The sequence below is a fragment of the Callithrix jacchus genome, chromosome 15 (assembly GCF_049354715.1).
Source record: "Callithrix jacchus isolate 240 chromosome 15, calJac240_pri, whole genome shotgun sequence".
NCBI lineage: Eukaryota > Metazoa > Chordata > Mammalia > Primates > Cebidae > Callithrix > Callithrix jacchus.
The window spans coordinates 19,362,817-19,424,068 of record NC_133516.1 but is presented as its reverse complement, the minus strand read 5'-3'; the positions used below and the strand labels follow the sequence as shown (position 1 = coordinate 19,424,068).

At 35.2% G+C, this 61,252-nt stretch overlaps 1 protein-coding gene across 1 annotated transcript; it reads left to right on the top strand.

Moving 5' to 3' along the window:
• Positions 1 to 28,651: 28,651 nt before the first annotated feature.
• Positions 28,652 to 48,858, top strand: TMEM207 (transmembrane protein 207). Its single transcript, XM_002758195.6, has 5 exons — positions 28,652 to 28,797; positions 30,686 to 30,723; positions 37,815 to 37,859; positions 38,654 to 38,796; positions 48,728 to 48,858. Exons 1-5 carry the CDS (start codon positions 28,723 to 28,725, stop codon positions 48,856 to 48,858), a joined length of 432 nt encoding a protein of 143 aa, XP_002758241.4. The 5' UTR covers positions 28,652 to 28,722.
• The last annotated feature ends 12,394 nt before the right edge of the window (positions 48,859 to 61,252 follow it).

Here is a 61,252-nt window from a genome sequence, read left to right as displayed (position 1 = left end):
ACTTTCTGTTGATGGCTAATAAGTAAAATCAGTTTCCTGTTTTAAAGGCCCTGAACTGAAAACACATTTAATAAATAAGAATTCAGTAGAAATATTGGAGTCTGAGTTTTGCTTCACTCAGGCCACCATGTTTAACCCCCTGTCACTCACAGGTTGCCAAAATCATGTTTTAGTTTCCTGCTGTTTAAAATAAAAAAGATTTCTATTATAGGTAAATCTTCATTATAAAATTACTTGTGCCTAGTTTGTACATCTCTTATTGCATTTTTTTAGGATTCATATATCACAAACTTGTAAAGTACCTTTATGAATATCTATGTGGCACATTCAACGTAGATGATATGATAGGTGAAATTTTTGTATATTGCTCACTATTTTTATAACTCCAAGGGTATTGGTACTAACAAGGGTATAATCAATATTTTGAATGTTTGTACAGATGCAAATATTTAAGAAATACATCTTTGTTCCTTGTATACAAGTTTAAAATGTATGTATTACCACCTGCATTTTATCCTCCTTTTCTATTTTCTACCGTAGAATAGTTTTAAGTAACACTTAATGATCTAAATGATTTCTTAGCTTTCAGATATATTTCTCTAAATATCATAACTTCTCCATTCTGGCTAAACCTACAGTCTTTCAGGAGTTTCTTAGAAATCTCTTGAACTAATTTTGGTCAAATGAACTACTCCACAGATCCATCATGAGAACTATACTCTGTTGCATTGGAATAGGGAAGACACAGATAGAAAATAATGGAGAAAGGTAAGTGAATGCAGATGAGAAACTAAGATGGGATACATAGTTTTAATTGTAATAGAGAAATATTATTAAAGGTTATTTGTTTTGTCAACAGATAGGATTTTTTTTCCCCACAATTACTTATCTCCCAGCTAGAATATTTTAATAAGTTGCTTCCTGGTCTCTCTCCTTCTTTGCATCATTGCTCTGATTCTACTTACAGTTTTTCTCTGTATATTCTCTTCTAGTTTTATTTTCATCTGACACATTGTATATCTAAGTTTAAAGAATCAAAAGTGTGATTAGCTTTGTTCATTTATATTTTATTTTATTTATTTTATTTTTTGCCCAGCCAACATATAGGTTTTTGGCCAGTCTGTGAATTAGTTGACTTCTAATCCAATGAAGGACACTTGGAGACAAGGACATGTGGTCATAACCATGTCTACCTAAGAAAGGCCGTGAATGAGGGCTGGACACATGAGTGGTCTCAAAGAAGAGGCTGTGTATAGGGCAAGCACTGAATCCGTAAGCAACTGCACTTCTGTCTTCTCCCCATCACACTAAATATACGCAGCCTGCATAATTGTCTTTCTTAAAAACCATGCTAGACTTTCCCATTTCTCTGCCTTTTTTATTTCAATCTGAAATGGCATACTTTCTTCATCCATGTTCGAAGTCTTATGATTCTTTCAAGAACCTTTCTCAGTTTCATGACGTTTCCTGAGCTATCTAAATAGAATTAATTCTTTGTGATCTATTTTCTCAATGTGCTTTTTAAGAGTCTTCATTTATATGTATGTATGCTTTTTCTGTGTTTGTCTATGCCTAATGTCTCCTTGAGGGCTGAATTGCCAGAGGTTGGGAACCTTGTTAAATTCATTTTCTGGCTCCTCTAGAGCGTTAGGCACAGAGCCTGTAAGAACTAAGCATCAGGCCGGGCATGGCGGCTCAGGCTTGCAATTCCAGTACTTTGAGAGGCTGAGGTGAGCGGATCACAAGGTCAGGAGTTTGAGACCAGCCTGGACAATATGGTGAAATCCAGTCTCTACAAAAAATATGAAAATTAGCTGGGTGTGGTGGTGGGTGACTGTAGTCCCAGCTACTACTCCGGAGGCTGACACAGGAGAATTGCTTGAACCCAGGAGGCAGAGGTTGCAGTGAGTTGAGATCGTGCCACTGTACTCCAGCCTGGGCAACAGAGTGAGACTCCATCTCAAAATAAAATAAAATAAAATAAAATAAAAAGAATTAAGCATCAGAACAGTGTTTTTGAATTTTATTTAATGATGTGACATCTAAAATTATAAATCTCAAATCATTATTTTTGACTTTGGATGTGATTTAGGATGGTCTTATATTCAGTATGGTTGAATTTTATATAATGTTAAAATTTAGATGTAATTATTTGAAAGGAAATAGTACACGAAAAGATACTGTATCAGTCCATTCTCATGCTGCTATGAAGAACTACCAAGACTGGGTAGTTTATAAAGAAAAGAGGTTTATTGACTCACAGTTTCACATAACTAGGGAGGCCTTAGGAAACTTACAATCATGGAAGAAGGCACCTCTTCATAGGGTGGCAGGAGAGAAAATGAGCGTGATCAGCGGAAAAGCCAGACACTTATAAATCCATCAGATTTTGTGAGAACTTAATATCACAAGAACAGCATGGGGGAAACCAGGCCCATGGTCCCATCACTTTCCACCAAATCCCTCCCATTACACATGGGATTATAGAAACTGCGATTCAATATGAGATTTGTGTGGGGACACAAACCATATGAAATACCTAGGTGTTCTTTCATAAAATGTGGAGATTCCAAGACGTATTGTATGTCTCATGGTTTATCTGATGATAACTTAACATTAAAAGTATCAAGGCTTATTTTGTTAGCTTCTCTGGGCCTTACGTTCTCATGATAAGATAAAAGAGTTGGTCTGAATGGTCTGGACGGTCTATAAAATAACTTTCAGTTCTGACATCCTGTAATCTTAGGGAATTTTCACACCATTACCAATGTCATTCACCTTCCCTTTCATTCTTCTCTTTATTTCCCAACCATGAAAAAGTTTTTACACTATTTTCCTTCCTCATCCTTAAAGATATCAATGAGGAATTTAAATTTATTGAATTTTTCATTAATCAGCCTTAACTTGCTCACTACCTTGGGTTTATAACGGAATTTTCACACTGACCCTCTTTCATCTATTTGAAGCTGTATTGAAAGAAATGCTCTCTATCTCATATCTTTTGTAGTTTAATTTTCTGGAATCTAATTTAATTAAAATGTTTAGAATATTTTTAGTAACTGCACAGCCTAATTGTCATGACAAATGCATAGAGAGTTTCAGGAAGTTTGTTGGAGCAAATGGACTGGGGATTCTCTCTGCTCCTGTTTCTCTTAAGGGAGCCCCAGCTGGTGAGTCAGGGCTATTCTGGCAGAACTCGTGGAAGATCCTGGAAAATAAGATTCTTTAGAAAAGCAGATTATTCTTCTCTGTGGAAAATGTCAGGTTGTAAAAACATAGGCTGAATGACTTAATTTACAGTGATAATTATCTCAGAATGATAATTCACTTATTTCTTCAAGTTTTCAGAGATTTAAATGCCGCCTACATTGTTGTAACTGTATCTGTTTTATTATGAATGTTTGTGTCTTCTGTTTGGATAACAGAGAATGATTGCTGACTTGCTTTTCCTTTCCTTCTTAGGGTATTTGGCACTCACACCCCACAGTCTCATAGTCTATAAGAAAGATTGCTTTGATGTAGATATTTCTTTCCAATTTAAATGACCACTAATGAATATACAAACTTCTAGATCATAGCATCAACATATTTTGAACATATTATAGTAGTTAACGTCTCAATCTACTTGGCAGTAGATGCATTTGTGTCTAGTTTAGTTTTTAGTCCACAGTGTTGTACCAAGGATGGGATAGTGGGAGAAGTGTACCCCAGGCGCAAGCAATAAGAGGGTACATTGTTGGTTAATAATTCATGAACAAGAATAAAACTAACTAAAACTCTAATTTTTATTTTCCTTGTGTGCAGGCACTTCTAAGAAATATCAGTAATAAAATGTTCCTCCTTGAAAAAATTCTGATTTGGTCTACATTCTAAACCAATCGTTTTCAAAATGTGATCTCAAGACCACTGGGAAGCTTAGAGGCCCTTTTAGAGCGACCATGAGGTCAAAACTATTTTCATAATAGTACTAAAATGTGACTTGCCCTTTAAAAAATATCCTCTCACGAGTGTACGGTGAAATTCCAAAAACTGAATGAAGTGATAGTATGACACTTCGGATACAGTAGCAAACAGACGTGTTCTAAGTTAGCCAAAATGTAAAGCAATACTTCATGCTAATTTTAAATCCAGTACAGTTTTTTACCAGAAACACATTTAACATGTAATATGTTTATTATTATTCTAAAATTCATGATAAATGTTTATTAATTTTTTCATTCTAATTTGTAATATGATAAATATCACCAGATGTAAGGCACAAAAACAAAAGATGTTTGAGTTTCCCAGTGACTTTTAATACTTTGTGGGGTCCTGACACTAGAAAGTTTGAAAACCAGTCTTTGAACAAGTGCTGGGTTTATTTTACTTTTTGATGGTTGCATAGTGTTTCTCTGAAAGGATGGACTATAATATATTTAACATGTTAATCTACTAATGGGCATTATTTCTAATCTTTCCTATTATAAGCAGTGCCACAATTAATATCCTCACATAGAATTACTTTCATCATTATTTATAAAGTGTATGTATAATATATCTTCTGAATGAGGGCATCTGGTGAGATGAAAAAGTGGAAGTATTAGCAATTATGTTACGCAGAATAAGTGTAAACAAGGACTATATCCCAGGACAGAGGGGATGCATGATCATTCTACTTCTATAGCACCTATTATGTGCTAAACATTTTACATGTAACACCTTGTTAAATATTCATGGTAACCTTATGAGATAGTTGCAATTATTATTCCTGTCTTATGGGTTAGAAAACTCTAGCATAAGAGATGTTAAATAATTTTCCCAATGCCACACAATTAGTACATGCAGAATGAGAATTCAAACCCACACATTGTGACTCTAGCATCTACACATTTAAACATACATCATATTGCATTTTTAATCTTTTTTTAAAATGCCATTCTGACATATGAAAATACCATCTCTATGTATTTACCTTCTCCTATTATGACTGTAATTCAATGTATTTTATATGTTTGAGAGTTACATATACTTTGATTTCTATTTATAATTGTTACACTTTTTCAGTTATGTTGTTTATCTTTGGCTTATTAATTTGTGGAAACACTTTATGTATAATGGAAATCAGGCCTATTATCTGTTACATATGTTACAAGTATCATCCCTCTTCACTATGTTATTATTACTTTGCCATGAAACTATTTCAAAATTACAGTATAGAATTCAACAATTTTTTCTTTCATGACTTCTGAATTTTCTTATTGATGCATAATAAATGTATATAGCTAAAGGACACGTGATAATTTAATACATCTATATAATTTTTCAATCAATCAGTGTACCTGGAACATGTATTAAACTAAATATTTGTCTTCTTATTAATGCTAGAATGATTCACATTCTCATCTTCCCACCATTATGAAATACACAATAGATTATTGTAAAATAACTATATTTTGCAATAATCTGTTGCAAAATAAGAAATAAGACCTAATCTTAGATCAGTAGAGTAACTATCAGTAGATGGTTGTATTTTTATCCATTAATCAACTACTCTTCATCCTCCCTGCTACCCTTCCAGGCCTCTTGTAACCACCAATCTACATTCTATCTTCATGAGATCCACTTTTTTACCTCCCACATATGAGTGAGAGCATGCAATAATTGTCTTTAGTGCTTGGCTTACTTCACGTAATATATAATGACCTTGAGTTCCATCCACGTTGCTACAAATAACAGGATTTTATTCTTTTTAAGGTATGAATCACATTTCATTATGTGTATATGCCACATTTTCTTTATCCATTCATTCAGAAATGGGAACTTAGGTTGATTCCATATTTTGGCTATTGTAAACAGTGCTGTAATAAACATGGGAGTGTAAAAGTCTTTTTAATATATTGATTTCCTCCCTTTTGGATATATGCCCAGAAGTAAAATTGCCAGATCACATGGTAGTTCTGCTTTCAGTTTTTTTAGAAATCTCCATTCAGTTTTCCATAGTGGCTGTACTAATTTACATTCCCGCCAGCAGTGTACAAGTGTTCCCCTTTTTCTACATCCTTACTAGATCTGTTATTACCTGTCTTTTTGATAAAAGCCATTTTAACTGGAAAAAGATATCTCGTTGTAGTTTTGATTTGCATTTCTCCAATGATTAGTGACATTGAGCATTTTTTCATATATTGGTTGGCCATTTGTATGTCTTCTTTTGAGAAATGTCTCTTCATATCTTTTGCCCAGTGTTAAATGGGATGATTTGTCTTTTTGCTATGGACTTGTTTGAGCTCTTTAAATATTCTGGTTATTAATCCTTTGTCAAGTAGATAGTTGGAAAATACTTTCTCCTGTTCTGTATGCTGTCTCTTCACTTTATTGATAGTTTCCTTTGTTGTGCAGAAGCTTTTTGGCTTGATGTAATCCCGTTTGTCTATTTTTGTTTTGTTGCCTGTGCTTTTATGGTCTTACACACAGAAAAATCTTTGCTCAGAACAATATCTTGGGGAATTTCCCCAATGTTTTCTTCTCACAGTTTCATAGTTTCAGGTCTTAGATTTAGGTTTTTAAGCAGTTTAATTTCATTTTGTATATTGTAAGAGACAGAGGTTTAGTTTAATTCTTCTGCAAAGGAGTTATCCAGTTTTCCCAACAGAATTCATTGAATAGACTCCTTTCCCTATTGTATGCTTTTGGTGCCTTTGTCAAAGATTAGTTGGCAGTAAAAGCATGAATTTATTTCTGGGATCTCTATTTGTTGCATTGGTCTGTGTATGTTTTTATGCCAGTATCATCCTAATTTTTTTACTGTAGTTTTGTAGCAAATTTTGGTGTCAGGTAGTGTAATGCCTCCGGCTTCGCTGTTTTGGCTCAGGATTGCTTTGGGTCTTCAGGGTTTGTGGTTTCATATAAAATTTATACTTTATTGATATTTTGGTAGGGATTGAGTTGAATCTGAAAATTGCTTTAGGTAGTATTGCCATTTCAACAATATTAATTTTTCTAATCCACGAGCATGAAATATCTTTTCTTAATGTGTCCTCTTCAGTTTCTTTCATCAGTATTTTACAGTTTTCCTTGTATAGATCTTTCAGTTCTTTGGTTAAATCGATTCCTAGGTATCTTATATTCTTTATAGCTCTTGTAGATGGGATTACTTTGTGATTTCTTTTTCGAATTGTTTGCTCTTCATGCATATAAATGCTACTAATTTTCATATGTTTATTTTGTATTCTGTGATTTACTGAATTTGTTTATCCAGTGTAGTAGTTTTTCTTTCTTTTTGGGCTCTTTAGGGTTTTCCAAATGTAAAATCATATCATCTGCAAACAAGGATAATTTGACTTCTTTCTTTCAGTTTTGATGTCCTTTATTTCTTTCCTTGTTTGATTGCTACATCTAGGCCTTCAAATACTATTAGGTTGCTGCACAATTACTTTTACACCAGCCTAATGTGTTTCACAGCAGCCAAATATGTTGAATAACCAGCCTAATATATTGAATAACAGTAGTGAAAGCATCCTTGTCTTGTTCTAGATTTTAGAGGAAAGGCTCTCAGTTTTCTCCACTTAGTATGGTAATAACTATGGGTCTGTCATATAGGGCTTTTATTATGTTTAGGTATGTTCCCTCTATTCCAGTTTTTGAGGGTTTTTATCATGAAGGGATGTTGAATTTTACCAAATGCTTTTTCAGAATCACTTGAAATGATCATATGGATTTTGTCCTTCATTCTGTTGATATATCACATTGATTGAGTTGCATATATTAAACCATCCTTGTCTCCCTGAGATGAATCCCACTTGATATGATGGATAATCTTTTTACATGTCATTGCATTCAGTTTCTTTGTATTTTGTTGAGAATTTTTGCATTTATGTTCCTCTATGATATTAGTCTGTAGTTGTTTTTTTCGTTTTGTCCCTATCTGGTTTTGGTATTAAGGTAATGCTTGTCTTACAGAATGAGTTTGCAAGTATTCCTCCTGTGTTAGTCAGTTTTTGCCTTACTGTGAAAGAGTATCTGAGACTGGGTAATTTATAAAGCAAAGAGTCTAATTGGCTCATGATTATGCAGGCTGAAATTGCATGGCATCAACATTTGCTCAGTTTCTGGTGAGGGCCTTAGGAAGCTTACAGTCATGGTGGACAGTGAAGTGGGAGCAAGCACATCACATAGCAAGAGAGGCGCAGGAGAGGAAGGAGCGGGGGACCAGGTACTTTTAAACAACCAATTCTCACATGAACTAACTAGAGGACAACTCACTTATCACCATGAGGATGAGGCCAAACTATTCGTCGGGGGGTCCATCCCCATGATTTAATCACTTCCTCCCAGGCCCCACCTCCAATTTTGGAAATAACATTTTAGCAACAAACATCCAAATCATATCATCTCCTTTTTATTTTCTTTTGGAAAAATTTAGCTAGAATTGGTATTACTTCTTTATTGAATGTTTAGCACAATTCAGCAATGAAGCCATAAGGTCCTGGATTTTCTTTGATGGGCAAATTTCAAAAGAAAAATTTAAAAATCTCCTACTTTTATGCAAATCTAATATAATTTTTCAATTTGGAAGGAAATTGTTTTGTTAACATTAATGTATACCCTACAGTTTTAGTGTGTTCTGATCTACTTTATGAAATCTCCTAAGTACTTTGTGATGTGTAGAAAGAGGGTGTTCATTGTTTTTTTACTGGTTGTGATAATTAATTCAATGTGTTAACTTGATTGAATTACAAGGTGAACAGTCATTTGGCCTGACAATATTCTGCCTGTGACCACGAGGGCTTTTCTGGATGAGATTAACATTTGATTCTCTAGAATGAGGAAAGCAGATTGCCCTCACTGATTTGGATGGGCCTCATTCCATCAGTTGAAGACATGAGTAGCCAAAAAGGCTGAGCAAAAGGGAACTTCTTCTTGACTGCCTTGAGTTGGAACACCTGCCTCTGGATGTACACTGAAACATGAGCTTTTATTAGGCCTTGCGCCTGAAGGTATTTAGACCAGATTGACACCATTGGCTCTCTTGAGTCTCTAGCTTACTGACTATAGATCTTGCGATTGTTGACCTACAGAGTTACATAAGCCAATTCCTTATAATAATGCTCTGCGTACACACACACACACACACACACACACACACACACATACTAATGCACACAATATTGGTTCTATTTGTCTGGAGAACATAATTTCGTGAAACATAATTTGGTAAAAACATGCTGATCCTTGAACAATGAAGGTTGAAGAAGGGCAATGGGTTATAATGGAAATAAATAGACAGAAATTGGGAAGCCTCAGTTTCAGTTTAGTTTCTTCTAGGAACTCTCTGAGACACTGTCAATTACTTTACGTATCTAGAACTCAATTTCCATTGTCTATAAAATTTGGAGTTTGATGTAGTAGCAGATGTACCCCAAAGTAATTTTCTGCTTTACATTTCTATGACTTTTTGAATTATTTTTCGTTCTTCAAATTCTAACTCAATGCCATTTCTTAGGTAAAGTTTTATCCTGTAAGCCAAATTAATTTTCATTTATTTTGGCTTCTTTTTGCATAATTTTCTTCTCACATTTTTTGTTTAAGTATGTACTGTATTGTGCTATAAATTATTCATTTATACATTTCTCTCACTCTAGGACTTTGTAGAGGATAAAGACTACCTGTTTACATTTTTTAACACAAATTCTAAGAAAAGTACATAGTGCACAAGACATAGCAGTCACTAAGGATAGCTGTTGAATGAAAATTAAGTTAAACAAATGCTGATTTACTGTGTAGCAACACAATGCTGCATATTCTACATATGGAATCCAAGATGAATAAGACACAATTCAAGATGCTTGTAACTAAAAGGAAAGAAGATAAAACTTCCAAAAAACGTACTATGCATGAAAACAGAATTTCTTATTCTCAACCTCATCACTGTTGATATTTTGGGTTAGATACTTCTTAGTTGTGGAGACTCTCCTGTGCACTGTAGGATAGTTAGCATCATCTCTAGCTTCCACCTGTCATAAAATACCCGAAGTTGTGATAACCAAAAATATCTCCCAACAGGAGATTGCTATTATATAAACTAGCAAAAAGAAGGTGATTTAGGGATTCAAAACAGGGAGAGATACACCTAAGTGAAAAGATCAGGAAAGTGTCTGTGGAAGAGCTGTTTGAAAGGGGCCATCCTTAGCACTAGGTCTAAAGCACATTTGAAATTCTGGCAGAAATGTTTATCTCTGGAGCTCTGAGTGAGTTTAATTTGTGAGTTTTGAGCATGAGTGTCAGCAAAAGAAATTTATAAAGCTAGAGAAAAATTATGCTGTTAATATTTTCTAGTATATAAATATGAACAAGATAATACTATTATTTAGTAAGTTCATTTTATACTATCCTAATAAGTCTTTGGATTTGTAAATTTTTGCTATTATTTTGAAAATACAGTTTGCTACCCTTAACTATATTCTTGATAAATTGTTCCAATTTTCGACATATAATTACTCTCTTAATTCCTAATAATACAGTTTGCCTTAATGCCTTTTCTTTATTTTTAGTATAGATAAACTAAGCATTTCTTTGGTTAGAAGTTGTTTTGTATTTTTAGCTACTTCTCATAATTACATAATTATTTTTATTTTATGTAAATAGAACATTTTGCTGCTACTCTTTAAAGGTTCATTCAGAAAGTCTTTTAAAAGATAATTTTACACTTCTATAATTTAGATGTTCTACATTTATTATCATTATTGATATAGTTAGACTTATTCCATCATGTTAATTTCATATATAAAAAATTTATAGTGGTAAAAGATTGGACTCTAAAGCCAGACTGACTGAGTTTACTACTTACCAAATGTGTAAATTTGAGCACACTATTTAAATCATTTGCATGCCAATTTCCTCATCTTAAAATGAAATAATTATATTTCTTATTTGATGTCATTATAAAAATTCAATGAGAATACATCTAATACAGTTATAATACTGCCTCATTTTACTGTGTGCACTCAACAACTTTCTAGCATAGTAACTATGTAGTATTATCTTCTTCCCAGGGCACCTGAGGCTGCTCTGTAAGCAGGCATGACCAGGCTGGGGCCCTTGGAGAAGCCAGCAGGCCAAGCGGTGGTCAGGTCAGATTGGCTCCGTCTGATGGGCAAAACCATTCTGCAGAGTTCAGATCCCACAATTCCCCTAGGGCTAAAGCCTCCAATGGGAGCAAGTAGAGTTAGGGGTATAGCTGTCCCTGGCCATGCTCTGCTACAGACACAGCTGCAGCAGATCCTCTAGGCTCCATATCAGTTGGCTTACTGCCCCTACCACTTCTCTAAGTAGCTCTTCCTGCCAATTCCAATGTCCACCATGGTGGTTGAGGCCTCTCCTCCTCCTGCGATTCCAGAGGCCTATGGCCAGAGCAGGTTGCTCCTTGCCAGTTCATCTCGCCTGTTCTCCCAGAGTCGTTGGGGGCCAGGAACAAATCCCAGTGCATAGTAGCCCTGTGCAGGGTTTCCACATTTCTCCCCTGTCAGTCTAGCGTCCATGTCTGCCCTCTGTTCACTATCTATCCTTCCCTCTAAAGATCTGTTAGGAATGTACCAGTGATCTGGGTCCCTTGGTGGCAGCTGTTTCAATAGGCTATGTCTAGTTGGCCGTTTTGCCCATATATATTTATTTAATTTTATGCTTCTCATACCATTCTTTCTCCTTTGCTATTTTTTCTATACTTTCATTAGATTAACTTTAGTATAATATAATGTATCTATTTTTTTTAAAAAAAGGTAACCTTATTTTTTTTTGACACTAGGTAAGTTTTCAAAATTCACAAGTCTTTGCTAAGGGACAGATACTTTTAATATACTTCTACTTGGATTCGTATCTAAGAGGAATGTATCTCCTTTATTTGCTGCTACAAGTATTAAACTTTTACATTTTCCTTTATATATATATTTTTTGTGCTTAAATTTAACCTCAGATTTGATGTAAATTTTAATCCATTGCTTTACCTTCCAAACAAGGGACATGAAAATAATAATACTTAATGTTTATATTTTTCTTACACACATTTCTCAATATTTTGCCCACTATTGATTCTTATATTCCATTGATTTCAGGATATAAAACCCTTCTTCCTGAATAAGAGGCCTACTGGGGAAAATCCTCTCAGTCTTTATCTGAAATTTTCTTTACAACTTTTACTCTAGATAGATTAACTGGGTAGAAAATTATAGGTTACTCTTACTCTAGATATCTTAGCTGGGTAGAAAATTATTGGTTAGCAGCTATTTTGTTTTCAAACTCAAGGTATTTCAAAATCTTGACTTTCATTGTTTTCATTGCATTATCTACAGTTTAATTGCAGTACTTAAATATATAATATATATTTTCTATTTCATTGCATTTTGTGTATTCTATTGGATTTGACATTCTGAAGTTTCACTAAAATGTGTCTAAGTGTAGAATTATTTATTCTTTATATAACCTTTAAATGTTATATACAGAATATGTAGAATTTTAATTTGAATATGTAGCTTTTTAATATGTAGAATTTTAATGCTGAAAAATTTTAATCACAATCTCTTCAACTGCAGACTCCCTCATTTTCTATATTGTGTTCTAGAACTCTTATTGAATATATGTTGGACATTCTTATTCTCTCCTCCCTGTCTTGGAACCTGTCTTCCATGTTTTTGTCTCATTGTATGTGCTGAATTATAGCTAATGTCTTTTATTTTATTTTATTTTTTAATTCCCTAATTCATCTTTTAATTCTTACTAATTCCTTACCACCTACTTTTATTGGAATATTTTTCAAAAGCCCTTCTTCTGTAAGATTTCCTTGTAACCTAAACTGTAGAATGTCCTTGAGAGTTATTTTGTATTTGGTTTTGTTAGGCACACACTGGTTTGTGATCAATTTTTATCTTAATGATTGAGACAAAAATTTCTATATCATGCAGTTTTGGGCAATTTAGACTCTAATATTGGACTTGAGTTCAGAGTTACAAATTCTTCTCTGTTTTTGTTTTCATTCAGAATCTAGGGCAGATAGAAACGTCTTTCTTTTCTATCTGCTCCCAATGTCAACATGTAGATTTTATTTATTTACTCTTTCACTGAGGTTTCAACCCTCTTAGAGCCCAAGCCTTATGCATCAGTCACATTTCCAACTTTTTAGTTGACCAAGCAAAATTTACATCATTAACATCTAAGTGCTAGACAGACTGAGTCTGCTACCCAAATGTTCTATTTACTCTATTCCATGGTTTCCAGAGATTCAGCCCATGAATATATTACTCTTCACTTCTAGCACTTAGAGATTCTTTTCCATCCTGTTAGTTCAGCTACAGACTTTCTGTATCTTATTAAAACAGGCATCTTTAGTTGTCCATATAGGGAGGAATTTTATACTACTTAGCTCAACTCTTAACCCAAATTGGATAAGCTATAACTATTTATCAACATCAATAATTTATATATCAAAACACCATCATGCACCAAGACATCATGTGAGAATGATATAACGCTTTTCAAAGAGTTTTGTTTCAAATGTTTGTTTTGGTAATAGAACAAGATTTCTCTATTTAGAAGTGGTTGGAAAGCAAGGGGGTAGTTGGTTTATCAAAAAATCACTCAATGAAACTCAGAGAAGACACCCAGAAACTTCTGGCAATACTTCTAGAGTTTTCCTATATATCACACGATTTGAAACAGCAGAAACAATTATTCAGGACATAATAACAGAACAAATCATTATCATAGTTCCAGAGATTTTACTTATGAAAGTATTATGGAAAAAAATAAAGAGAATGAAATTATGTTAAAGTGAGAATTATAAACAAGTTCTTTGAAAATCTAAAATGAAAAAAATAATAAATTCACAGTCATTAAAATTCTGAGGTTCTCAACAATCATTTTTGGTATTGATCAGGCTCCATTCATATATACCACCCAAATGTAAAATTTTAAATACAATATGCATGAATTAGCTGATAAAATACCTTTAAGCAGAATGTATTTCAGTATTCATTGCTAAATGGTTTTGCCAAGGAAATTTACTTGATAATGCTTCATGAAAAGTGCTGGTTATTATCATATAATTTCAAAGCCCAGTCTAAAACCATATCAGTCTTTCAAAAGAGAATAAAAATTATAACTCTTATATTTTAAAAAGTCACTTGCTTTCTTCTGTCCTTTCCTTCACATGATTAAATGAAATTTAAGACTGTGAATCTCAAATAACTCATTTTTGTCAGAAGCTTTTATCTGTATGCCAGTTACAAGTAACATCTGGATGCAAATTCTAATAAACAAATGGGTATGCTATGGAAGGCAGAAATAAAAGTAACTGGTTGAAGGATTAGATGTGATTTTAAAATTACTCCTTATGCCTTTACTGAAAACTAAAAAGCTTATTAAGATAAAAATTATAGTCACAGTGGTTTTCATCTTAAATCTTTAAATTTCACTGTTATTTTATTGCATAGCTATTCTTCTAAGTGATGAGGACCATAAAGAGCTTTCAAACAGTCTCTTTTACTCGGGATTCTTCATATTTTTAATTGCTTTCATTAAAAAATGAAACCGGCCTGTAAGTCAATAATCAGATAAGATAATTTATAATTTAGATCCTTAATTCCAAGCCTGCCTGAAATCTTGGCAAAGAAAAATATGCTTAGGGTGTGATAGATCAGCAGATGATGATTACTTTAGCTTTAACTGTGGGGGTGGCAACAATGTAGATAAAAACCTAATTCCTTTATGCTTCTTAGTTTCCTCTTTTAGCTTTTAAAAATGGATGCATTAATGCTACAGTGCTTCTTAATAATCAGAGATAATAAGTAAAATTATCTATTGAGACAGCTATTCAGGATTGCGAATATAATAATCCCATATTTTCTATAAAAGTCTAAAATTCATAAAATTTTTCCATAGGTCTGATAATATAACCCCAAGTAAACTGATGATCTTAGAAGCAAAATGCCTTTTCCGAGTACATATAACTAAATAATTTCAACTATGATTGAAACTCAGACTTTTCTTCTCTTGTACTTTGAACCTCATCATGTACTAGAAGTATAGGATAAGTAATTGAATTTGACTTTTTTTGGTCACAGTTCTTTCTCCTTTCCTGTAATACAAAGTGTAATATCCTATGGAACATATGATCAAAAGTGAAATAGAACACATTACAAAGAAAGCAGAGCAAGGTCCAGCTTAATATCGGTGTGTGAACTCCCAATAGTCTCACTATACTACTGATAACAACTATAAATGCTACACAACGTAAGACAACTACCTTGTGCTTAGTCGGGGTATTAAACAAAAATATTAGTCGGGATAATAAACAAAAATAAATAGACTATGGAAAGGAGTCAAAATGTGAAGAAGAAACAAGTATGGGGATGGGTTGTCAGGTTTTGTTTTGCCTTTGGTGGTACTTGAAGATGAACCACAGATGCAGAGTGGCACCATGTCAGCAGCCAAGGCTCCAACAACCCAGACTATTTTTTTTTTTTTTTGTGGCCACAGGAAAGAAGGAAAGGGACTGAGATGGAGTAGGATTGTGGTTGGAGGGAAGAGAGCAATAGAAATAATCCTTAATTACGGCAATGAACCCATAGAAGTCTAAGTCTAACTACCCATACCAGACTGACCTAGAATTATAGAACTGAAAGTTGGAGAAAGGGTGAATTATGTCTTTCTTCTGGAGCTGAGACATTCATCTCCTCTCCTTTAACATTGGAGCTTTCCTGGTTCTCAGGCCTTTGGACTCTGGGGCTAATACCAGCATCCTCCTACCTCCTTCCTAGGCTCTAAGGCCTTTGGGCTCAGATTAAGAATTACATCATTGCCTTCCTTAGCTCAGTCCTTCTGGCACTGACTGAATTATACTACTGGCTTTCTTGATCCTCCAATTGGTAGATGGCATATTGTGGGACTTCTTAGTCTCCATAATTGCATGAAGTACTTCCCATAAAAAAATCTTCTCTTATATATCTATATACAGATGGTCCCTGACTTACAGTAGTTCAATTTACAAGTTTTCAATTTTATGCTAGTGTGAAAGTAATATGCATTTAGTAAAAACTATACATCGAGTATCCTTGCAATTATCTGGTTTTCACTTTCTGTAGAGCATTCAACAAATTATATAAGGTATTCAACATTTTGTTACAAAATAGGTTTTGTGTTAGATGATTTTGCCCAACTATAGGATAATGTAAGTTTTTAAAACATGATTGAGGTAGGCTAACCTAAGCTATGATGTTTTATAGTTTATGTGAATGAAGTGTATGTTCAATTATTCATAGTTTCAACTTAGAATTGCTTTATTGAGAAGTAACCCCATTGTAAGTCATGGAGCACCTGTATATCCTATTGATTCTGTTTCTCTGGAGAACTGGAATTAATACACCACCAAATGTCATATAGAAATTAAAAAGATAATGAGAAAATATTAAGAGCATCTTGATGCCAACAAATTTGCCAATTAGATAAAACTTGCAGAAAAAATACAATAACAAAAACTGACCCAAAAGAACAAAAAACATAACTGTCTTTGTTAAACTCATAATTAAAATGTTTGTTTGTTTTGAGACGGAGTTTCGCTCTTGTTACCCAGGCTGGAGTGCAATGGCGTGATCTCGGCTCACCGCAACCTCCGCCTCCTGGGTTCAGACAATTCTCCTGCCTCAGCTTCCTGAGTAGCTGGGATTACAGGCACGCGCCACCATGCCAAGCTAATTTTTTGTATTTTTAGTAGAGACGGGGTTTCACCATGTTGACCAGGATGGTCTTGATCTCTTGACCTCATGATCCACCCGCTTTGGCCTCCCAAAGTGCTGGGATTACAGGCTTGAGCCACCGCGCCTGGCCTAAAATGTTTTCTTAAAAGAATTCCAGGCCCACGAGGCCCCCAAAATTTGAGAATTTATTGTAAATTCTGTCAAATCTTCAGATCATATTTAAAATGAATTTTACACATAATTTTGCAAAAAAAAAAAATCCAAAGAAGACATATAAATGACCAATAAGAACAAAAATGTTGCTAAAATCAGTTATCAGAAACATGTTAATCAAAACCACGATAAGATTCAACTTTACAGCTTTATCTAGATTGGCTATAATTTTACAATATCAATAATAAGTGTTGACAATTAACTGGAGAAGTTAGAACCCTCATAGGCTGCTGGTGGGAGTGTAAAATGGTACAGTTGCTTTGGACAAAAGTCTGGAAGTTTCTCAAAAAACTAAATATAGAGTTACCCTTTGACCCAGCAATTTAAATTATTTATGTATGTGTATATATATATGTGTATATATATATATATATATATACGTGTGTTTGTATATATATATATATGTGTTTGTGTGTGTTTCATAAATATATTCATTTCTTTGAATCTACACATATATTATTTATATCTATATGATATAGATATATAGAGAAAAAATAAAACATTTGTCCCCAGAAGAACTTATACATCAGTGGTCATAACATTATTCATAAAAGTTAAAAGTTAAAAGGTGAAAAAACCCAAATGTTCACCAACTGATGAACAGAGAAACATAATGTGGCAAATCCATACAATGGAATATTATTTAGCCACCAAAAGGAGTGAATGATAATACATGACACAGTATGGATGAATCTGGAAAATATCATGTGAAGCAAGAGTAGCCTTTAAACAGAGTATATTTTAGTATTCATTGCTAAATGGTTTTGTAAAGATTTTTCTGTTTTGCCCATGTAACACAAATGAAATAATACAATAGGCAATCCCAGAGATCGCATATTATATGATTTCATTTGCATTATATAGGAAAAATAGGAAAATCTATGCTGATAGAAAGTAGCCTGGTAGTGTTCTAGGGATGCGGAGGATAGAGAGTTGGGGGCGAGGATGATAGCTAAAGGATATGGGATTTCTTCTGGGGGTGATAAAAATACTTCAATATGATGTAGCACATCTCTAAGAATATATTAAAATCATTGAATTATACACTTAAAATGGTAACTAGTATGATACATGAATTATAGCTCAGTAAAGTTGTTACTAAAAATAGGATAGTATGTTAAGACCAGTTCCTATCTTAAGAAAGCAAGGAGATAGAATTTGTGTGTTGTGGTGGGGATGGGAGCAGACAATGAGAATGATAGAGAATGATAGTATCTAAGGGGCAACTAAGTTTCTTCTTTGAGCTACAGAGATGATGTATTCAAGTTGAGGATAGATTTAGCTGGAAGGATATGTGAAACTTCCAAGTAGTTATGCCTGTGAGACAGTTAAATACACAGGTCTGCAGTTCAAACATTTTCTATCAAGAGATATAAATCTAGAAACATTTAGTATACAAATGGTAGCCAAAGATAAAGGGCAGAACAAAGTCATGTATCCTATATTTTGAGAACATGGCAGAAGTCTAAGGATAAGCTACTGGGAACATTGATGGTAAAAGGTTTAGAAAAGAAAAAGAATCAAGAGAAAATGAAAGAAAATCTGAGATACAGGAAGAAAACCAGAAGAGAGGGATGTCTCAGAAGCTCAAAGAGGAGAAAATTGAAGACAAAATAGTCAACATTTTCAAATGTCAATTTGGGATGGCCACATTTTAGGTGTAGCAACTAAAGTGTTTAATCCAGAGAAGTGAAGACTATAGGATAGAAGCAGAAATAAGTGCAGAGTTAGTTACCTGATATCTCAAGACTAATCACATATAAACTGGAGTGGATTTGGTTTTTGTTGCTCTGAATGCCAAAAACACCATATCCATTACCTCAATCGTTCAGTGTTTCTTTGTGGTGAAAATATTTAAAATCCATCATTTTAGCTATTTTGAAATATGCAGTACATTATTACCTACGCACACCATGCTGTGTAACAAATTACCAGGCCAGGCGCGGTGGCTCACGCCTGTAATCCCAGCACTTTGGGAGGCCCAGGCGGGTGGATCCCGAGGTCAAGAGATCGAGACCATCCTGGTCAATATGGTGAAACCCCGTCTCTACTAAAAATACAAAAAATTAGCTGGGCATGGTGGCGCGTGCCTGTAATCCCAGCTACTCAGGAGGCTGAGGCAGGAGAATTGTCTGAACCCAGGAGGCGGAGGTTGCGGTGAGCCAAGATCGCGCCATTGCACTCCAGCCTGGGTAACAAGAGCGAAACTCCGTCTCAAAACAACAACAACAACAAAAAAAAAAAACAAAAACCAACAAACAAAAAAACCGTTTCTCTTTTGTACCCTTGGCCAACATTTCCCCTTTCTTCATCCATGTCCTGATTCACAATTTCATTTGATAATCACGAATAAAATAAGACAATATTTATTAAAAAGACTTTTAAAACCCAGAATTAAAACCAAAATGCAGAAAAAAAAAATCAGTTCAATTAAGGACAAAAAGTTATGTATTTTGTGAGAATTACCCAAAGATAAAATAGATGGCTCCATTGGGTTTTTCATACTAGACTGATAAAAGCGTCCATGTTCAAAGACATCATATATAGATCATCATCACCTAAAAATACTTAATAAGTAGTAGGTTGAATCATATATAATTAAGAGTATTAAATCATTTTAACCAATAAAATATAATTTTATATGGTTCAATCTAATAATTATTGAATGAACAAAGGAACAAATGAATATTAGATTAGTAAGTCCTTTTAATTTTAAGTAGATAAAAATACAGCTCCTTTAAAAAACAGTTTTATCAAGACTAAAAGAAATAAAAACACAAATATGCTACAGAGCTTGCCAGAAAAAAGAATCTTCTTTCACTGCATGGTAAACATCTCTGAATGGGTCTAAAGCAGTATTTTAGTTAAGCATTGTGTGTATATTTATTTACGTGAGTGGATTTACTCAAAATCATTACATTGAAAATTCACTGTGCATTTTATATACTGATAATCAAAATTGTCATTTTACTATTCATTATTATGAATAATGCCAAAAGATGAAAAAGTTACCTAAAAATGTATCTGAGTCAGAAAATGTAATGGTAGGATACTATTTTTTTTAATTTAAAAGAAAAAGATCTTATCCTTTAATTCAGTTTATATAACTGTTATGATTCAATAGTTGTTGGTTTTTATTATCTTTGTAGAAGAATCTGAAGCTTCACAGAAGGAAAGAAGTTGCTATTTTTTTTTTTTTCATGATTCTAAGTTGTTCTGAATATAATTTTCTTATGTTGTTGCCAGGGAGTCATGAATGTCACTACAAGTGCAATTTTTTGTTCTTATTTTGATTTCCACTGACTAAGCCCTCTCCTTTTCAGCCACTTAGTGTCACCCTATCACAACCCAAATTACAGTCTAAATTACAGAGACAAAGTGCTCCTGTCCTCAGCCACAGTGGAAAGCAGACTCCACGGAGCATAAATTCTCCCTAGGGCATTCACTGGTCAATTTTTCGTTTTCTTTCACGTTCCTCATTCAAAAGAATTTCTGGCAAAATTATGTGATAGATAGGAAAATGAATACTTGGCTTCCTTGACATTTTGGTACATTTATAGTCTAAATTATTTTCATCATTCTGTTAAAAATCTGATCAACTATTAACATGTTTAACACCTGAATAAAAACTAAGTAAAGACATGGTTAATTATTAGTAATATGCTGAAGTACATGCAACTGTTTTGTGGGTTTGATGTTAATAGTAGCAAGCATCACACCTGACATTTCTCCAGCTGAAATGATCTCTAGATGAGGTGCTAACCATGATGTCACCTTGCTCAAAAACCTAAGCAATTTCATTTCCTGAAAGGAAAGACTTGTGCATTCTCCTTATTCTGATAATCAAAGCCTCTACGGTTTGTTTTTTCCTGCATTCCTGTTTCTAGCCTCACTGATTTTTTGTTGTTGCCATTTCCCAAGTATGTCTTACCCATTCTTGGCTCTGCACCTTTGCTCATCTGTTATCTTCACCTGACATACTCATAACATTCACTTTCCTTTTATGCATACTTAATGATCTATTTATAATATTGTATCCTCCGTGAAAGCTGCTATGAAGTAGACATAAGATTTTAAACACAAAGCACTCAGAGTCAGAAAGTTTCAAATTAATATATTAATTTAATATATTACAAGTGTAGAGAAATGTTTCTACAATCCACATTGTCCATAGTATATTTCTTCTTGCGTCTCACTATCTAACACTGGACACACCTAAACTAATACTATGCCTAAACTAATTGTTAACAGGGTGAATTTATGTATATCACAAATGGTTGAGCCTTCCATGGGGATATAACCTAAGCTACATGAAAGAGTAGTAAATAGTTCAAAAAACTATTACTATAAGAAAAGAGGAATAGATTTTGGTTAGGTGGTCATTATTGTTTTTAGCTCTTTCTAATGCAAAACTAACTGCTAGCTCTTTAAATTCAAATTGCATTTTCTTTACACGTTTATTAAAGAAAACGTATTCCAGTTTTCTGTGTGTTTGACATGAGAAACAGACTTGAGACTTCATCTCTGTATCCCCAATATCGGGCACACAGTGAGTACCAACAAAGGTCTGTGGAAGCAAATGCCATCAGGCGCACTCATAAGTAACAGAATGATGACTCTGTATGTACTACATGTCTAGACACCAACATATTGCAGTTCAAGGGAGAAGAGGAGCATTTGTGTACACATGCTGCTGGCAGGCACAGTTGTTTCTTTTCCAATCCCTCTTCTCTCACTTTCCAACTATGTGAATGTTGGCAGGTATACGTGTTCTATTGTTTTACCATCTCCATCTGTAAAATAGAATGACTTTACATGAAAATAAGTTATGGTAAGGCTTAAGCTATCCCTATTTGTAAACTGCTTAGCCCAGTGTCAGAGACTTGGTAAACAGTAGCTACAGTTATTATGATCTGCTTAGATCAGAAAGTTGTGGCTATTTTGGTCAATGTGATATGTGGAAATAAAAGAAGCCTACAGGAGCTTGTATTCTTTCCACAAACCAAACGGAGCCTATTTTCATAGTGATGGATAGGCCTAACAAGTCACATTTATTCTTTACTAACTGTCATGGAAACAGGAAAACGATACATTCCGAATTCTGCCATCACCTCTTACGGATTTAAAACAACAAAACAAACAGCTCAAAAGTATTTTTGATCATTATTTTTAATATAACACTGGTTCTAATATTTATGTACAAAATGGGAAAACCTGGCAGCCCAAAATGAAAGTGGGGAGGGAGGTATGTAAAGCGAGCTGTAAAAGAAGAACTAAGAGTGTTTATTCCTTCTGCACTCACAAAGGTTTGGGTAATACTTTATATAGCCAATTTTGAGTTAGAATCTAAACTTTTCATATTTGGCAATAAAGAAAATTTCAGTAAAATGTGTAATATCTGCTACATTGTATTTAGTAGACCAGTAAACTCACCTATTAAACAATTGCAATGTTTATTCAATGATTTTAAAAACAAACGAGAATTTGTAATTTTTCAGGAATTCAATAATGTTGTCAGTTAATAAAACAACTCCTGCCCTTACACACATCTAACCTTAGCATGCCTTGTCAATTATTACCATAAACAGTGCCACGATGGCCAATGTTTAACTCCAAGTTATGTCAAAGCACTTTTCAGACTGATATAATTGGTGTTACATTTGCAAAGGACTACACTTAATGGTCCATTTCAGACATGGCCTCTCAGTTGCTGGTACAATCTAGTAATGAATGTAGAACAAACCAATGTCAAGTTTTTCTACTCGAAAAGTTGTAAAGACACAATTTCCCTAAGCTGTTCTTAGATTCGTCAAACGACTGTGCATTTGTAGCAACATTGATTCTCTTCTTTCCTCCTCATATTTTTCTGGTTAACAGTTTCTAATGTTCACATGACATTAGCTTAATCAGTAAAATTCTAGCAAAAGTGACCTAAGCAGCTTACTTTCTAGTCAGCCAGCTGTTATGATTATTTTTAACCAGCCTCCAGGTCAGCTCACTTAAACATTATTTAGTTAATCAACTAGTTTATCTATTCATTAAATATTTATTGAGGACTTAGTATGTGAAAGGTTCTACTTTGGGTACTGAAGATGCACAGTGAATAAAAGAGGCAAAATCCCCTTTCTTTATGAAGTCTTCCCATTCCAAGGGATGTGGAAAAACAATAAATATTGTGTATGTAGTATTACAAATGAGCATTTCCAAAATTCTTTGGAATATGCAAATTACAAACATAGGATAGAGAGTGTTGGCTGGGGAGGAGATTGTATGATGTCTATTAGAGCAACTGAGGAAAACATCCCTGAGAATGTAGCATTTTGGCAAAGACGTTACAAAAGTGAGGAAGTAAGCCATATGGAAATAGTGAGAGGAGCATTTCAGACAAAGGGAAGATCAAATGGGACACTCCCCGGGGCAGGAGAATGCCTAGGAAGTTTGTAGAAAAGCAAGAAGGCCAGCTTGCCTAAAACAGACTGAGATGAGAGGAGATTAGTAGGCCAGAAAGAGAAGAGAGAACAGATCTTGTGAGGTCTTCTAAGCCATAATAAAACCGTATTTGTTCTACTTTGTGGTAAGAAGCTACTTGAGAGTTTTTGTGAAGAAGTGACAGGATCTGACATAGTTAAGAACATCATGTCCAGGCTTGATGGCTCACACCTGTAACCCCAGCACTTTGGGAGGCCAAGGCAGATGGATCACCTGAGGTCAGGAGTTCAAGACCAGGCTGGCCAACTCGGTGAAATCCTGTCTCTACTAAAAATACAAAAATTAGCCAAGCATGGTGGCAGGCACCTGTAATCCCAGCTACTTGGGTGGCTGAGGTAGGAGAATTGCTTGAACCAGGAAGTGGTAGTTGCAGTGAGCCAAGATTACACCACTGCACTCTCCAGCCTGGGTGACAGAGGGAGACTGTGTCTCAAAACAAAACAAAAACAAAAACAAACATCATTCTGGTTGCTATACTGAGGATATATTGTAGTGGAAAAATAGAAGTCCCTGTTAAGAATCTATTGCAATAATTTTGGTAACATATGATGGTGGTTGGTGAGTAATTTAGGCAAAAAGTTATTAGTCAAGGTAGTAAAAAGTGTTACGGGTCCGTATATAGTTTGAAATTTGAGATTACTGGATTTACTGATACATTAGATATGGTAGATGAAAGAGAGAAGTAAAGTATATTTATAAGATTTCTGGTCTGAAAAAACCAAAAGGAAAGGGTTTTAACTTACTAATATAGGAAATATTTGGAGGGACCACAAAGGATAGAGAAGAGATGAGAAAAATGAGAGCCTAGTTTTGAGTTTATCTGCAGAAGTCTAGTGTATGTCCAATAATGATATGGATGTGATGTGACATGGGATTCTTTTTCTTTTGCTACTATTGCAACAATCTCTGCCCCAGCCAACTGATAGTCTCCTCTCAACTCAGTCTTTTCTAGGCACTCCGGCTTCCTTGCTTTTCCACAAACTTCCCAGGCATTCTCCTTTCTCAGGGGGCTTCCAACTTGACCTTCCCTTTGTCTAAAATGCACCTCTCACATTTTCCATGTGGCTTACTTCCTCACTTCCTTAAGGTCTTTGCTGAAATGCCACATTCTCTGTGATGTTTTGCTCAGCTGCTATATTAAATATCATAACAATCTCCTCCCCAGCCAACTGATATGGAGTTGGCAGTTAATTATAGGAGTTAAGGGGAAATATCTGGATGGAAAATACAAATTTCAGAGTTGTCAGTTTATGGATGATAATCTACGTGGATGTATAGAGAAGAGAAAGAGTTCTGAGGACTGAGTCTTAGGGCATCCCCAACATGTCAGGTCTAGAGAGTTGAAAAGAAATGGTCAGTAAACTGGGAAGTAAATCAAAAAATGTATTGTTCTGGAAGCCAAGTGAAGAAGGTAAAGGAGCAAGAAGTAATTAACTGTTATTAAATAATGTCATTAATTAACATTAATTAATGTCAAATGTCCATTACTTAAAGTAAAATGAGTAAATATTGACCATTGATTTAGCAATGTAATCAATATTTCCTTTCACTAGGGAGAAGAAGCAAATGGAGTAACTAAAGACTCAGAGAGCCTGCTGCCTCATTTTAAGTCCTCCTTATATTATCTCAACTTCTACTGTTTTCATGAACCTCTGAACTAATTTTGAAATTCTTCTCTATTTTATTTTATTTTGTTGTGTTTTATGCTCCAATAATCAGCATCTTACATCTGGGCAATACCTGATTTCATGTTGATATTTTCAATGTGATCTTTAATAAACTTATCTGAGAAAGCTAAGTCAACATTATTAACATTATTTTAGAAAACCCAGTTTGTATAAATAACTGTTTATTGTCATACTGCTGATTATTGGTGACCAAGTCTTCCTACCTCTTACAGACCAAACTGGCACCTTTAATTTCAATGAAGAGAGTAGCTTTAATTTCAATAAAGTAGAGGTGCTTCCTTGCTTGCTCTTTGGACCTTCCTTTATGCATGCCCACTTTTATTCATACCTTCTGTTTATTCACACTTAATTCCTTGAATCTTGGTCTTCAATCCTTTCGAACAGCTGCATGCCATGACCTTTAAAGACAAATATTGATAGGACTTCAGAGCTTCAGGGAATTTTGACTTATGTCAGCCTGTAAATCCAGAGGATAGTTTTCACATTTCCTGAACTCCAGCCACTTCTGAAGGATATAGTCCTTCTTACAAAGAAAAAAGCCAGGTGAATAGCCAAGACTGTGAAGTTGAATATATGTGCGCCCATTATCTTGTAACAAAGATGTAGATAAATGGTCCACCGTCGGAGTACTCAATGAATCTTATACACTATCAGAGTACAAGTTCTCTTTCTTCTCCTACAGATTCTTTTCAAGTTTTGCTTACTTCTACTCTTATGATCAAACATAAAAAGTCCCTAGAACCTTAGTGATCTAATAGACCATACTGCGATGTGTAGTCATCCATCTACAGCTTGACTTCCCAGTGATGACGATTCACTGCCACCAGTTCATGTGCATAAGAATGCAGTTGGACAAAAAAATCAATCACACATTTTAAGTGATAAGATATTACATGTACCGCATAAATATGTACAACTATAATGTACATATAAATTTTTTAAATCATGCACATGGTGGATTGTCTCCGTGTCAATTTTCTGGTTGAGATACTGTACAGAAGTTATGTAAGATGCAACCTCTGGGGTAAACTGAAGAGAATATGGAATCTCTGTATTAGTTCTTAAGACTACATGTGAATTTAAAATTATCACAAAATAAGCTATTTTAATTTTAAGTATATATTTTAAAAATTACACACATAAAATTGCACTCATGGTCAGATTTTGTATTCCATGACTGTCACACTGTCATGATGTACTAGAGGAAAACGATGTCTTCAGCAGAAACTATTAGGCTGGTCTTTGGAAGTGGCATGGGGAAGTCCCAGAAGTAAATGATAAATGAAAATCTGGAAAGAGAAAGGTAGTAATGAATATAAATTTTGATTTTAGCACCAAATATAATAGTGGTGTTTGCAGTATTATTGTGACTACAGGCTCCATCTCCACTCAGCTGCCATACTCCTAGTCAGCCAGCTGCTGCAGAATCATGCATTTTTTTGAACAAGAATTATTTAATCCATGTATCTAGTTGTTCATTATTCCAGTTTCTGAAGCAAAACCAAATATGCTGTCCGTATTTCCATTTTATCTCTTTTCTAGTCGTCTGGCCTCCCCTTCCTTTCCCAGAAATTCTTAAGATCATTGACTCTGCTGACGGAAGTCAGGCTTCTGAATGTCTAATAAATAAGTTCACCAGTGAAAAGCCTATTTTTCATTCTGTTTAATTACAGACTTCAGAGACACTCAAAATGGAGGGTGTCTTAGGGACAAATAATACTGTAGGCTTGGTTTAGTTTTCTCCTGTTGGCATTGGCACCAAGCCCTTCCTCTGCTTTGAAATTCATGGCTGTGACTGTGGCTGCATACTAAACAGACCGTGGTCACCTCACAGTCTGCTTTACCCATCCAGATGCAGCTCAACGAATCTGTATACTGTAATGGCCAACTCTGTGGAGTGGTTTAGGTAACTAACCCTGCTGGTTTGTTTCTAGCACAATCTATGTGTGTCATCATAAATGGGTTCATATATTTCAATTTGAATTGAATTTGGTGAACTACGCCGGAGCTTGAATTACAATATTTTCATTCTGCATTGTAGATCATGACCTTGAAGACGGGCCCTTAGAAGTGACTGTGTGTATAAAATAATTAGATGATATATAGACAGTGTAAAAAGTATCAAAAATATAAGAAAGTAACAGTGAAAAGTAAGTTTTCTTAGTTTCAAATTTCCCTTTTACAGAGCAACCACTGTTAGCAGTTTCATGCAGAGACATCCTATGCATATATAAATAGATATGCCTAAGTTTTGTGGATGGAGAAAATACTATAGCTCTACCTTCCTGTTTTTTTGCATACGAAGGTAACATGATGTGCCCAATATTCTGTGTTTTTGTTCCTTTTATTCAGTAACTATTAGAGACCTCTCTATATCAGCATCTGTGATCTGTCTCCACCTTTTAAAACAGATTCCTGGTATTCTGTTTAATGTATATAACCATTTTGCACTTAGTGTTTCAGAGTTTTGTGGACATTTGCTGTTTCTAATATTTTGTTAACACCAAAAATGCTTTGATGAACATTATTGCATATGATAATTTGTGCCATGTGTAAGGGTATTTGTAGGATACATTCGTTTATTTTACAAGAATACTCGATCTAAGGGTATATTTACTTTTTATGTTGATGCATATTGTTTTCCAAAGAAGCTGTAAAGTTTTCCCAACCATATATGAGAGTATTTGTTTCCCCATATTTATCCTTCCTCCCTATATTATCAGTTTTTGAACTTGCCAATCTGCTTATAATTCTAAAGTATGTTTATCTAATCATGAATAAGGTTAAGCATCTTAACAATCATTTGTTACATTCTTTCCACATAACCATTCAGCTCTTCATCGTTCCGTGAAAGATATCCTTCTTTCCTTCACTAGTTTAAAATGGCAGCTTAAATAAATTTGTTGATTTGAGCCTAATCTCTCCATTTCTGAACTCTCTATTCTTTTATGTGTATCTTACTATTTACATCTATCAGTACTAATTTTTGTACAATGTCATTGCTAAAGACATCTTGATATATAATAGTTCATTGCCTCTTCTTTTTTTTCAGAATTTCCCTAGATATTCTTGCCTTTTTGTCAGTTGTAGTGATGGAATTGTTTTATGAAATATACACTGAAATATACCTTGTATATCATAACAATGAGACAGGGAAAAATGTATATCTAAGGTTGGGTTAGCTCTGGAATGGAAAATGGTGTGTAGGAGAGAACAAAGTGCACCAACAAAGAAAAGAGAATTGAATAAATGTTCCAAATGTGAGATACTATTAGAAATCCAAAAGCTCCCTGAATAAAACATGCACTTGAATGTGGAAAGTTATTTAAGTAGCCAGCTAACTCTGTAAGTCAGCATTTATGACCCCTACTTTTAAAGACATTGACAAACAGTGCTAAAGTTCTGACCTTAAACTTAAATTCCTTGGGCTCTTAGTACCTGCAAGCATGCACCCAACATTCTTCCCCTAGCATGCACTTCACCAGTCACAAGAAGCCGTCATTAATCCATGTCCTGATAGGAAGCATAACTTATAGAGAAGCTAGTACATTCTGAGAAAGAAGAAAGTAAACACAGGCAGCAAACCATTACCCTAAGCTGATTGTCCTTTAAATATGTCAAGATCCAGACTTTTCAGTGTCACTTCAGTGATCTCAACAATAGGGATCTTGTGTTTGCTGCTATTCCAGGTAACTATCTCTCTTTCTGGAAAAAGGTTTTCAGAGGTCCTCTGAGTACTTGATTTGCTATAGATTTGTGTGTGAGCAACTGCGTCTACATTGAAAAGATTTCCTTCAAGTGTTACTAGCATTTTATGATTTATTGTATTCATTGGTCAAAAGGACCAAAAAATGTCCATGACATTAGTCTTATTTCTCCTTTAATTAGTTCTGTTGCTATTGAAAGAATGTGATTGCAAATTTAACCTTTGTTTAACTTTGCTTTGCTGTATTTTTTAAATTCAAAATGCTGTTGACACAGAACAAAAATGCTACGGCTGGATTAATTTAAGATGTGTATACTGTTGCCTGCAACCATACTTGATGCTTGACAGTTTTTCCATGCTGACTGATGTAGACAGAACCATTTTAGGATTTATTTCAGTTCCTCTGCTCCAGCATCCCTTTCTGACTAACACGTATCTCTGTATCTGTGTTACTTCAATGCAAGGTATCTGAAAGATTTAGATCTAAAGTATATTACAGCTTTGCCTACCTCTTCATAATAACTGGAAGTTTGACAGCTAATGTGTTGGTAGTGAGGTGCTAATAATGTAATACTGCGTACTATTTCTAGGGTACAACACACAGAAAAGACATGGAAGTGACTTGAAAATGAAATGCTGGCTTTATTTGTTTATCTGTTAAGTTGGATCCCAAATGATTTCATCTACTCATAAATAAACTTTCTTTAAGGACAAAATGTGAATGCTTATTTTTCTTTTACTTAGTATGCAAATCTATTTGCAGCATTCTAGCAAAAAAGAATGCAACTCATTTTCTGTGCTTAGAAATTGTTCATTACCATGCTCTCTAATGGCCAATTCGTGGCTCCATCTGCAACTCCACAAATCTCTTTGCCCAGATAAACTTGGTGGAGTAAATACAAGGTGCTGAAGAAGATGCATTTGGGATTAAGAGGGGGAAGACGCATCTCACACAGAATTCCCAAGTCAATCACTTACATTGTGTAACTTCTTACTTTTACTTTTATTTGTGTGTTATAGTCCAGGAAAATAAATACTTCAACTGACCTCATAAACTCAGTGTTTAGAGCTACAGATAATTGCCATTTGAAGCCATTCTCATTGCACAAGGAAGGAGTCCTGGTTCAAAGGGTCAAGCAAGCAAACAAACAATAAAACCTTGAGAAAGAAGTGCCTTTTTCCTTGTGATTTAGGGTTTGAGATGTTGTAACCTATGGCACTCAGCTCAGAAAACTAACAGCATTATTTTAGAATGCTTATAGAATCGAACTTTTCAAACAAAGCAACCATGATGATTACTTTTTTTCTCTTCTCTGATAAAGAGAAGACTGTAAATATCCACTGCAATGTCATGTGATCTTAAATGGACCTTAGCCTTAGATCAGGTTAAGGCCACCTTTTCATGCTTATATTTAATACTGATTACTAATAGGATTGACTTCTGTTTCCACTTATATACTTGGAACTTGTTTTTTTTTTTTTTGAGTGAAAATAATAATCACAAATAATGAACCTCTGTCCACTAGCTAAAACATGAAAACAAAAAATGTACGGTGAACAAAAACTCTTTAAAGCAAGCAAAATCTACTTCTAGAAAAAAACAGAAGTTGTTGTAAAATCCATTTATATTGCTATGTAAAAATGGAATCTGGTTCACAATATATACCTTCTGCCACTGCTGAGCTTAAGGATCCACGCAGAGATTTTTTTCAATTAAAATTCTGTGTACCGACAATAAACTCTGCTACTGAGCTTTTAATTAAAAAAGCAAACGAAATGATATAAACCCACATTGTCTCTAGGAGCTGCTTGTATTAAAGGATTAGACTGATGAGATGTTTGGATTTTATTGTTCTAAACATGTGTTTCAGTTGGTGCTCTCGGACCTACCATGTGAAGAAGATGAAATGTAAGTAAACAGTGAAACACTCCATGTTTTTATTTAGTATTTAAAAAATTCAAAGTATTAAAAAAAGGCTCAAGTCATTAGCAAAGGCCCAATTGAATTTCAACTGATCATTATAATTATGTAAGGAGAAAAGTAAACAGTTTGTAAATGCAGATGACTCATTTTTTTGAAAACGGAAAAGGTAATTTTCATCATGATCAGTTTCATTAAATAAATAAGGGGCCTGGCTGATTTGCAGATGTTTTTGCACACTGAATTTCTCTCCTGCAAGGTTTCAAAGTTACTTTTAAGTTCACAAAAGAATGACAATGTTATGTATGGGTGCATTCAAACTCAAAAGTCACAGTGACCAAGGGAGGCAGTTTTCTGTACAACTCATTTTAAAATACAGACAAACTAACCAAAATTCTAACCTGTACTCTGTGTATATTTCAAACTGCTTGTGATATGAATTATGTGAATAATTCACTTGATTTTTTTCACTTTTTGTGCTATAGACTTAATGGTTTTCAGAATTCTGATAAGGAGATGAAGAGACGGTGTCATTAATAATTGCACTGATAATTAATAGCTGTAATTTATTATGACTTAGTGCAAATATTAGAAAAGTGTTTCCACTCAGCACTGTCTTCTCCTGGTTGTAGCCCTTACTGTTAGCCAGCTGTTTTCAGTTTTCTTTCTTTCCTTCCTTCCTGCCCCAATCTCTCTCCTTCTCTCTCTCTTTTCTTTTCCTTCCTTCCTTCCTTCCTTCCTTCCTTCCTTCCTTCCTTCCTTCCTCCCTCCCTCCCTCCCTCCCTCCCTCCCTCCCTCCCTCCCTCTCTCTCTCTCTCTCTTTCTCTGTTTCCTTTCTTTCACTCTTCTTTTTTTGATGGAGTTTGCTCTTGTTTCCCAGGCTGGAGTGTGATCTCAGCTCACTGCAACTTCTGCCTCCCAGATTCAAGTGATTCTTCTGCCTCAGCCTTCGGAGTAGCTGGGACTACAGGTGCGCACCACCATGCCTGGCTATTTTTTATATTTTCAGTAGAAATGGGATTTCACCATGTTGGCCAGGCTGGTCTTGAACTCCCGACCTCAGGCATTCTGCCTGCCTTGGCCTCCCAAAGTGCTGGGATGACAGGGGTGAGCCACCACACCTAGCCACTGTTTTCATTTTTCACTGTCTGTTAACCTCAAAGCCATGCTCTCTCTATAGCAGGTAGCTATGATTGTATTGTATAGCAGAAGGGCATGCTGGATGAAATGTTTTCCGACACCCTGGGAGCAGTCACCTGTTTTTTGTGGATCATCTTATGGTTAATAACCTGCTTCTTAAATTTCTGCTGCTCTTTCAGCCTTTGCTTGGCTCTCCATTGCTATTTCTTTTTCTTTTTCTTTTTTTTTTTTTGAGAGGGAGTTTCGCTCTTGTTACCCAGGCTGGAGTGCAATGGTGCGGTCTCGGCTCACAGCAACCTCCGCCTCCTGGGTTCAGGCAATTCTCCTGCCTCAGCCTCCTGAGTAGCTGGGATTACAGGCACGCACCACCATGCCCAGCTAATTTTTTTTTTGTATTTTTAGTAGAGACAGGGTTTCACCATGTTGACCGGGATGGTCTCGATCTCTTGACCTTGTGATCCACCCACCTCGGCCTCCCAAAGTGCTGGGATTACAGGCGTGAGCCACCGCGCCCGGCCCATTGCTATTTCTTTACGTTAATTTTGGAACTGCTTTTTCACTCTGTCTTATACTGTTTGTGATGTAACACAGATTTTGTTTGTATGCTTATCTGACTAGATTTCATGCCTGCCCTCATTTTATCTCCTCATCTTCTGCCTTTGACCCAGAATAAAAAAATAAAGAAGTTCAGAACTGGAAAGGATCTTAAACGTTGAATCTAACTCTAATGAACATGACAGAAAAATATGGTATTAAGAAGGTTTTTATGCTGACCGTAGAGCTACTGAGGCTACTGCTCTCCCTTTTAAATGAAGGAATTGAAACTTAAGAGAAAGAGTAAATTAGTGGTAGGACTTCAACTGGTACTTAGGTATGACATTCTTTGGCTACATCATTTTGCATCTAAGGGACTGTAATGTTTATCATTATTTAATACAACTGCTTTTGGGTAAAAAAAAAAAACAAAATAAAAAACCCTCAAATGAAACGCAAATTGGCAGAAAATGAAAAAGAGAGTGTCTGGGAATGTAGGGTGGAAGTATAAGGTAAGTAAATGTATTGAAGATGGGAGCAATATATCAAATATTTTGTTATCACAAGACGGTGTCAGTGCGATGAATCTGTAAGAAAAGCCATGCTGTTTTCTGAGGAAGTAAAAAGCCCCCTCCAGCAAAATCCTTTCTCTAACTATATTTATACAAGGTATTTCAGTTTAGAATCATTTCTCTGATCTGAGATATTATCTCCTGTTAAAATATACTACCCAGCCAAGAGACGACATTCATTAATTTACCAGCACTGCTATAAGAGAGTAACACACGAAGTACAGAGTACAGTGAAAAGGATGATAAGGATGGTCTACTTCCAATGTCTTTTAGAAATGAGCAACACAAAAGGACGGTAACTTCTCCAAAGTTCACATGCAAAATGGACACAGAAAAGGGAGGTTTGGATCAGAATGGAAGGGAGTATAAAAGTAAAAACATGAAACATGGATTGCCTAGGTAGAAGCCATGTGGAGGAGGCACTAATTAGCTAGAAACAAAAGCTTTTTTTATTAATAAACCTCTATGTTCCAAGAATTGTGCAAAACAGTCTGCCTATAGTTTCCATTAAAAATAAAGAGGGTGGACCGGGTAAGGTGGCTCATGCCTGTAATTTCAGCACTTTCAGAAGTCAAGGTGGGCGGATCACTAGATCAGGAGTTTGAGATCAGCATGGCCAACATGGTGAAACCCCATCTCTACTGAAAATACTAAAATTAGCTAGGTACACCTGTAATCCTAGCTACTTAGGAGGCTGAGGCAGGAGAATCACTTGAACCCAAGAGGTGGAGGTTGCAGTAAGCTGAGATCATGTCACTGTACTCCAGCCTGGGCAACAGAGCAAAACTCCATCTCAAAAATAAATAAATAAATAAACTGCTCTATTTTTTATTCTATACTTAAATTTGTTTGCAAAACCAGGGTATGTTTTCCTTATCCAACCCAATGATTTTACTTTTATAACTGTATTTTTAATATGAACAAAGCATTGCTGTGCTTTGTATAAAATTTAAATATTATAAGTAATTCATTTTATGAAATAAAACATGACACAGCCCCTCTCATCACACCTCTGACTTACTCTGATTCTGATAAATAGCCAAGGATACTGATGTGCATCAATGTACAAACACAGATTAATTTGTGAAACATAAATGTGACTATACATATCAAAGATTCTGTAAATTAATTGCATTGGTAGATTTTTCTAATGATATACCTCATCTTATGTGGCTCGATAAAGTGAAATAGCTTACTCAAGAGTAGGAAAGTAAGTTAAAAGGCAGAGTCTGGATTTGGACCTGGGACTGACTCCCGAGTCCTGAATTTCAACCACAAAGCTATATTGCATATCCAACATTTACTCAATTATACATCTGAGTATACCTGATGTGAAATACCTGAGGGATACCTAGTGCATTCATTCTTCAAGATACTAAACAATTTGCTATCAGTTTCTGGGTGGCATGATTTGAGACTCATCCCTCCTTCAAATTACTGTAGCTGAATTACCCTTTGGCCTATGTTGAGGAATGACTTTTTAAAAAGAAAAAGCATTCATCAAATTTGTTATTGAATTCATTCTGAGAGTACTATGGAAAACGTTGTTCTTGATGGTTGACAGTGTTCTCTTTATGAAGCCTTATAGCTTGAATTTTTCTCTGGTTTCTATGCCAGGAATAGTTGTACATCTGGTGAGTAATGCTGTTCATTTTGTTAATTTTAGAGGATACTGTATAACCAATATTCTCTCTCATTATGTTAGCTACTAGAAAGCTTAAGTCAGATCTGCAGTTCATTTAGATTTTATATATGGTATTTACTATTTTCAGTTTACAAACTGATCTCACTATTGGCCTATTCTGTCTGTCTGATCCTCATCAGGCTCTAATTTTTATTTTATTTTTTCAATATTTCCTTAAAGCATTTGGAATGCAGGATGTTGGTAGCACTCAGGCAATACTACACACAGTAACATGAGGTTAGAGCTGGCTATTACTGTTCCCAGTTGCACCATTACATAGTGGTAAGAGACATGGACTCTGCAGCCAGGCCATTTGGGTTTAAAACCTTCTTCTACCACTTCCAGCTATGTTAACTTGGGCAAGTTACTTAATGTCTCTGTGACTGAGTTTTCTCAGTTGTAAAAGGAGAATTATATTAGTATGACCCTACCATATAGTGGTGTAAGTTTGACAGTCCGTTATTTCACATGAAATCATGCAACTGGTTTTAAAAGAGTGGCTGGCCTAGATAGTGCTGAGTGAAGTAACAGAGAAACCAATGGAGCAACTCTGTATATTTCTTCCTGAATTTATTAAGTTCATAAATGTATGGTTAATATAAGGTCCACAGATTCTTAGCACCGAGAGGAAGAATAAAGATCTATTCATCTAACCATTCGTGTTGTACAGAAATCATCTCCATGACACCAAAGTAACAAACAAACAAACAAAATGCCTTTCTGATAAGGACAGAAATTATCTCCTTCAACAACAAATTCTAGATAATTCTTATTCCAAATGTCTTTCTTACATGTTACAGTCAGCTTTCATTTCTTCCCGATGATTATATATTTTTTTCAGCATAATCATCCCAATTTGAACAATCCCTGAGGAATAACTTCATTTTCAAAAATATAACTTTCCTATACTGAATACCTTGAAAGTAGTATTTGAATAATTAGAATACTCTTATTTTTTAAGAACTCAGAAAGTTTCTGTTTAAAACTTGAATTTAAGTAAGAAATGGAGATACTAATTAGGGGAGGGGAGCATATGGAGCCAGAAGACACATGCTTCAGTGTAGGTCCCTAACTAGATAGTGACCTCCCTCTTCCTTTCTCCACCTTAACTCTCAGTGGTATACTGTATAAAATTGTAAGGGTGAAATAAATGATCTCAAAGGTGCCTGCAATTTGGAAATTACATAATTACTGCATTTCTCCAGCTGTTTCCTAGCAGTTTTATTGCTTATCGGAAGCTCCACCAGAGGGTGCACCAGCTCCTAAAGAAAAAGTTAAATAAGTCGGTTTGGAAAATTGTTAGCACAGGAAGAAAAAAATAGAATGCCTTAAAGATTAGATTTAAAAAACGAAATAAGGTGATTAATATTTAGAATTGACTTCAACTATAAGTATATGGGCTATTTTAAAATGGAAAAAAGAAAGAGAAGCAGGAGGAGGGAGATGAGATTATCCAAACTCTTGACCATCAGCTCAAATGTCACAACTGAAAAAAAAAACCTTGTGCTTTTTTAATTGGGCCAGGACACTAAGAGAATTTCACCACATCCGCCTCTTAAAACAACGTATTTTTAAGGTTTTGATATTTTTAATACAGTATTTTAAAGTTTTTTTTTAACTACAAAGTGATTCATGTACATTAAGTCAAACAACAAAAATATTAAAAGTATAAGTCCTTCATAACTCCATCTTCAAGAGAAGTGAGCACTTTACAAGTCTGGTATATATTTATGTCTAGTAGTAATTTTGGTGAAATCATTGTACTTGTGGAAAATAGTACATATAAAGTAGGATCTATACTATTTTACTTGACAAGACTTATTTATAAACATGTCTACATTATTTTTGATGATTGAACAATATTCCCTTGCAAGTATGTTCCATTAATTATTTTTCACATCTTTTATTGATGGTCATTTGTCTTAGGATGCTTTTTAAAGTCACACTTTAGTTGCCTTTTTCTCCCCCCAGCCATTTGTACCTGTGAATTTTGCTAAACACTCTGGGTGCTTAAAAGAACAAAGATAAAACAAACAAAAAACAGACAGGAAAAAAAAGAAGGAGGAGATATTTATATGTGGAGTGGGACGAATTAATCTGTAGGCTGGGTAACTGGTTCTTGTCTGAAATGTTAGTGATAAAATGTTTAAATTGACACTTCACATATGCTAAAAGTCATTTCTGATTGGTATGATGATGGGCATGACACCTGCTTCCTCATGGAAGCTAGAAGCAATACATGAACTGACATTTATGAATGTCTTCAAACTGAAATGAACTGAAGTATTTTAACAATGGCCGAAGAAGATATGATTTAGTATCCTGTCTTCTTAGAAGCGTATCTGACTGTGAATAACAGATTTCTACTTTTCAAGCTCAGAATACCTTAAAAGTATATTGAGGTATGAAGAAAGTCCATCAGCAAAGTTACATTTAGTGTGCCATGTTAGACATAGTGAAGGACTCTCTACACCTGCAGAGTTATACCTCCCAAAACTCACTTGTGAACTGTGTTTGTCTGTGATCTTTTAAAACCTGTCTCAGGAATGATTGAGTTGTGGCTAGACACACAAATGATTTGACCATTCTGACTGAAGGAATCAACTTCTTACTCCTTGGTAAATGGTAGGTATGGCCACATTCATTCATTTTCCCCCCAGCCTAATTTCTTCCCTCACCAATTGTATAACAAGAGTGCAACCAGTTGTCCAATGCCTCCCATTCTCTACCAAGGTATTCTTCCCTGGAAAATCTGAGTTTTAAGTGACTATAGGTCTCTAGATGAACAGTATAATGGTTACCTGCCTAACATCTAACACCTATGATTTGTTGTCCCTGAAGAGTTAGTGACTGCCTTTTCAATGCATAACAGTATTTGTAACTCTAGAATCAAACCCATTACAGTGCAATTATCTGTTTGTGTATCAGTCTGATAGTTTCACATTTACTTGTATTCCCAGTGCCTTGAATGGAGTGGGCATAAACATTTGCATAATTATGTTGGGTGCTGGGAGGCATGAGCTGGTATAGGAATATGTAGGTGATTTTTTTTGGAGAAACAAGTGTGATCAATACCAATTTTATTGGGTGAAAGAAATAGGCTTTGACTATCCAGAGTTCCAGGACTAACACTCTTTCTTTATCACCAGGTGTGTAAATTATAATGATCGACAACCTAATGACTGGTATATCTGGTAAGAATATCCTCCATTTGTTTTATATGACAGTTGTGGCATATACAAACCCTTTGTCCTAAATAATCTGAGATGGTACATGAAATCATACAGCTTAAGGGGTCATGCAAATCAATATAGAAATATCACTTTCAGATTGTTGGCTAGTGTTTACTTAAGCACTTGTGACAAAGGGACTCACTATTTTTAAGAATAAGAGTTTATTCTAGAGTCAAAACTCTTTATCAGCAAAATAATTGTTCTTTGTCTTGAAATTAGTTCTGGCCTTAAAAGCCATTCCAAATAAGCCTATCTCTTCTATGAGGTAATCCTTCGGAAATGTTAACCTCTTACATCTTGACATTTGTATATTCTCAACTTAACATTGTCAGTTGAATCAATTAGCGGGCTAGCTCCTCAAAGGCAGAGACCCTCTCTGTGTACTTTTGAATTCTTAACCCCAATATCTAAAGTGTGTGCAGTTGCTTAAATACTAACTGAATGGATGGATGGATGGATGGATAAAAGGAAGAATGGATGAATAAATTAAGACACTGTCTTTTAGAATAACCCTCTAATTCCCAAGGAGAAAATGACTACTACCACCCAGAAAGATCAACCCTCTCTGAGGCCAAAGACTAATTTTGATTCAGTGGAAATGTATGGGTGGTGGTAGGAAATTGCTTAAGGAATTCATGTCCCAGATTGCTTGTGACCAGTATAGCTGAGTACTCATCCACTTCCAGGTAGTAATGGAAGCTCTTAACTTCCCCGTATGCTCTTCCTCATTCTTCCCTGGTAACTTTTGGAGTCAGGATTCTGCTGCTGGTTTTTGTGACAACTCTTCTCTGTGGAGCAGTGGTCCTCTGCCTCCAGTGCTGGCTGAGGAGACCCCGAATTGATTCGCACAGGTGCACCATGGCCGTTTTTGCTGTTGGAGACTTGGACTCCATTTATGGTGAGTTGCCTACACACTTTGGACTCCTTTTAGAAACTTAGTGGTTTTGTAGTGAATTTAGAAACTATTCTCCCAAAAGCAGATTTGTGAACTTGGAAAAAAATATGGCTTATTGGAGACAGAAAGACCTGCATTGAGGAGAGTTTAAGGGAGAAAATTTCAAAAGAAAGACACTCTCAGAAGAAAGAAAACGTGTCTAGGGAACTGACCCACAGTTGAGTATAGGGACAGCAACTAAATATTTTGTGTTCAACAAGCAGAAGAGAAGAGAAGGGCTGGACAGTCCAGGTGAATGGTAGGGTTCACGGTACTGAAAAGCATCTCTGAGCTTTTATTATCAACCTATCTTAACTTGTATTTGTAATTTCATTTATTGAGCTTCCTATGCTTTACTGAACTCCTCTGAAGTAACACTGAACAAAACTTTCCAGACTGTTTGTGGTCAGTGCAGAATCTGAAGTTCCGTGGAATGGTCAGGAGAATGTCAATTTTCATGCCCCTTCATCTCAGCATCCTGATCCTTTCAGCGCCCAACCCCTCTCCCAAAACCATGCCCTTTCCTTCATTTTCCAGTTTGCATAAGGAAATAAAGAATGGAGAAAATTAAGGGCTTAGAGTTATTTATAGCTGCCAGTCTCAGCTCTGAGTAGAAAAAAAACCCAGCAACTTACTGATTTCTGGGAGGCCATAACTGATAGCTGTTTCTTCATCTTAAGAATTGTCCCAACCAGGGACTGTTGTGAGACTTTATTTTAAGGGACTGCATTCCACACTACAGTTACTTCAAGAGTACTTAACAGAGATAATAATTAAAGCCATCTTTCAGAAACTTGAGCCACCATGAAATTTTCAATAGATGGAGCAAGGTGTGCCCTGAGAAAAACTAACAGCTAGATGAAAAGTGGGGTAAAAATAAACAAAAATGTACTAACATCAAACTCAGTTTTCTAACATAATGATTATGTTCACTTCCGCCTTTTTTTCTCCTTCAGAAGTTATTACTAAACAGAGGCAAACATTACCAGTTCGGAAAATGGTTATTTTAGAAAGGATAATTAAACTCTCTAATAACAATAAGTTCTTTCTCCTAAAATCAAAAGCCCTTTCCACGGGGCATAGAGGGAAATAGGGTTATTGATCTTTTAGCAAAATATGTTAGTCAAAGGAGTCAACATGGTAACATTGGACTATTTTTCTTTATTTACCTAGAGGTATTTAATAAGTAAATGCAATTATGCTTTTTAATCTGAACTTAAGTTTCTAAAAAGAAAAATGCAGGCTAGTATTTTCAGCTCTTCTCTCACTTTGAGAAAGACCTTTTATCTTGAATCTTAAAAGAAGTTACTTTTAAAGTATATTATTAAGCTAGTCAGTTTTCCTGTTATAATTTTTAAAGCAGTTTATGTGCCATGGTTATATACTTCTTTGTCTGTTGCTTTTATATTTCTTGCGTTGTAGTTTCCAGATTGAAAAAAAAAAAAAAACCTTGGGTATTAATTGCATTTAAAAAACATACGGTCACAATTTGTTTTACATTTGTCAAATACTAAGTAGTCATTTGAAAATTTTCAGATATTATCTCTAATTCCTAAATATCAACTTGGAAAAGTGACTGTTATTTATCTGAGAGGATGTTATTTACTTCTCTCACTCTCAAGGATAAACATACATGCATATATGTTTACTGTAAGTCAACAAATCGAATTTAAATTCTCCAGAACTGGCGATAGGGAACCAGTGAAAATGTGGGCTGGTCACTCACAGCCCAGCCCAGCCCTAGAGAGTAAGAGGTGCTCACTATTTGAACATCTAGATGTTTCTTTAGAGCAGCTCTGCAGTGGTAGGGCTTGTGCTCCAGGATCTTCATGCCCATCCTCACTCTAGCCTTTTCTCTCAATTCCACTGATTTAACTTCCAGATCTTATTTTGCTCAAGAAACATTTAAACCCTTCCATCCTTAGTTGCATTGCAAATCTCTCCACTATTGATTCCCATTAATTGCTCCGCCCTATTCATCTTTTCTTGTGCCTACACTGAATTGAGCATTACGTTTGTCCACCTACTGCCCATCTTCCATCATGTCCCGGAGATGCTCAGGATGTCAGGACAAGCAGGGAACAGCTATTCAGACAGTCTTTGATGTGGATGTGGTGTCCAGCGCTATGCTTTTTGGAAATCCTGTTTCTCCTCTCCAAAACAAAACACAAAAGAATAATTTAGGAAGAGGTGATCTCCCATCTCTAGTGGCTTCTTACCTAGTAATTTCTGGAAGTAAATTTCAGACAGTCAATATTTCAAGACAGTCTGAAAGCTAAACTTACATTCCCCATTAGGTCCTCATTATACTTTCACTTCTCCAGAGAAATGATTCTTTCTACTTAATATTTCTATAAAAAGAAACTGCTCTCCTAAAGAAATTAGAGAACTGCTTACTTTTATGGCTACAGAAGGCGATGAAGCTCAAAACCACAGCATCTACCTCCACAGCTCCCACAGAGTATGTGCTCACAGCTAAGGATTAAATCCAGCTGTCCCAGGATTCATATGCCCACATCAAGGTTACCGGACTGAGCTTCTGAAATTCCCTCACAGTCGCTGTTCGGAACAGAAAGAGAAAAATGAGAAATCTCTGGAATGACACTGGCGACATGTTAGAATATAAAATAAAGTTTCTGGACTCCCTGCCATTTCTTGAGCAAAAAGGAGAAGATAGGATACTACCCCCTGAATACAGAATGTGGGAAATGGGTCATTTGAAATATTTTAATGGAGAGACTAGATTTGAGATATTAACCTTGGGTTCCTCCCAGAACTTAATTTTAAAATTTTTTTCCCCAAAACTTACTTTACTTAATTATCACCATTTATTGAATATATGCCCACATAATTAAAATAACTCTGCTCTTCTGACCTATGGGGCAGAGGTTTGACTCTCAGGATCTTCTGGAAGCAGCCCTCAACTGAGAAGAACTAAGAGGAAACTTCTGATTGAGAAACTTGGGTGGGAAAATTACACTATTGTTAAAATATATAAAATAGAAAATTTCTTTCAGTTGGACCTACTGACACTATTACATGGTGCAGGTTGCCAGTTGTTCTGATTAGAAATATTAAACAGAAGCCGGGCGCCGTGGCTCACACCTGTAATCCCAGCACTTTGGGAGGCCAAGGCAGGCAGATCACGAGGTCAAGAGATCGAGACCATCTGGCCAACATGGTGAAACCCCGTCTCTACTAAAAATACAAAAGGCAGGTGTGGTGGCACACACCTGTAGTCCCAGCTACTCGGGAGGCTGAGGCAGAAGGATCACTTGAACCCAGGAGGCAGAGGTTGCAGTGAGCTGAGGTTGCACCACTGCACTCCAGCCTGGAGACAGAGCAAGACTCTGTCTCAAAAAAAAAGAAAGAAAGAAAGAAAAGAAAAGAAATACTAAACAGAAAAAATAAATACAAACACTGGGCTTGGATCCTTATAAAAGGTTTAAGGAAGGTGTTCCCAGTACCTTCCCAATGTCTGATGAGATTTCCTATCTGGGAGAGGTCCTTGGAGCTCAGTCAAATACCACAGACCCCATTAGCATTTCCTGGGCCAATGTTCCTGTGTTTTCACAGTACTCTGCTGATTCAGTCTTTAGATAACTGGTCTTCCTTCCACTTCATAGGATCTGTGCCCCTGAATTGTGGTTCCCAGACTCAGGAGCTTCTCAGAAGTTGTTGGATTCAGTAGAAGAGATCCTGGCACTTATGTGCTCAGTGATCACTCTCTATGTGCATAATATGTTAGGAAGCTCTTCACCTTTCAGAAAGGGAAAAACATTTCCTCTGATGCCCCCTATCGTGGGCTGAGTTGTGTCCCACCCAATTTCACATGTTCAAATTCTAACCCCAGTATCTCAGATTATGACTATATTTGAAGATAGGGTCTATAAAAAGACAAAGACAATGAAATTAAAATGAAGTAATTGAGATGAACCTTAATTCAATATGACCGTCATTCTTATCAAAAGATATTAGCACACAGACAGACAGGCACAAAGTAAAGACCATATCGAAGCACAAGGAGAAGGTGGCCATCTGCAGTCCACGGAGAGAAGCCTCAGAAGAAACCTACCATGTTGAAAACTTGATCATGGATGCCTAGTCTCCAAAATTGTGAGAAAATACATTTCTGTTATTTAAATGATCCAGTCTGCGGTACTTTGTTATGACAACTCTGGTAAATTAATGCAACTCTCTCTTGGGGAGTGAGAAGGAAGAAGAGGTATGGTCAGAGAAAGAAGAAGAAGATCAGAAGTCAAAAAGGCAGAAAAGGAGAAGATGTGGAGCAAGAGAAAGAGGAAGAAGAGAAGAAACAGTTTAAAATTCGCAATATTTTAAGAACTAAAATTTAACCTACTTACCTTAATCAAACTCTAAATTCTTTTTTTTTTTTTGTCTTCAGGTCCACTTCCTCTTCCTGGTGTCAGCTCCAGAATCTCCTCATTTCCCTTATTCCCTTATTATGCTGCCCTGAACTTCACTCATTTCTGGATGCAGTTCTCCTTTACCATCTCTGCTACAACCCATAAAGTGTCTACTCAATGCCCTTATGTCTTTTCGAATGGCATCGTTTATGCTATAGTTTCTCAGACCTTCTTACTTCCTTCCCTGAACCATAAAAGATAAATAATTCTAGTATTATGTGGGTGTGTTTTGTTCAGCACCTGTGTTGGGGTAATTTTTTTTTCATTTGTTTCAATGTTTTCTTTTCTTTTCTTTTTTTTTTTTGAGACTGAGTTTCGCTCTTGTTACTCAGGCTGGAGTGCAATGGCACAATCTCGGCTCACCGCAACCTCCACCTCCTGGGTTCAGGCAATTCTCCTGCCTCAGCCCCCTGAGTAGGTGGGATTACAGGCACACGCCACCATGCCCAGCTAATTTTTTGTATTTTTAGTAGAGACGGGGTTTCACCATGTTGACCAGGATGGTCTCGATCTCTTGACCTCGTGATCCACCGGCCTCGGCCTCCCAAAGTGCTGGGATTACAGGCTTGAGCCACTGCGCACAGCCTACAATATTTTCTTATCTCAGTGTATTAGTCTATTTTCATGCTGCTGCTGAAGACATACCCCAGACTGGGCAATTTACAAAAGAAAGAGGTTTAATGGACTTACAGTTCCACATGGCTGGGAAAGCCTCATAATCATGATGGAAGGCAAGGAGGAGCAAGTCACTTCTTGCATGGCAGCAGGCAAAGAGAAAGTAAGGAAGACACAAAAGCAGCACCCCCTGATTAAACCATCAGATCTCATGAGACTTATTCACTACCACAAGAACAGTGTTGGGGGAAACCACCCTGTGATTCAATTATCTCCAATCAGGTCCATTCCACAACACATGGGAATTATGGGAGCACAATTCAAGATGAGATTTGGGTGGGGAATATAGCCAAACCATATCCTTCAGTATCTTACCTAATTTAATAATGCCTTCAGAATATCTCCTAAGTGATAAGACAACTGAAAACACAGAATATTTCCTGTATTAATCCATCTTACATTACTATAAAGAAATACCTGAGACTGGGTAATTTATATTTAAAAAAGAGGCTTAACTTGGCTCATGGTTCTGCATGCTGTGTGGGAAACACAGTGCTTTCCTTTCATCTGCTTGGCTTCTGGGGAAACCTCAGGAAACTTACAATCATGGCCGAAGGCAAAGAGGGAGCAAGCACTTTACATGGCTGGGTCAGGAGGAAGACGGGGGGGGGGGGGGGGGGGGGGCGGGGGGGAGGTGCTACACATTTTTAAACAACCAAATCTCATGGGAACTCACTATCACAAGAACAGCACCAAGGGCATGGGGTTAAATCATTCGTGATAAACCACTCCCATGATCCAGTCAACTCCCACCAGGCCCCACCTCCAACACTAGGAATTACAATTCAACATTCGATTTGGGCAGGGACACAGATCCAAACCGTATTAACCTGCAGCCAGATTTCCCCCTTTCTCAAATGTGGAAATGGGAAGTGAAAACACACATTGAGGCACAGATGGTGAGTTTTTAAAAGGAATGTATGCAAATTTTTAGTGAAGGTTGAGAGAGAAGAAGATAAATATCATTAAAATCCTCACATGACCAGCTGCATCCCAAATCTCTATTGTTTGTGATCATTGCTCAGCAGTTCATAAATCCAAGGACTGCAAGTATGACAGGTAAAACAGATACTAAAAATAGTTTTTTAAAAAAGATAAGGATTTTGGTTTTGTTGATTATGTTGTTTTTTAAATTTGTGTTTGAAAAATAGGTAATGTCAAAGGGATTTCAGAGTTTATTAAAAATGAAACATTTTTATTTTAATTTACTAAAAATAAGAATGACAATAGGTTTTATTAAAAATAAAGTTGTGATGCTGAATAAAAGCACATCTTAATGAGGAAGCAAGACATTTAAAGATGATTAATGGAAAATATTTGGAGTTTTGGAGGTGAGAAAAGGACAAATAGAGCTTGAGGCAGAAAAACAATGGACTTTACATTAGAAAACAGAGAATTTGAGACCACAGGAGAAGGACCTCCACAATCTTTTGTCCATGTTTTTAATGAAACATAATCAATTACATAACATTTAAATAAGGGTCCCTTTGCCTTTATGCCACGAGGTCTGTGGACTGGAGCTGGGTTTTCTCAAGCTTGACAAAGCTTCCTAATGAGCTTTCCTGATGTGATCGCAAGATGAAGGACCAGAGGACACCCCTCCTAGGGATACTCATCTTGGCTTAGCTTCATATTGGGGCTGATTGCTCGATAATGCTGCCCTTCAATGATACAACCTCCTTGACCCCATTTCTCCTGCAATTTTAGGGATAATCTTCCCTCTTTCTAATTCAGGGAAAATAGAAACACCAGCATTGCAGCGGTGTTTATATATGAGTGCTCTGAGCTGGGGAGAAAAAGAGCTGCAGAGAGGTGAACAAGAAGCAGAGTCTTACAGGCTCTGTTCTCTTCTCTCTCCAAGTATTCCAGGATTCTTTCATTTTATGACTTTTTTAGAAATGCCATTTCCCTCTGTTTCATGTTTTATGTGTAAATATTGTGTTACTTATTTTTGGTAATAAAATAGGAAGTATTTCATTCACAGATTCTCATGAAAAGACATGATAATAGCAACGGCTCATATTCATTGAGCATTTCCCAAGAGCCATGCCCTGTGCTAACACTTGCCATCCCTAATCTCATTTATTCTTTCTTAACACTCTATGAAAGTTCACTATCATTCTGACCACTCTACAAGTGAGGGAACAAAGGCACTTAGAGATTAAGCAGCATAGTAAGTAGATGGTAAAACTGTGACTCAAATTCAGTCTTTCTGGCCACTCCCATAGAAGAAAAAGGATTGAGGTAAAGGGAAGAGAAGAAATAAGTAGACAGAACATGTAGAAAGAGGTGAAGTCTATTTGAGTGATTCTTAAAAACATAGGAAATCTCAACTCTGGCTATAAAACCTAAGCAGTAAGTTTATTGGTTATACAATACTGAACAATGAATTTGAACATCTTAGACAGCAGTTCTGTAAAATCTATAAAATTTTTGCTGACATTTTAAATTCAGTTCTCTCAGTTTCTTAATTTGTCAAAAGATAAAAATGCCTCCTCTCCCCAGCATCTGATCAATTGATATTATATGTAAACATGCTCTGAAAAAAATTGAAAACTGATAGAACATATATTTGGTTTTCAAAACTTCCTGAGCATATTGGCTTAGTTATGTTTTCCAAATGCCTTGTGGTTTTAATAACAAGTTCAAGATCAGCAGAAAATTTGTAGTAAGAGAATAATGAACGTTTTCTAAGAAAGCAACTTTAAAGATTCTATCACTAGGAACACAGTATTGACAGAGGTAGTAGAAATAAATTGGAGCTGGTACAAATAATAGATGTGTCAAGTCAGTTTGGTTGAACATGTCTAAGCAGAAGGATATTTAAGTTACTTTGACATTGTACTAAATACACTAGAAGCAGTTCACCAAGAAAATAGCCATCATTCAGTACAAGTATTGACAATGGAGGAAATTACTGGGACAAGTATAGTTAACCTGTGTTAGCTCTGATTGATCAAGTCCCACAGACTTATCTGACATCAACCCAAACTTACACACTGCAAAGGGCTCTGGCTCCATGATACTTATCACATAATAACTTCAATATTATAATTAATAATGATCATGTTTAAATCATTATTTAACCTTGAAAAGAGGATGGATTGAAAAACAATATTGTAAATGAAAGAAGATGCATGTATGTTCCTAGGATGAGTACAGTCTTTACATGTTGTCATAATAATAGTAAACCCTGATGTATGACCACTGTATGCCAGGTCTTGTTTTAAGTACATCATGCTCATTAGGCTTTGCTTTTATAGAGGTAGATACTAGTAGTATACCTTAATTAACTAAGAGAAAATTGAGGTAAAGAAATATTATGTAATAGCCTAAAAATAGACTAATTACATAGATAATGCTAGGAAAAGTGCTAAACCATCGGTGAGACATATATTCTAAATATGATCCCACACTTTACATATTTGAATTATTAGTCTTTGCTCTGTACGGTGAAAAAGAAATAAGACAAACACAAATGTATGAAAATCCGTTATTGTAAATTAACATTATTCGCTTCAAAGCAATCATTCTGAGTCACCTCCCTACGGATCCTAGGGAAGCAGCTAATATGCAACTACTTTTTGAATTCTTTTGATCATTGTGGCATGTTCTTTGTAATATTCCTAATGGTATCCAATCTTACTCCTTTAAGAAAGGTCAGCAAACTTTTTCAATGAACAGCCGGATAGAAAATATTTTTGGCTTTGCAAAACATGGGGTCTATGTGGGGACTATTCACCTCTGCTGGTAGTGTACAGCAGCCATAGACAACAGGTAAATGTATGGATATGACTGTGTTTCATAAATTCAGTATACAAAATCATCCAGAGGTCAGATTTAGTTCAAGGGACTTGTTTCTTTTTAAAGATGAATTTTTGATGCCTGCTATGGTTTTGGCAAAAAACAGTCAAAATCATTTAAAGGTAGGTAAAGATCCAGGTGAATATACGTATTCTTTACATATAAGCATATATGTGTGTGTGTGTGTGTGTGTGTGTGTGTGTATGTGACCACCTTTCTATATATAGCCATATATTAATATAAAGGTGGTTATAAAATACCACTATTTTGGGGGTGGTGACTCAATCCCATTCTTTAAAGGATATACTAATAGTCAATTTCCAAAAGAGCCATTAAAATAAGTGCATAGTCTTTCAAGGTTACCAGTTAGTGGAAGAAAAGTTCAGTTTGTAATATTTAGTGGTCTGTATGATGCATAATCTAGAAGTCAAAATTTGGTTTCAAAGTATTTTAAAAAAATATTTTAAAATGTATTATCTTTATTGTGTGTGTATACTTTAAATGCACACTTTTCACCACTGAACTTAAAATTTTTTACTATTTACTAGAGATAATTATTAATTTGTATTGAAATTTGCAAGCATAAATGTAAAATAATAAAATTTTGAAAGTGATATTTTAATGTTTATAATGCAACTTAGATTTCCCATGATGGGAGCATTAGCTGAAATGCCATTAGTGTTTAGAGGACTCCTGTCTTGTGATCCACAAAAGAGGATATTCCTTCTAGTTTCAGCTGCTACACTGTAAATACTGCTTGATGGGTTAGATAATGATGATATCATCAGTTCATGCAACCAATTCTTTTTGTTTGTTATGTTACTAAACTTTTACTGAAAAGAACAAGGCGGTTGTAAATTTTTTCTCATGGATACAAATAATTTTCTGTTGCTTCAGTGATCCAAGAAATGACATGTTTTTTCAGGCAGTTCATGTACTTATGTTTAATGCTCACTAGAAAGATTACAAATCTTCATCTTTCTTTCCAGGGACAGAAGCAGCTGTGAGTCCAACTGTTGGAATTCACCTTCAGACTCAAACCCCTGACCTGTATCCTGTTCCATATGAAGAAATTTTAGGCTCCCCACCTCCAAATGAAGCTATTATAAAAACAAGCTGATTTGAGGTCTGGATTATCAATTTAAAGTATTAAAGACATCTGTAATTCCAAAACATCAAATTTAGGAATAGTTATTTCAGTTAGTGGAAATGTCCAGAAATCTATTCGTATAGTCTGAGGAAGGACAAATAGACAAAAATAACAAAATGGATGCCTGGAAACATTTGGGTCATGGAGATGTCTAAATAGTAAATTAGTGGACTCTTGGTGTGTCACTGCTGTGTCATACTTTTATGCTACACCGCTGAATTAATGCTTTCTGCTAGAACCTAAATAAACAATTATTAGGTGCTGGAAGTTTCCTCTATGACATTTAGGACTCCACTGCAGTATACATCATACCAGTTTCTGCTTTAAACTCTTTCCTAGTGTGGAGTCCATAAAAATGATTGTAATTTAACAATAGCCCAAGCAGAGAATCAACATGTCCAGAACCAGAACCAGAAAGGTAATATTTTAATTATGGTGAGTGAGGGAAGAGAGTAGGTAAAAGAAAAGTTTGGAGTTGAAGGATATAGGATAAATGAAGAGGAAAAGAAAAGATTACAAGTCTTAGTCCAAGAGACTTTATGCCTCAACCTTAGGCGGAAGAAATTGTAGATAGAAGGTGAAGGAAATTGCTGAGGATATGGAGCATGTGTAATGCCAATGGGGCGAGGAGGAAGAAGTAAGTTCCTATTTTACAGGAATTAGTGTGGACTCCATAGCCACAAGGCTTCTCTGGAGCTGCAAGGCTTAGCATTTACTGGAGCACTATGCTAAGAACCTTTGGCACAGATACCACTGTTCTCATGACGACTGCATATATCTTCAAGTGGCATTTTGGCAGTGGCCATCAGCAGAGGGCCAGAAAAAAACATCTATTGTGGATGTTAATGAGCTTCAGCTGACAAACTTGTTGGAAAAAAAACAATAAACATCAATAGATATCTAAAATGTAGCTTCACCAAACTTATTTCCTAATGTTCTTTTTGCAAAAATGTCTATCCAAACCTCCCTCATCTCAGTTAACTGCAACTGTTGCTCAGGCAGAAAAATACTTGGAGCCATAGAAGCTAAAGTAATCATTTTAAATAAACTATTTTTAGACCAGTTTTAGGTCCACAGGAATACTGAGCAGAAGGTACAGAAATTTCTCATATACACTCTGCTTTGACACTTATGTAACCTCCCCCTTAACAACATTTCTCATCAGAGTAGTACGCTTCTTACAAGAAGTGTTGATCAGCCTATACTGACATAATTAACATCCAAAGTTCATAGTTTATATTATGATTTACTCTTGGTGTTGTACATTCTGCAGGTCTGACAAATTTAGAATGACATGTACCTACCATGATAGCATCACACAGAGTAATTGCACTGCCCCTGAAAGTCCTCAGTGCTCTGCCTATCTATCCATTCTTCCTTCCCCTCTAAATCCAAAAACACACTTACCTTTCTATTTTCCCCATAGCGTTGCTTTTTTAGACTGCCATATACTTGGAATCATAGAGTAGGTAGCCTTTTCAGGTTAGCTTCTTTAACTTAGTAATATGTACATAAGTTTCCTCTACATCTTTTCATGGTGATAGCTCATTTCTTTTCAGGGCTAAATAAAATCCATTGCCTGGTATACTAAAGTTTATTTATGCCTTCACCTGCTGAAGGACACCTTGGTTGCTTCCAAGTTTTGGCAATTCTGCATAAAGCTACTGTTAATATGCACATACAAGGTTTTGTGGAGACATAAGTTTTTAACTCCTTTGGGTAAATACCAAGAGCATGTTTGTTGGATTGTATGTTTAGTTTTGTAGCAAAACTACTGACCTATCTTCCAAAGCATCTGTACCATTTTGGACTTCTAGCAGCAATGAATGAAGATTTCCTGTTGCTCCACATCCTCACCAGCATTCGGTGTTGTCAGTCTTCTAAATTTTGGCCATCTTAATAGGTGTGCAGTAGTATCCCATTGTTGTTTTAATTTGCAATTCCTTAATGGTATATGATGTAAAGCACCTTTGGTTATATGGAGTAATCTTTTTACAACATAAGGAGCATCATGTACCTTAACTAAACTCTAACCGAGGGACTCCGTCTCAGTAAAAAAACAAATGTCAAGTTCCTAGACAACAGCTCTATAGGATCTGTATTCCTTCACCATCTCCATTCTTCTCTTTCCCTTTTACTCATTTGCTCCAAAAACACTGTCCTCAAACCTATCAGGTACTAACCTACCCCCACCTTGCAGTTCTTTTTGTCCTCAACATTATTCCCCCAGATATCAACATTGCTTCATCAACTCACCTACTTTAATTTTTCTTCAAAAGTCACCTTCTCAATGAGGCCCACACTGACTATTCCACTTTAAATTGCGGCCCTTCTCAACTCTGACACTCCCAAACTCCTTATACTAGAAACACTTTTTATTTTTCCATAGCATTTACCATCTTCTACTATGCTAGATAGCTGAATTGTATTGGTAGTCTGGTGCATTTCTTCCAGGGCTAAAAATCCACAAGTGAAGGAAATCATTGCCTTATATACTGATTTATACCCAAGTGACTAAAAACACCTTGCCTTGTACTAAAGCTAAGTTTTAAAGTAATGTTTCCTGGTTCTGGAAACTCCCAAAAATCTGGATGAGGATTTAATGGGCATAAGGCCTTATGAAAGTGAGGGTGAGTAAAAGCCAGAGACAGCTGACTTGGTGCTGTTAACGTAATCTCACTTATTTCCACCGATGAAAAATATCTGAAGAAGCTTTTGTTTGTGTACTGCAATAATTCCTGGTGTGTGTAGAGCTTTACAGTGAACAAACTGCTTTCATATACGCTGTCAGATTTTATCCTAATAACAATTTTGTCACCTGGCTACTCCTAACTTCAAGTTAAACATGGTAGAATGAAGACATCTACTCTCTTCAGAAACCTGCTAAGATTATAGTAAAGGAATTAAAATGTTTTTTAATTCACAAAGACAGAGGGAAGAAGATGACAGTAAGAAGAAAGTTAATCATAAGATTTTAGTACTTGGAAAGGTGAATGAGATGAACACAGATGGTTGTCATGACTGTCTGAGCTTTTAAGTTTCTCTACTTTGCTAAGTGTCAGGGAAGAAATAGAATGGTTAAACTAATATTTGCTATGGCAATCAAGAAATGTCCAAGAATTAGAGGCAAAAGAAGTGAAGAGAATTCTGAAAATGATAATGAAGTTAATCTATAAGAAGATAGCATTGCAGCAGCCCAAAAAGAGCCAGTTTCAATCAGAACATGATAGCAATGAACTACAGGAAATAAGAGGAATGATTAAAGAAAAATATGTAATGTAACTATAATGTTAAATTAGTAGTAAGTAGAAAACAGAGGAAGTGAAAAAAACAAAACATTTATTAATCCATGAACAACAAAATTTGAAATAACTATAAAATGGCTAAGCTATGAAAATTTCAAATAATTAGTACTGTTAAAAATGGTTAAGCTATGAATAATGTAAATAATTATTATTTAAATTAATTAAAATTTTAATAATTTTAAATGTGTATTATTGATATTAACAAGATAGGCAGAGAGAAAAGGTTTGTGAAAGAAGGTGGCAGGATATGGTAAGAAACCTAAATGCTAATCTCAGATTGTGGAAATTTAATTATTTAAAGGAAAAAACAACTGTTGCTAAAATGCATCATTTCAGAATTAGATCATAAATATTTGTAACAAAATACTAAATTAGTTGAAAATTGTTGTCTCAAGAAATTGGACATGGAGGTAATGTTGTGGGCTAAGATACAGCAGAAAGTGCTGATTTCTATTATGATCCTATAGCACTGCCTGACTTTTAAAATTAACTTCATTTATTATTTTAATATAAAGAAATATAAAACAGGTATATGACTTGGCAGAGGTATAGCTTGTAATTGCAAGCCAACAATGGAAGTCATAGTATAAAGAAGTAAAAAATGTTAAACATAATACCTTCAAGTTAATGGGGCTACAGGTGATTTTATTTTTTGTATGTTTCTCAATTTTCCAATTGTTCAATAACGTGTATATGTACTTTTATAGTTGAAAAGCTCGCAACCCTCTGTTTTAAGAAAAATAGACACACATGCATATATATAATTTTCTTTTTTGAGATGGAGTTTTATGTGTGTATATACATGCATATATATATAAAACTCCGTCTCAAAAAAGAAAAAAGAAAGCACACACACATATGTGTGTATATATATACATGTATATACATATACACATACATGTATATATATGTATATATATGTGCTCTTGTTGCCCAGGCTGGAGTGCAATGGGGCCATCTCAGCTCAACACAACCTCTTCCTCCCAAGTTAAAGCTATTCTCCTGCCTCAGCTTCCCGAGTAGCTGGGATTACAGGCATGCACCACCACACCCAACTAATTTTTAGTAGAGATGATCTTTCACCATGTTGGCCAGGCTTGTCTGGAACTCCTGACTTCAGGTGATCCACCCATCTCGGCCTCCCTGGAATTGCAGATGTCAGCCACAGCACCCTACCAAAAATGTTTATTTTTTAAATAAAGGTTGCTTTTTTCTTTTTTACTAATGAGTGTAGCAGTTTCTTTGAGCATCCACCAGAGGGCATGAAAGCCCATCTATGATTCCAATCCGTTAGCTAGATTTGTTTTAATGGCTAGATGAAACTATGAAGCTGAGTTGCTACTGATAACAAATTTTTGACAGACCCTAGCAGAATGAAATAATATTGAAGTTCACATTTGCAAAAAGTTATCTGGTTTCTTTCACAAGAAAGTTGAGTGTCAGGTGAGATGCTTGGCGTCAGAATGTAGAAAATTTGAAATAGATAGCATCTTTCTGAGGATTAAACCTATGAATTTGAGGTGTCTACAAAGGTAGGCTACTTTGTGCATATAATGCCCACGTGGTGTGTAATACCTACAACGCTGGCCTCATAGGTCTAGCCTACATCATTTTTACCTGATCGCAAGTTCCTTTTTAATTTTCAGTTTTGTAGTTCCAAATTTGTTTCATTTACATTAGGACCACACATTTATAAGAGACAATTTTAAAATTCAATATCTTTCACAAAAATGAAATGGAGTTGGGACAGAGTTAAAACAGCATTCATGGGGACAATAAAATGAAACTCACCCAGAATATTATATTTAAGGCAAAATGTGAAATTCTTCAGAGTTGTGTAAGAGTAAATGAAATAATGAAAGTGTGCTGGCTATAAAACCGCTCTGTTGAGAGTGAATTAAGAAAAGGAACAAAGAAAAGGAATAGACTATACATACCAATGACTCTTTTACTTTCAAATTCATTTTGTTTTGTAATTTTGTACAGAATAATCCTATACAGGCATTTTTGAATGTGTAATATTAGATGCTAATAAAAAGTACCATTTTTGTTATTTTACTAACTGTAGTTCTGTGAAAATGAAATAAAAGCAATGCCCCCTTCACAAAATGGAATAGGTTGATAATAAACAAAATAAAATTTATATTTGTGCATTTGGAAAATAGTTACTTTTCTTCTAAAATTATGCCAGTTTGTGCCTGTGATCTAACTCACGAAGAAAATAATCTGTATCAATCAAGATGCTAGATTTTTACATTATTAAGATGAAAATGGCATTGCTCAGAATTACTGAACTGTTGATCAATGCTGGCTGCTTAATTTTACGATTGTATTTGTTTACGAGGGCTTCCTCTTTGGAAAATCTGTTTTGGGACATAATAAGCAAAAGTAATATGAGTTTCCTTTTTCTAATAATTAATATAATAATGTCTCTATATTTAGTAAATAGCTAACTTTTTTTCTATCAGATAGAAAAACTGGCCATTCAAAATGAAGTCATATCAATTTAGGTTATTCTCTTTTATATAACTAAACCTAGGTAAACTTATAATGTTAGAAGGGTCTTGTGTACTAATTGCCTTCTACATTTAGAAGGGCTGCAGCTATTATCTTGTTTTGAAGAGTATTGAGAACTGCAAAATAAGCTTTTTAAAAGCTTACATATTTGTTAGAAATAATCAGTGGATAATTGCATGCTTATCTAATATTCTGTACATTGCTTTGCCACCTGTGACATGGTTAAAAAAATACCATTGCCAGATGAAGAGAGTTGTAATAAAAGATATAATGCCAGTCTCTTAAGAGTGGCAAAGCATTTCTGAAATGTTTAGTATCTCCAATAACGCAAAATTTATTCTGTATTTATTTTGTCTGCTTTTAGCAAGGTTTATTGACTGCTTCAGTTTCTGCTGTATTAACTAAATTCACTTGCATTGTTCCTGTTTACAAAATTGGAAGATTTCCCTTTCTCCTATAGAGATCCCCTCTAACTCCCCACAATCAATACTTCCCATTCAATAGCTTTATTTAAAAATACACAGTATAGTATTAATTTTAATTTAGAAAAAGGAAAACTACCATTTGGAACTAAGCCATTTCTCAATCCTTTTCCCCAAATCTCTGAGTTACATAGGCTTAGCTATGCATTCAACAACCTAAGTTAGAATACAGCAGAAAAATGTGATGATTTTAACAACTATTTTCATCTATTTTTCCTAGCTGACGTAGGATGACAGTTAAAGGGGCCAAAGTTACTTTGATTTGTCTTCGTTTATGTATTCTTTATTAAATACAAAGTCTTCCTTACAAAACCATCCTATTTATTTGATTTTTGCTTTTACTTTTCTTTTCAACTGCAATTTTGTTTTTTTCCCCAATTTTCATCAACAAATATGTCACCTACCAGTTTTGTGAAGGCAGTCTAATTTCTGCAAAATAAATCTTTTTTTTTTAAAATTTTTTATTGCATTTTAGGTTTTGGGGTACATGAGCAGAACATGTAAGACAGTTGCGTAGGTACACACATGGCAGTGTGTTTTGCTTCCTTTCTCCCCTTCACCCACATTTGGCATTTCTCCCCAGGCTATCCCTCCCCACCTCCCCCTCCCACTGGCCCTCCCCTTTTCCCCCCAATGGACCCCAGTGTTTAGTACTCCCTTCCCTGTGTCCATGTGTTCTCATTTTTCATCACCCGCCTATGAGTGAGAATATGCGGTGTTTCATTTTCTGTTCTTGTGTCAGTTTGCTGAGGATGATGTTCTCCAGATTCATCCATGTCCCTACAAACGACACAAACTCATCATTTATGATTGCTGCATAATATTCCATGGTGTATATGTGCCACAGTTTTCCAATCCAGTCTATTATCAATGGGCATTTGGGTTGATTCCAGGTCTTTGCCATTGTAAACAGTGCTGCAATGAACATTCGTGTACATGTGTCCTTATAGTAGAACGATTTATAGTCATTTGGATATATACCCAGTAATGGGATTGCTGGGTCAAATGGAATTTTTATTTCTAAGGCCTTGAGGAATCACCACACTGTCTTCCATAATGGTTGAACTAATTCACACTCCCACCAACAGTGTAAAAGTGTTCCTTTCTCTCCACATTCTCTCCAGCATCTGTTGTCTCCAGATTTTTTAATGATCGCCATTCTAACTGGCGTGAGATGGTATCTCAATGTGGTTTTGATTTGCATCTCTCTGATGACCAGTGACGATGAGCATTTTTTCATATGACTGTTGGCCTCATATATGTCTTCTTTCGTAAAGTGTCTGTTCATATCCTTTGCCCACTTTTGAATGGGCTTGTTTGTTTTTTTCCTGTAAATCTGTTTGAGTTCTTTGTAAATTCTGGATATCAGCCCTTTGTCAGATGGGTAAACTGCAAAAATTTTTTCCCATTCTGTTGGTTGCTGATTCACTCTAGTGACTGTTTTTTTTGCCGTGCAGAAGCTGTGGAGTTTCATTAGGTCCCATTTGTCTATTTTGGCTTTTGTTGCCAATGCTTTTGGTGTTTTGTTCATGAAGTCCTTGCCTACTCCTATGTCCTGGATAGTTTTGCCTAGATTTCCTTCTAGGGTTTTTATGGTGCCAGGTCTTATGTTTAAGTCTTTAATCCATCTGGAGTTAATTTTAGTGTAAGGTGTCAGGAAGGGGTCCAGTTTCTGCTTTCTGCACATGGCTAGCCAGTTTTCCCAACACCATTTGCAATGGGGAAAATAATTCTTATAGTAATTCACATTTTTCAAAGGTCTCCCAAACACAGATTCAACTAAAAGCTACAGAAATCAAAATTACAGTACTAAAGCATGACATCAAGCCCAAAGTGTGAACCAATTTTGTTGCTGAATTTTGGATCCAACTGAAAAGGACATTTCACAGACTACTGAAACAAAATAAACATTAAGAAAATTTGTATTAAGGAATTGCTAATTGTTAATATTGTTGCATATGGTAATTGTATTGTCACTATGTTGATAAAGTCTTTATTATGTAACTATTATGAAATTCTTATGAGTGGAATTATATACTTCTAAGATGTTTTAAATGCACAAATAAATATTTTTATTTTCTTACTTTTTGGCTGTGGATAAAGCCCATACCCTAAATGTAAACACGTCAATTTATACTTGCTAACTCTGATGCTATTATGGCTATGCTTTGCATAAGCAGTGAAACTTAATCAACTATCTTTCCTCTTGATTAGAGTACAGACTGAAAAGCTTTTCTACTTATTTTATTTAATGTGTTTTAAAGTGAAATCAGTTTCAAACTGAAATGTATTTTAAATTGAATCTTTAAATTATATTACAAATAGAAAAGTGACTTTTTTCAAATCCATATTAAAATAAATAATGGCTATAAAATAAAAATACTCTATGTACCACCTAAATATGTTTCAAATGCCATTGGTAGTAAGTACATATGTCACCCTTTTAGAAGTTCATTAATATATGCTTACAAATTGGAGACACAACATAGGATGAACTAGAGACAAGAAAAATACCTTTGTAATTCTCATTTTCAGGAATACATGTCCAAACAATTAGTGAAAATAGAAAAAGTTGCTCAATTGGCTCAACTGTGCTCAATTTAATTAAATAAATGCATATCAAAATGACAATATAATACCATTGTTTATCTGTAAGATTGGCAATTTTAAAGATCATTAATATCTTGTTTTGGCAAGAGTATGGGGAAACAAGCACTTTCACACAATGTTAGTGGATGTATAACAGTGCAGCCTTTTTTGAAGGCCTATTTGGCTATGTGTACCTAAAATTTTGATGGATATTTCCATGCTGTAAGCATTTCTACTTTTGGACACAGATATTAATTCTACAACTATAATGCTACAGAAAGGCAAAGATTTTTCTCAAAGAATATTCACTGCAACATTTTTTTATAGTAGCAAAACGTATAAACAGTGATGATGCTTAAAGGGACATTTAAGACAAATAATTGCACATTCATACAATGAACCATGTAGCCATTAAAAAGAAGGAGGTCATATGGGAAAAATCAATGAGTAATTATAAATTTTACTTTTAGTTTAAGGGAAGATATAGAAAATAGAATGGCATATACATTTTCAAAGAATCTACACATACCATATGTTCGTAATTTTTTCTTTGAAAGATATAAAACATTGGTCATAGGTACCCCTTTTGTGTGAGGACAAATAGGAGAACACCATAGGAGTAAATAAGATACATTGTTTAATATTTACATTTCTGTACTGTTGGTGTTTTAGAAATCTTATGTATGTATGCTTTTTAAAGTATGCTAACAGAGACTCTCTGGATGCTGGGATAATTGATATAATTTGTTTAATATTTTATTCTTTTCTATTTTAGACAAATACATATTATTTCAGAAAATTCTCAAAATGACTAACCAGTTTTTGTAATGGAAGCATAGGAGAACCAATACTGGATTGTGTATGATATTGTTTTCCAATTATCTACTGCATATCAGAAGCCACCGTGATCCACTTGAGAGTAAAAGCTGTACAATCTGCATCAGGATTGATTTTTTTTTACTAATTTCTAGTGCATCCACTGACTATGAGGCTGAAACTATTCTCCCAAGCTTGAGAATGTAGAGACAAAAAAAAAAAAAAAGAAAATGAATAAGTTTATGTGTAAAGAACAGAGGTAAAGAGACTAAACAGAGAATCAGAATTATCTCTGTGTTGGTGAACTCTGGTTTAGTAAGACTGCTCCATCAGTGATGCAGCAAATATATGGGTTGTATTACCAATTGCAGCATTAGGGACTTTTTAGCAAACATCCTCACCTCAGTTTTTCTACCTGGAAAAGAGGAAACAATGCTGTATTGAGGAAAGGTGTCCCTTAAGAAGTGATCTGTTGTTGGAGATAGGAAGGATGTTCAGAGGTAAAAATCAGGAAAGGGATCAGGTGTTTAGGTACAGAGGCAAGAAAAGTATAGGGCCTTCTGAAGCAAAGAAAGAAATGCAATCTAATTGGAAGGTGTTAAGTAGGGAAAAAAGTGGTAAAAGGAGAGGTAGCAGCAGTTTCCAGAGCTGAATTCATGGCCAGCCGGAAAATTAGGTTACAGCTCTTCCTGTTTTATCCTAAAAAAAAAAAATAGGAAGACAATCTGGCTGCAGTATGAAGCATGGATTGGGGGAAGGAATATAAGAGCCTGTTGCAATCATCTCAGGGAGAAGATAAAAATTTTGACTAGGAGTAAGATAATAACTTGGACTAAGGGAATGACTTAGAGGGCTTTAAATTAGTTAGAATCTATAGCATTTACTCTTTGGCTGATCATCGAAATGTAAGTGGTGAGAGGGTCCAAAACAAATTCTAGGGTTTTCTATAAAGTATAAGACACCTAATATCTAGCATACAGAATGACATAAATGTTTTAGAATAAATTAGCAACAGATTCTTTTTAAAAATTCAAATTAAATAAGGTGCTTATCATGCACATGATGTGTTATAGTATATATGCATTGAGTGCTTAAATATAGCTGATTATCAAATTCATTCCCTCACTTATCTATCATTTTTGTGGTGAGAGCACTTAACATCACTCTGCATGTTTTTAAGAAAACAATATATATTTCATCTTAGTTAATTTTCTGTTGCTATACCAGAATACCAAAGACTGGGTAATTTATAAAGAAAATAAGTTTTCTTTGAAATATACAACTTTTAAGTTCCGGGATAGATGTGTAGGATGTGCAAGTTTGTTACATAGATAAATGTGTGCCATGGTGATTGGCTGCATAGATCATCTTATCACACAGGTATTAAGCCCATTGTCCATTAGCTATTTTTCATGATTCTCTCCCTCCTCTCACCCACTGCCTTCTGACAGGCCCCAGTATGTGTTGTTCCTCCCATGTGTCCATGTGTTTTCAATATTTAGCTTTCACTTATAAGTGAGAACATGTGGTATTTGGTTTTTTGTTCCTGCATTACTTTGCTAAGGAAATTGGCCTCCAGCTCCATCCATGTCACTGCAAAGAACATGCTCTCATTATTTTTTATGGCTGCATAGTATTCTATGGGATACATGTCCCACATTTACTTTATCCAGTCTATCATTGATGGGTATTTAAGTTGATTCCATATCTTTGCTATTGTGAGTAGTGCTGCAATGAACATACTTGTGCATATGTCTTTATAACAGATTGATTTAAATTCCTTGGTATATAAGATCTTCTTCACAGCAAAAGAAACTATTGACAGAGTAAACAGACAACCTACAAAATGGGAGAAAATTGTTGCAATCTATCCTTCTGACACAGGTCGAATATCCAGCATAAATAAGGAACTTAAACAAGAAAAAACAAGCAACACCATTTAAAAATGAGCAAAGGATATGAATAGACATTTCTCAAAAGAAGACATACATATGACCAGCAAACATATGAAGAAAAGTTCAACATCACTGATTATTAGAGAAATCAGTGGGAAAAAATGTAGTTTGATTAAGAGTTACTTAAGGGACTTAACAAAATGAAATATAGATCCTTTTTGGACAAAGTAGCTGATTAGTATATTTTAAAATGTTAGAGGAAATTTAAACATAGACTAGATATTACATATGAAAATGTATTGCTACCATAAATCAGAGGTTAGATTAAAAAGTATAGAGCAATATATAAAATGATCTCTTCAAAAAGAGATACATATTTATATGAATGTCTTTAAGTGTATGTGCATAAATGGAGAACATCTGAGAGTCTATGCAGACGTTCAATAAAGTTTTAGTAGTAGTGATGTCCTAGGTAGAGAGAACATGGTGATAATGGTGTGTGGTCTTGAAATAAGATATATTTCTGAATCTTTCTGATATTTACACAAAGATTTTACAATGCACATATACACATTTTATAATAATGAAAGTCTAATTTTAATTTACAAATTTGATTTTAGAAAATGGTTAATAAAGGAGTAAATAGGATTGCCCAATTTTTAAATTTTTTTCCTTATATTGCAGTTAATAGGCATGCCTAAATTGTAGTAGTCAGTATTTAGTGAGCTGTTTTAATATTTCAGTCTAATAATCCTACTTG

Coding starts and splice junctions, on each gene's coding strand:
- TMEM207 (XM_002758195.6), top strand. CDS start 28,723: ATGTCAAGATCCAGACTTTTCAGTGTCACTTCAGTGATCTCAACAATA. Junction 37,860..38,653: donor CCTAATGACTGGTATATCTG/GTAAGAATATCC, acceptor TTTTGGAGTCAG/GATTCTGCTGCTGGTTTTTG. Junction 38,797..48,727: donor AGACTTGGACTCCATTTATG/GTGAGTTGCCTA, acceptor CTTTCTTTCCAG/GGACAGAAGCAGCTGTGAGT.